At 30.2% G+C, this 60,948-nt stretch overlaps 1 long non-coding RNA gene across 9 annotated transcripts; it reads right to left on the reverse strand.

Moving 5' to 3' along the window:
• Positions 1 to 17,680: 17,680 nt before the first annotated feature.
• On the reverse strand, positions 17,681 to 60,114 carry LOC143237743 (uncharacterized). 9 transcript variants are annotated; one of them, XR_013020223.1, is made up of 4 exons: positions 59,586 to 60,104; positions 55,728 to 55,801; positions 44,277 to 44,435; positions 17,681 to 18,437 (listed from the first exon to the last, which is right to left on the reverse strand). It is a non-coding gene; the product is annotated as an uncharacterized LOC143237743 (long non-coding RNA). The 9 variants fall into 9 exon arrangements; XR_013020228.1 differs by lacking the exon at positions 44,277 to 44,435 and adding an exon at positions 49,444 to 49,549; XR_013020225.1 differs by lacking the exon at positions 17,681 to 18,437 and adding an exon at positions 49,444 to 49,549 and having other exon boundaries at positions 42,659 to 44,435; positions 59,586 to 60,114.
• Positions 60,115 to 60,948: the final 834 nt, after the last annotated feature.

The following is a 60,948-nucleotide window of genomic DNA, read 5'->3' on the forward strand; positions in this document are numbered from 1 at the left end:
GGCAAACTTAGACAGATAAATACAGTACGCACAGTTCAGGTAATAATAATACAGTACAGTACAATTCAGTAATAATTGTTCAATAAAGACGTCAATCGATAAAACTGCTTGAGAGAGTAAATACAGACATACCCTCGAAAAGCGCTTTTAGTCTCTATGGCCTACAAAAACCCGGTTTACCGAGCATTCGTTTTTATGACGTTAGCCCGGTATACCGGCATACGATGCGATAGGGTTAAGAGCCTAACCCGCGAATGGGGAACGGCGAACAGATGAGGGTATACTGTATAGCCTCAACTGCAAGCACAATAGAAATCTATATATCAGTCGAACATATTAAAACAAACAAGTTTCTTTAACATCCCCCCCCCCCCTTTCGACAGCCTAGACTATATGCAAGTTTAACAGTTGTAAACATACTCGCATCATATATAGAACACCTATATATAATTTAAAAACATGTTTAACTGACGCAGAGTTAAGTCTTTGAGAGCACCACATTAAAAGGATTTTATTCTAAGAGTAATCTAAGAATTCCAAATTAATACCTGATCTTCACATTATCGTTTCGTTTTGTCATTTCGCTAGAGTGAAAAAGTGATTAACATGTCGTCCTCTTCAAGAAATTACTACTGGAACAATACGTAACAAACGAGTTTTCTTTAATCTTCCACTTAAACTTTCAGAAAAAAATAGTAACAGATGATTAAACTAACACATTACTATCCGGATGTTTAATTAAAAAATATTTAAGTCTATCATGACAATAAATTTAGAGTTAACATATTTGCATCTTCACGATAATTCTTCAGTTATTTCCGTTTTTCTTTAAATAAGAATATACAATTATTGGATCGCACTATTTCACTAGTGTTATCTTAAAATTTGCCATTCATCGTTGCCGATACGACGCCTCTAATCGTTCTTCTAATATCCAGAGTCTCAACTCAAACTAACGTGGCAGGGGTTTAGTTCAGAGAGAGAGAGAGAGAAAAAAAAAAAATCAGAAGAGTTCTCTCTCCAACTAGGGTGTTCAAGAACGTTGCGGTTCCTCTTCGTCCCCTTTCGCGAGTTATTAGGAATTTTTTTAATTCTTTTTTTGGGTGGAGGATGTCACTAAATGTTGTCTTCGGTGGAGGCAAAGGCAGCACCGGAAAGAATGGCCGGATCCCGTCCCGAAAGGAAGAAGTCAAGTAAATATGAACATGGATACAATTCAATTCAAACGACCCAACTCAAAGTCTGGCAATAAAGTTGCCTGGGCTGGGATCTAGAAATCCAATGTGTAAGTATTTGCTGTGGTGGGAAACGGGAGTACCCCGAGAAAACCCACTTTCATAGGACAGGCGCCGAAAGTTTTTGCCGTGTGCCCGATATATCCAGAGTTCTACTCTACCTACCCTTCAGCATACATTCCTGCGCCCTTCCACGTTGCTAACTACGAGACGAGTCACGAAAAACGCCTTAAATAACACTCATGGGCCTTTTCACTGTATTCTAGAGCAACAAATAGAAAACATAGCTCTCATATTCTGACGCAAAGTTTCAACTTCTACATCTTTATTAGGCACCAAACGTATTTAAGAGTTATTAACATATGTTTTTATAAAAGGTTCAAGGAAAATTGTGTAACATGCTTGACGAAAAGTCAAAAAAACATTTTAGAAATTTTGCGGAAGTGCACAACCATATAACAGCTATTACCGAACTTTTGTATTGCGAAATAATATCCCGTAACGCCATCTATTATCTCAAACAACAACAAAAAGAAAAATCCTGTTGCATTATAGCGCCATCTATCATCAAGAATATTATTTATAAAAATATAAAAAGGAAAATCCTGAAGTATTAACTAAATTTAAGTTATCCCGATATACAAGCCCAAACTATTTAAAAGTTGTCTTTTAAACAATTTAGAGTTATAATCAAATATATCAAAATCTAGTTGATTGTAAACTTGTTTAGACCTTGTCCTACGTGTTCAAAATTACGAACAAAGCTCTTTCAAATATTTGATTAATTTAAAAATTATTAACCAAAACTCAATCAACGAGAAAATGAACATACTTTTTAAATTTACGTTTACTCGATAAAATGCAAAATAAAGCAATATTACTTTTATGTTTATTTCGGAAATATAGCACATTATGACAAAAATCACACAAAGTTCACACTTCTACGTTAGAAGTGCTTGTAATAATTCACCATATGATTATACAAACAAATCCACAACTCGCAATGATTTCAAAATATATTCTTTTTCAGTACAAGTACATTTAGTATTTCTTTCCCTCCGTACATTTTGTTTTACATATTAAACCACGTATTGTTCTTCTTGATGACAAAACCCACTTGAAACAAAAGCGCATCTCGGAATGGTTAACTTGAAAATGTTTTTGGAAAATTGAAACGTTGTTCTCTGCTTTATTAATAAAATGTTAAAACGCATAGCAGTCATGTTTTATAATCTGTAATGATATATCCTTACCTGCAAAAACATGTTTGCATACATCGTAACATTGAAAGTGAATAAAACAGGTCAGCAATTAGCTTCACTTTGTTTAGTGTAATTATTTATTTTTTAAAATAAATTCAAGCAATGACATGAAAAATAAAATTATTTCCTTATTTTGTACAACTTATTATTTACGAGTTCGTAAAGATAATATATATTTTAAAACTGCACCACAACTTTAATTATATCATGCTATACCTTCAATTTGTTTATTAGTTCTTTTTAACATAAATTTGGTTTTATACCTGACTCATAAAAGCATGCTTGTAATCAAGTTAAATTTCTCAACTTACACAAATACATGTTGTTACGCAATGATTAATATGACGCAGCATGCAGTCTCCTGTCCCTGTTACTAAATATTACGTCGGGTGAGTCATATTCTGTCAACACAAAATGATAAACTAAACTGTTTGTTTGTTTTGGAATTTCGCACAAAGCTACTCGAGGGCTATCTGTGCTCGCCGTCCCTAATTTAGGAGTGTAAGACTAAAGGGAAGGCAGCTAGTCATCACAACCCACCGCCAACTCTTGGGCTACTCTTTTACCAACGTGGGATTGACCGTCACATTATACACCCCCACGGCTGGGAGGGCGAGCATGTTTAGCGCAACGCGGGCGCGAACCCGCGACCATCGGATTCCGCGCTTGGCCGCGCCAGGCCGATAAACTAAGCCTACCGCAGCTAAAACTACTTTGCGATGCACTGCAACGAGGGAAGGCAACATGCGTGAAGTACTGACAATAAAGTAATCAGGTGACCAAGGACTTACGACTAACCCGAGGTGTTTATTTTATTAGTTGAGACAGAAAACCCTAACCAAAACAAAATAACAGGACTGATCCGCCGCCAGGATCTACTACAGCCCACACCTGAACTTGTAGACCAGAGTTGAATTACAATAATTTGTTTTCCAACTGATATGCTTGGCCGGAATAGCCTACGACAACGTTTCTCATCCTCCATGTTTACTACTAAACGCAAAAGTGAAAAACTCCGATTGAAATAGCTAACATTCCCAAGCTATTGACAACGTAGATAAGAAAACTGTACTGATTCGAGAATGAACAGGACCTTCGCTTAACTTTTTTTAAGGAGTCAACAGAGCTCATAGAACAAGTATTTTTAGGGGTAAAATCCTATAGTTCATTTAAAATGTACTCTTTCGTGCAAATTCTTATAAAAAATTACGGAATAGAAAAGTTTACGTAAATTAAAAGAAATGTAACAGAATTTGTATTGTTGTGAATTCGTATTTCATAAAATATGTACAAGTCAAACCATTTTATTGTTTTCAAACCACTCATTTTAATTCACACATGATCTTTAATTTCTCCCTGAAGCATGGCACAACAGTAACTTTCTGTTTCCCTTTGAAGAAAATCTTTACGTCACTGTCAGTGTAATCTAATTTTGTTCCTACATAACCCTTTACCATCTAGTTGATATGTATTTGTGAATAATATGTCAAACGCATTTAGTGGAGAGATGGAAAAATCATACCATTTACATTACCACTGACTTTTTAGCAATTAGTTCTTTCACATCTTAAAACAGTTGTTAATTAGTTGTTCGTGAATATGAATTTGTAGTAAGCAAATTTCTAAAATTAACAACACATGGAAAACATGTAAATAGCTCTTAAATGGTTAGGTAATGGTGAATTAAATTTATATTGATGTCCTTTTCTAATCAAAATTAATAATGAAGGTATTTCTTTTGAGGATCATCCACATTGTGTGTGTGTGTGTGTGTATAAACTAAAAGGGGGGGGAATGGAGCAATGAACATGAAAAAGAGGAAAATATGTTACAGGTTCGACACCCGGTAAGAAATATTAACTGATTGCATACGTTATGGCGAAGACAGTTTACTAGTATGAACAGCTCGTAACAGTTCCGATCTCTCGGAATCAGGATTTGGTCGTTTGAAAGCTAAGAGTGTCAAGCGAGTTTGACCTGCATTCCACCCCCATCCCCCCAGTGTATGTTGCGAGTTACTGAGTAATGAATACTATCAAGAAATCAGAGCTAATTTCGCGTACTCGTTCTGATCCTTTTTAAGGCCATATTCATGTAGGTTATCATGGTACTGTTAATACAAAAATACACTATCGTTAGATCTGATTTTATGAACTTCTACACTTCTCACACAGTTCAAGGTCTATTTCGCCATTTCACATGTATTCTAATTTAAAATGAAATCTCTTACATGTATATACACGCTTTTCTTGTTGTCATAATACTTGAAAAACAATATTAAGTTACAGCGGTCTGGTAATGTATATATAAAATAAACAATAAACTGTAGTAATAATTTAATTAAGTAAAATTTGTTTTATAATTTTATGCAAAATCCAAAATATTAACCACCTTTATATGTATGTCGCATTATAGTCACTGGTCCAGGTTGTCATACGGACCTGTTTATGGTTTGTTTCCTTTTTAATTTCGCGTAAAGCTACACGAAGGCTATTTGTGTTAGTCGTTCCTAATTTAGCGGTATAAGACTAGAGAGAAAGCTGCTAGTCATCTCCACCCACCGCCAACTGTTTGGTTACTCTTTTATCAACGAATAGTGGGATTGGCCGTCACATTATAACGCCCCCACGGCTGAAACGGCCAGCACGTTTGGTATGACGGGGATTCGAACCCATGACCCTCAGATTACGAGTCGAACGCCTTAACCCACCTGACAATGCTAGGCCGCCTACACATCCCACAATGGCGCACGAACTCAGCTTTCTACCCTTATTTGATTTTTGTACAATTTTCCATGACGTCTGACAAGATTAACATCGGCGTTTAGATTTTGTTCGATAAATGAGATATTCCCAACACATTTGGGAATACTACCACATACATTATCCGTTATGACAATAAGTTGACAACCTGGACCGCTGCAACAAATGCGATATTTAATTCATTGTTGTTTTATGGTGCTGATTTAATGGATTATTAGCAATTACTGTAAAGTTTGTTTATATTTATAGGTAGAAATGACTAAGGATATTCTTGTCATTTGTACAATATTCCTGAAGCTCACATAATAAGTCACTTTGTGGTACTTACGTGTTAACGTGGGGCTATTACTTTATATATTTTTTATCACATTTAATATAAATGTAATGTGATTAAACTTAACGTGAGCAACATTTTAATTTTAATTTTCTAGTTAAGCCACATTTTACCCTCGCCCCAAAGATAATGAAAATTTTTGATCTACCCAAAAGTTAAAAAAATGCTATTTCTCTTTTGTAAGGCAAAGGAATTCTCCCTGCTGAACGTATGTGCAAAACAAAAAGTCACAATATGATATTAACAAGTTTTTGTTGTTGTGAAAAGAAAGAAGAAAAACGTATATTAATCTGAATAAACCATATGCATTTAATACTGCATTAATATGTTTTAAATTTATCATACATTCGAGTGATTTTAATACCCCCCCTCCCCATAATACGCAAGTACCTTTTTTGTTCAATTTTCGCGAACTTTGTCGGAGTTTATCAGTTATTGCTTCCATAAATACGTATTTCTGCTTGAGATTTAAGGAAGTTGTTCTAGGTATTTTGTATGATGTTGTGAGTAATGTGTTCTGTATTGTTTGTTGTATTACTTGTTCTACGTACTTTGTATGATGTTGTGAGTAATGTGTTCTGTATTGTTTGTTGTATTACTTGTTCTACATTACTTTGTATGATGTTGTGAGTAATGTGTTCTGTATTGTTTGTTGTATTACTTGTTCTAGGTACTTTGTATGATGTTGTGAGTAATGTGTTCTGTATTGTTTGTTGTATTACTTGTTCTAGGTACTTTGTATGATGTTGTGAGTAATGTGTTCTGTATTGTTTGTTGTATTACTTGTTCTAGGTACTTTGTATGATGTTGTGAGTAATGTGTTCTGTATTGTTTGTTGTATTACTTGTTCTAGATACTTTGTATGATGTTGTGAGTAATGTGTTCTGTATTGTTTGTTGTATTACTTGTTCTAGGTACTTTGTATGATGTTGTGAGTAATGTGTTCTGTATTGTTTGTTGTATTACTTGTTCTACGTACTTTGTATGATGTTGTGAGTAATGTGTTCTGTATTGTTTGTTGTATTACTTGTTCTACGTACTTTGTATGATGTTGTGAGTAATGTGTTCTGTATTGTTTGTTGTATTACTTGTTCTAGGTACTTTGTATGATGTTGTGAGTAATGTGTTCTGTATTGTTTGTTGTATTACTTGTTCTAGGTACTTTGTATGATGTTGTGAGTAATGTGTTCTGTATTGTTTGTTGTATTACTTGTTCTAGATACTTTTGTATGATGTTGTGAGTAATGTGTTCTGTATTGTTTGTTGTATTACTTGTTCTAGGTACTTTTGTATGATGTTGTGAGTAATGTGTTCTGTATTGTTTGTTGTATTACTTGTTCTAGGTACTTTGTATGATGTTGTGAGTAATGTGTTCTGTATTGTTTGTTGTATTACTTGTTCTAGATACTTTGTATGATGTTGTGAGTAATGTGTTCTGTATTGTTTGTTGTATTACTTGTTCTAGGTACTTTGTATGATGTTGTGAGTAATGTGTTCTGTATTGTTTGTTGTATTACTTGTTCTACATACTTTGTATGATGTTGTGAGTAATGTGTTCTGTATTGTTTGTTGTATTACTTGTTCTAGGTACTTTTGTATGATGTTGTGAGTAATGTGTTCTGTATTGTTTGTTGTATTACTTGTTCTAGGTACTTTGTATGATGTTGTGAGTAATAATGTTCTGTATTGTTTGTTGTATTACTTGTTCTAGGTACTTTGTATGATGTTGTGAGTAATGTGTTCTGTATTGTTTGTTGTATTACTTGTTCCAGATACTTTTGTATGATGTTGTGAGTAATGTGTTCTGTATTGTTTGTTGTATTACTTGTTCTAGGTACTTTGTATGATGTTGTGAGTACTGTGTTCTGTATTGTTTGTTGTATTACTTGTTCTACGTACTTTGTATGATGTTGTGAGTAATGTGTTCTGTATTGTTTGTTGTATTACTTGTTCTACGTACTTTGTATGATGTTGTGAGTAATGTGTTCTGTATTGTTTGTTGTATTACTTGTTCTAGGTACTTTGTATGATGTTGTGAGTAATGTGTTCTGTATTGTTTGTTGTATTACTTGTTCTAGGTACTTTTGTATGATGTTGTGAGTAATGTGTTCTGTATTGTTTGTTGTATTACTTGTTCTAGATACTTTGTATGATGTTGTGAGTAATGTGTTCTGTATTGTTTGTTGTATTACTTGTTCTAGGTACTTTTGTATGATGTTGTGAGTAATGTGTTCTGTATTGTTTGTTGTATTACTTGTTCTAGGTACTTTGTATGATGTTGTGAGTAATGTGTTCTGTATTGTTTGTTGTATTACTTGTTCTAGATACTTTGTATGATGTTGTGAGTAATGTGTTCTGTATTGTTTGTTGTATTACTTGTTCTACATTACTTTGTATGATGTTGTGAGTAATGTGTTCTGTATTGTTTGTTGTATTACTTGTTCTAGATACTTTGTATGATGTTGTGAGTAATGTGTTCTGTATTGTTTGTTGTATTACTTGTTCTAGATACTTTGTATGATGTTGTGAGTAATGTGTTCTGTATTGTTTGTTGTATTACTTGTTCTAGGTACTTTGTATGATGTTATGTGTTCTGTATTGTTTGTTGTATTACTTGTTCTACGTACTTTGTATGATGTTGTGAGTAATGTGTTCTGTATTGTTTGTTGTATTACTTGTTCTAGATACTTTGTATGATGTTGTGAGTAATGTGTTCTGTATTGTTTGTTGTATTACTTGTTCTAGGTACTTTGTATGATGTAATGTGTTCTGTATTGTTTGTTGTATTACTTGTTCTAGGTACTTTGTATGATGTTATGTGTTCTGTATTGTTTGTTGTATTACTTGTTCTACGTACTTTGTATGATGTTATGTGTTCTGTATTGTTTGTTGTATTACTTGTTCTAGATACTTTGTATGATGTTGTGAGTAATGTGTTCTGTATTGTTTGTTGTATTACTTGTTCTAGATACTTTGTATGATGTTGTGAGTAATGTGTTCTGTATTGTTTGTTGTATTACTTGTTCTAGATACTTTGTATGATGTTGTGAGTAATGTGTTCTGTATTGTTTGTTGTATTACTTGTTCTAGATACTTTGTATGATGTTGTGAGTAATGTGTTCTGTATTGTTTGTTGTATTACTTGTTCTAGGTACTTTGTATGATGTTATGTGTTCTGTATTGTTTGTTGTATTACTTGTTCTAGGTACTTTGTATGATGTTATGTGTTCTGTATTGTTTGTTGTATTACTTGTTCTAGGTACTTTGTATGATGTAATGTGTTCTGTATTGTTTGTTGTATTACTTGTTCTAGGTACTTTGTATGATGTAATGTGTTCTGTATTGTTTGTTGTATTACTTGTTCTAGGTACTTTGTATGATGTAATGTGTTCTGTATTGTTTGTTGTATTACTTGTTCTAGGTACTTTATACGATGTAATGTGTTCTGTATTGTTTGTTGTATTACGTTTTCCGCGAACGAATTTTGCTCCAAACTCAAAACTTATTTCACAGTAATAAATATACCCTTCACTAATAGACATACTAATAGTTATCACAATATCACCTCTTGATTGGCCAATGATAGTAGGGTACCTAGCATTACTTATCGGGCAAGCGTTTGACTTAACTTAAATCGGGCCATAAAAACAAAGTAAAATGCTTTAATTTGGAGTTTGTTTATTTTATAAATGAAAAACGTTTTTTAAAACATAAACCAAAACATACATATATATAGTTTCTTCGTACAGTCCATGTTTTTAATATTTTTTTTTACGTAATGTAAATGTTAAATGTTTGCCAATAAAGCGACTGGTAAACATATTTATATAACTATGGTAAGGTCATACCAGGTGAGATAAGACCCTAAGTTTTATATATGGAACTTCTGCTGTGCATAAAGCACTTTTAATTCATTCTAGCATAATGCCCATAAGACAGTAACATTCAAGTACCAGGGTGTATTTTCTCTTTCATTCACAATTACTATTTAGAATGTTTCCTATGTCGTCAGTGTAGAGCATGCTAACATTTTTACGTGTCGACTTCATAAGTCGGGAAATCCTGAGAGGCCTAGCCTTTAAACATGGCGCGTCGCAGCCCTGATATACTCCAACAAAATCGATAATTACATTTCTCTAAAAGTTTGTTTTGGAATTTCGCACAAAGCTACTCTAGGGCTATCTGTGCTAGCCGTCCCTAATTTTGCAGTGTAAGACTAGAGGGAAGGCAGCTAGTCATCACCACCCACCGCCAACTCTTGGGCTACTCTTTTACCAACGAATAGTAAGATTGACCGCCACATTATACGCCCCCACGGCTGGGAGGGCGAGCATGTTTAGCGCGACGCGGGCACGAACCCGCGACCCTCGGATTAGGAGTCGCACGCCTTACGCGCTTGGCCATGCCGGGGCTACATTTCTCATCTGATCAGCGCAATAACTCAAGCCATCAAAGAAACGGTCCCTAGCAGAGTAACAAATCCTGACCTACACTCCTGGAAACTTCCGAAACTCATTAATTAATATTACTCACAAACGTCTCGGACCCTGATTATCACTTGTATTGATACCACTTATGTTAACTTTGAACTGAATAGCATTGACAGTCAGTCTTGGTTTGTGCTATCTTCACACCTGTTTCGTCAGTAAAACAAAATTCGTGGTAGAAATTTAGGTTCATAAATCCGTCAAGCCTCAAAAAACACATCTTCGAGTTTGAAAGAGAACGGTGGTGATTCGAAATTTTTGTTTTTCTTTCTCACCACGCGAGGTGGAAAAGTTCAGTTTGATAGAGCTTATTTAAACACGTAGAGTGGATTGTGGATAGACATGAGGAAGATGCCGTCACAAAAAAGTTGGGAGAATCGTGCAGCGACCGTCGTTTTGTAATCAGAACTTGTACATTTTTCTGTTCACGTGGCGATGACGTCAGTCGAAAAGAGCATTCATCAGGATTGAAGCGGAGAGACGTAGATTGAGAGCGCGCGATTCTGTTTCAATAGTTTTATAATAGATTGATCAAATTAAAGAAATAAAAGATTCTAAAGTTAAAGCGATGTACGTTTAAAGTGAGTCTGATGGTTTTATACTGTTTTCATAACAATGAGCTGTTGGATCTTTTTGTATAGTATATTGGGCATATTATAGGTAATAAAACAACCATATATTCATGTAGAGGTCCGATGTAGGTTTTGTAAAGTTTGATGATTTAGTGGCTGTTACAACCTTTGTTCGATTCGGCGGGAGAATGCTGGTTTGTTTCTTGTTTTCTTGTAGTAAGTGGCCCAGAACAGACTTCAATTTACTGTGATTCTTATCAATTTGATGGTTGTTTAACAGGTGATGGAGGTTCTGTACAATGAAAGTTCGATTTGTCTAATGTTTTTGTCTCCCAATTTTCTTTTGAAATGCTATAGCGTACGTTTTGATTGGATTGAGCAGTATTCGCCACATATTACACTATTTAATTCTTTAATACGTATTGGGCTATGGACACTGCAGTGAGTGAATCGCGTGATGTACTCTAGATAACATTGTTATACTGAGAGATGATGGTATAGAATAACTGTGGGAGCGATATGCCATTTACGAACAGAGTGTAAGGTAGCGGGACGAGGACAGAGACCTGGAGGACTCCTGCTGTTAGTGGAAATGTGTTGGAAGTGCTGTTATTGATTTCAACTTTAGCAGCTTTATTAGCGATAAAGTTAGGAAGCCATCTGGATTCACTGAACGTGTCCCATTTGTTGGTTTTAATTATCCTTTTTACACGATTGTTCGTGATGTCCCTAAGTGACATATCACCGGTTCTGATAAATTTGAGCTTTCTTCTTTCATGGATTAGATGGTTTACTTCCGGTACGAGTTTCAATGAATTTAAATTCTGAGTGACTGTTTCACTTGTAACTGTGTTAATTACATTTAATGTAGTGTTGATAAGCAGGGAGGCGTGATTGTCTATTTCTTTGGAGTTTGAAGCTTATGTTATAATTTCGGGTAATGTATCTCAATTTTTAAGTTAAGAATTGAGAAATCTTGTATTATTTGAGAAGGATTGGAGGAGTGGCCGTAATTGTAGATCGTGAAAAAAAGTGGACCATAATCGTTGTAAATGTGACTGTTGTGTTCTTGAATGAGCGATGAAATAAAGAGATACTGTTACTAAGTTCAATACATTCTGTTCCCTTTGGATTGGTGTCACGTGCTAATATTGTTAATGACAAGGTAATTGTTGTTTGTTAGCAGGTGATGTTGAGCTTTTCCATTTCTGTTGATGGGTATACAGTTGAAATCAGCACATTTAGAACTAAGATAACCAGTTATTATTACGTTTGGGTAATTATTAATGATCGACTGTATCTAGACGTCATCAGGTAAAGAGGTTGGGAGAAAGATGGTAGGTAGCGTTATGATAGTTCAACTGGGTAACCTGCCTTGTCACTGTTTGTATTCAAACCTTCATATACAACGAGCAACATTGTCCAACTATTCCCAATAATTCACAATTGGCTTCTCACAATATTAATCCATACAATGTAAATTCACCCCTAGCGAGACGAAGGAAGATTGCATACTCGTCGATTCCTCTGATGATTAATTATTTGTTTATAAATTCTTATAATTAAAACAGCTCCCACGCAGATATGTTCAAATGTATTCTTAAGACGGCTCGTATGATTAGTACTACTTTAATTAAAATAAAGTACAGAACAACGTTTCTCATAGGTTTCACATATAGGTTCAGTTTCAGTGTTTCGGTTGTCAACAGCTCAAGAAACAGCAGCAGAGTTATCAACAAGCTCTCTTTCCTTCACCTTATTTTTACAGCTTCTCCTGAAGTCTCGAGACAATCACCCTAGTTACCTTATTACCACTCCTTCTTCCCTCACCCACGATAATTCTCTAAAGTTAGATGCTACTTAATCTTAACTCACGTAGTAGGGTGAAGAGAAATTTATGTTTCTGACCGCTCCTGGTTACATTTCAATATCCTTCGGAAATTTAAATTAACCCAAATTCTCACCATGGATATAGAAGACTTTGAATTTCAGAATCAACTTATTTTTCTTTCAACGGGCCTCCTGTTTCCAACTCTGCGCTGTTTCAGGTTTTCCCCGTTCCTTCACAATTATACATAATGTCTACTATCCGTGTTTAACGTAATTCACCAACCATACTTGTTAACCAGTCTCTGATACTTCAACAGCATTAAGTTACACATTATTTCGTCAAATAACTTTACAGCCTTGTTAGTTCTTCAACCACATTTTGTTAGCAGAGCAAAGGAAAGTTAAAACTTCTAACTGCCCCCGTTTGCCTTTCAAGTTCTCCTATCAGGTAATTTTGTCTTGGTTTTTTTGCTAGGTCCTCAGATTGCGACATCCTGACGGGTCGGTGAGGAGTTTTATTTGTAGGATCGTTCTATAAAATAGGGTACCATAACTGCGAAAGTCTTAGCAAAGGCTATGAACTACTTGTAACACATCAACAAACATTTTTTGATGTGTCTACACCATAAATACAACACATAACTTCTTGTGAGGCATTATAAGCTATTCATGCTGTACACCAGTGCAGATAGCGCGCACACACATCTTCGAGCTAAACATTCTTTGTACAAGCATACACTGTGACGTTTGTAAACGTCTGAGGAGTGTTCGTGTTTGTTTTTTTTTAATTTTGCGCAAAGCTGCATGAGGGCTATCTGCGCTGACCGTCCTTAAGTAGGTATTTCATGGTTATTGACACAAAGCTACTAGGCTATCTGTGCCAAACAAATTGTAGTATACTATAATGGTACATGGAAATGAATGTTACAACAGGTAAAATTAAGAACTGCCAGGAATACTGAAGCATTAAGTTCAAACTTCCTGTCAGTCACCTGAAGTTGACCTTTCCAGTCCTGGGTTCAGGTCAAAATAAAATGTGTAAAAGAAATCATGCTAAAACAGTGTATAGTCCAATAAAAACCTTTAAAAAAAGACCAATGACTCTTAAAAATGTAAAAACATGAGTGAGGCAGCCAGTATCACCTATGACATTGGCTAATGTCAAGGGCAAACCTACCTTAAAAGTATGTTTAAAATGGCGGCGTTGTTCTTGGCCGTAACAACGGCACGATAGTAAAATGTGTACGGTTGTGACCTGAGTGACACACAGACTTCACACTGGTGCATCAGTACCAGATAAAAGGAAGATGAGTGACAAAAACTGTGACCAATGCATAGCCTACCCAAACCAACTTCCTCCCTTCAATCTTTACAGAAACAAGATGGTTAAAGAACTAAAGAAGGCTTGATTTGAAAAAAGCTTATTATTTCGTTGCTCACTCCAGGTCGACTGTCAACTGGTGCATAGTCGGGTTTCAATAACTGGACCACAGTCCATGTATGGAACAGGGACGGTGATGATAGAGCCAGAACAGATGGACTTTGCCACTCTCTCAACTAGCTCATTCCCACGAATATCAACATGACCTGGTATCCAAAAAAATGGACAGAGATAGATGACAGAGATGGGTCAGTTCGTTTTGGATATTGATAAGAATAAGATAATAACTAACATGAAATGATGTCAGGGCCAATAGAAAGTTTAATGAATCAGTATAGATCGTATAATTCGTATATTGCATAGTTTCAATGTGATTCAGGGCAAGAGAAATGGCACACAATTCGGCAGTGAACACAAAAATTGTAGAGAGAATTCTGTGTGCTACGACCGAACTGTAACAAACCATGGCAGAACCTACAGAGTCACCTGATTTTAAACCATCTGTATATATGGGAATGGATGGATTGTTTGAAATATGTTCAGCAAATAAAGAGCGATATTTCCAACAGGTCACAGTTGAGGATGGTAATTAGCCATGATGGAAGAGACCGAACTGTTGATACTGCTATGCTTTTCAAAGATATATCCAGTTAATCTGATTGAGCCTGGATACGAAGGCTAAAAGAAACAATGGTAGATTTTCTATCATAGAAAAGTGTGCCCCACTGAGAATGGAAAACATAACCCCAAGTAGGATGCTATGGTAAAGAGCAAAGTTTAGAAGCATTCATAAGAGACAGTAGCAAATGGCGAATATACAGAGAGGGTTCATGGGATTCACCATCCAAACTTTAGACAGGAGAAGTACGAAAGGCCCCAGTGCAAAGTCGAAGTCCCTGATGGTGGGTAGGATCCAGTATTTTCAGTGCTGAGGTTCCGGCAGAACCATAAACTCATAGTCAAGTTTGAATCAGATAAGAGATAAGGACACAATAAATTTTAAGCATGGAGTATCAATCTACTCCCCAAGAGGTGGAAGTGAGGACACAGAGGATGTTCAGTGCTCTTAAACATTTGACACGAAGTTGTTTTATATGGGAAATAAAGTTTAATTTGCAGTCAAATATAAGACTTAAGAACAAGGACGATAGGAAGCACATCTTCATCAATACAAAGTTCTGGATAAACACCCTGTTGGCAGCAGAAATGTACACAAACGGTTTTAGATAGAGAAAGTTGAAAACCATTTGCTGTGGTTCACTTAAGTATATGATTGATTTATGAGACGTGAAAGTCATCAACGAAAAGATCATTTGCAATTGTAGGGGGTAACTGTTCACTATTGGCATTAAGCTTTATAATGAAAAGTGTGACACTCAGAACACAGCCCTTGGGGACTTCAAGTTCCTGTGGTAAAAACAGGAAAGTGTTGAGATTATATGGAACTAGAATCGGTGGTTAAGTAAAACATACTTCTGGTTTCAATGCTGTTTATCTAAGTTAATTTTGAGCTGAATGTAATACCTAAGAATTTTGCTGATTTTGCTACTTGCGAGAGAATCCCATCCAGATATAACTCTGGTATTATTATTCTTGTTTTACGTGATTTTATGCGAGGGTTTTTCTAGTGTTATGTTTATCACAAATTACGAACCTGTAAAAATACTTGTACAGTTGAAAATTATCTTATGTAAATAAGTTCAAGTGAGTTATGTAATGGATTTAATATTATACATTTATTTTAATATCGATATTTGATTTAGTTAGCTATATGTTTAGAAATGCATGCAACTTATATTGTTAAATATGTGTTAAAAATAAATAAATGCAAAGTCCTGCCTGTTCTCTTAATTTGTAGAAGATTCTCGAGTGTAAGAATTAACAATATATGTTTTACACTGTTGCCAACTGAACTTTTAAGATTCTCGCCTAACGTTTATAAGGCGACACGCGGAGAGTCAGTTTAATATTACTGGATTGATACGTTTGGTATACTATGAGCATCGGTAGCTATAATTGTGATTAACACTTATTATTCTGGAAAATGCGGATACTTGACCAGGAACCTTTACAAATTTTTAACATTACAAACCGCTAAACTTTAGAGAATTAACTTCAGAAGTTAATATTTTTACGAAAACAATGCCTGTCTTCGTCACTGAAAAACACACGTGTGAGAAGCGAGAGAGACAGCTTACCCGTTAAGTGAAGTGTACCGATATTAACATAAAATTAATTTGTTTTCGTGAACCGTTGATAAAATATTCATTTTCAGACCAGATGAAAGATTCAGTATTGCTTGTAAAACTTTTGTATATAAATCAATATTTGTAATAACTAATATTATAAATTGGTTGGTTTGAATTTCGCACAAAGCTACAGGAGCGCCATCTGTGCTACCCGTCCATAATGTTGTAGTGTAGACTAGAGGGAAGGTACCTAGTCATCATTCCAATGCCAACTCTTGTGCAACTATTTTACCAATGAATAGTGGGATTGATCGTCACATTATAACGTCCCCACGTTTAAGAGGGCGAGCATGTTTATTGCGACGGGGATTCAAACCCGCCACCCTCAGATTATGAGTCGAGTGCCTTATCCACCTGGCCATGCCAGCCCCTTATAAATTGTATCATTGTTGGTACATTAAAATACACTTGTGCCATGAAAGAAAATTTTAAGTATCAATCTTGTTGGCAAACACAATAAATCTGATAAATATCAATATTCAATTAACTTTTAAATTAAAATTTATTGATAAATAAATGTATTTACTAGAATATTCTTCATTTTTGGATCATTTGTTACTATGCCTATATATATGAGGCTTTACATGCTAAAAATGACAGTTAAAATACAATTGTGCAGTTGAGGAAAATCCTGAGTAAAAACTCTGTTTTTATTAATGACACGTCTTGTGTTTTTTAAACATTAATCTTAATTCTCCATTTATTGTAACACTGTTCGATTTCGTTTAGTGGTTTTATATATTGTATGTTGCCGTTGTTGAGTTTGGAGCATACTTCCAGATAGCAATGTCATCTGTGAACTGTGAACAGAAGGTATGTTTTGAATTTTTAAAAGTGGTATGTTGCTGACAGAGATGATAAAAACGGTAAGGCCAAATACTTTTCCCCAAGCGACGCCCGCTTCCGTTGTGCAGCACTTGGAGTAGCTTTACCCAGCATTAGCTCTGATGATCCTATCTTCCAGTTTGGTTTGGTTTATTTTGAATTTCGCGCAGAGATACACGAGGTTTCTATTGGAGCAGTGTAAGACTAGAGGAAAGGCAACTAGTCATCAACACCCACCGCCAACTCTTGGGCTACTATTTTACCAAGTAATAGCGGGTTTAACCGTTACATTATAATTCCCCCACAACTTAAATGGCGAGCATGTTTAGTGTGACGGGGATTCAATCGAGTAAGTTAGAAATATAGTGAATGATTTCTTTAGGGAATCACATTCTGGACAGTTTGTATCTGAATCCATTATCCCACATTATGCCCACTGTGTTCTAAACTAATTTAACTACACTGTGTAGACTTTGACAAAAATATGCAACAGTTTAAAGCTCTGGATACAAGTGTGGTGACTAATCACACTGTATTGTTATAACAGAGTAGGAGAACTAATTTGTCTTGTCATATTGTGTTCTAAATGTAAATGAACCAGACTGTGTGGATTTTAACAACAACAAAAAAAAAACAGTTATCTAAAGCTCTGGATACAACTATGATAACCAACAACAAAAAAAGATTTGTATACATGTTTGATTTGTTTCAATTATATTATTTTAGAACAGTAGACTGTGTGGTGTTTGCTTTTGCTGAAATTTATTGCCAACGAGTTGCATACATTTAAAAAACAGAATCCAGCCCACACATGCATAAAACCTGACAGTGTTACTGTACAGTTTCATATTTACTGGATGGTTAATTGCCACAACCCGATTATTGCATTTATAAAATATCAATAGATTGTAGAATCAGTCAGTGGTCAAATAATGTGTTGTTGTTCCAATGGAGAGAGTAATTTTGCAGGCAGAAGCACTCTTCCTTATTGAGAAATAAATTAATGAGTTTTCTGATTTCAACTTAGACCTAGAACAATTCAATTGTTATATTTATTTTTTGTCATTTCTTAGAATTTCAACTGACAAAAATTAAGAGGCTGTGATTTACATAGAACATAGGGTACATGGGTCATTCTGATGCTCATTGGATTTACTTGATTAATCATTCCAATGTATCATTTGATTCTGTGTTAATAGTTAATATATATACACAGGCTCTAAGCCCTGATTTCTTTTCTGCCATTTTATTGTTATGAAAGTTGATGTAGAAACATGATCAGGTTAAAAACCAGTCAGTATTTGAACAACAAGTGACAACTGTAATTTGTTTATGAAAACAAACTTATAAATAACAAGCAACAGACCAAGTTTTTCAAGTCCACTGAAGTTGAAACTTAAACTTTACGTTCTTCACAAGTTCGAAGTAGTGGATCTTTTTCACTTTGGTTCTCATATCCATAAGGTTTGTCAGGGTTGTCACCGTAGACTATCTGAAAGGCTGTAAAAAAAAAGAAAAAAAAAAGATAGATCTGTTACAATGTTTTTTTGTTATCTGTTAATTTAGGATATTAGTGATGAATAAAGGTCAATAAATTAAAACCAGTAAAACAACTATAATTTCTTCCCTAAGATTGGTTGGTTTAAAACAAACAAACAATTACTTGTACGTGTTCATTACCTAACTTTTGTGTTTGAAAAATGTGGGCAGGTTATACACAAATTTACCTCCATTAAACTCTAATACCACACTCAACTATATTTCACTGAATCTCTGTCTGAACTAAGAAAAAAGTCTTTATAGCACATGTAATAAACATCATGAATACACAGTACTAATAAGAGCTACTTTTCGACTGGAAATAAAATGAAAGAATATACTTGAAAGTTTGAAAACCACTCAAGACTTCATAAAACAATCTTTTTTTTTCTACTCAAAATATTAATGCATACATTACTGTAATTCCCGAAGAAGTAAGTTTTATATGAGATAAAAATGTATACAATACTGTAATGAAAGTGACAGTAGTGCATTTGGTATCCATTTCATTAAAAAGTTTTCTACTGTTTTCAGTTTCAACCACAGAATTATTATGAAATATAAAATATAGAATATTTGAAATATAACTCTGTAAGATATAATGCTAAGCAGAGTGTATAGATATATACTGCAATGCTATTACACTAAAAAGATGGACAGTCTCTTGTGTTGTTTCAATACCAGTGTTGATATATTGTTGATCTGATATTGTGGAATTTTCAGCTAAAACAATTTCCCAAAAAAAGTAAATCAGATAGGCCCTCTATATAACATGAAGCTTGGCAAGATATACTGCAAAGTAATACTGAGTGCCTTCACAGAAAACTGAGTTTGTGCTACAAAATTGACTAAACACAATATTTATAATATACTAAAATAACTTTTATTCGTACAATACAAAATAACTGTGTGTGTGTGAAGTTATGTTTTTGGAATGATGGATAGTTGCTTTTATTGAAGAGGTGTATAGATCAGGCTGGTTACATTCTCTCAAGAATTAGTTCCAGGTTGACCACATAACTAAATATAATATTCCAGAATGACTGAGCTGAATATGTAACATAAAATTATCCAGAGTTCCTAGTGTTACCCATTTGATCGGTTATTCCCATTAAAAAGTAAAGGTTGTAATTTTGAAACATCTTGGTCGTAGCTGAATATTAACATAAAATACACAAAGTTCCTTGTGTTACTCATTTGATTGATTATTCATATTTAAAAGTAAAGGAGGCTGTAATCTTGAGACATTCTGATCTTAGCTGAATATGTAACATATAATTACCCAGAGTTCCCAGTGTTACCCATTTGATTGGTTATTCCTCTTTAAAAGTAAAGGAGGTTGTAATCTTGAGACATCCTGATCTCAGCTGAATATGTAACATATAATTACCCAGAGTTCCCAGTGTTACCCATTTGACTGGTTATTCCTCTTTAAAAGTAAAGGAGGTTGTAATCTTGAGACATCCTGATCTTAGCTGAATATGTAACATATAATTACCCAGGGTTCCTAGTGTTACCCATTTGATTGGTTATTCATATTTAAAAGTAAAGGAGGTTGTAATCTTGAGACATCCTGATCTTAGCTGAATATGTAACATACAATTATCCAGGGTTCCTAGTGTTACCCATTTGATTGGTTATTCATAGTTAAAAGTAAAGGAGGTTGTAATCTTGAGACATCCTGATCTTAGCTGAATATGTAACATATAATTACCCAGAGTTTCCAGTGTTACCCATTTGATTGGTTATTCATATTTAAAAGTAAAGGAGGTTGTAATCTTGAGACATCCTGATCTCAGCTGAATATGTAACATATAATTACCCAGAGTTCCCAGTGTTACCCATTTGACTGGTTATTCATATTTAAAAGTAAAGGAGGTTGTAATCTTGAGACATCCTGATCTCAGCTGAATATGTAACATATAATTACCCAGAGTTCCCAGTGTTACCCATTTGACTGGTTATTCATATTTAAAAGTAAAGGAGGTTGTAATCTTGAGACATCCTGATCTCAGCTGAATATGTAACATATAATTACCCAGAGTTCCAGTGTTACCCATTTGATTGGTTATTCATATTTAAAAGTAAAGGAGGTTGTAATCTTGAGACATCCTGATCTTAGCTGAATATGTAACATACAATTACCCAAGGTTCCTAGTGTTACCCATTTGATTGGTTATTCATATTTAAAAGTAAAGGAGGTTGTGTTCTTGAGACATCCTGATCTCAGCTGAATATGTAACATATAATTACCCAGAGTTTTCAGTGTTACCCATTTGATTGGTTATTCATATTTAAAAGTAAAGGAGGTTGTAATCTTGAGACATCCTGATCTCAGCTGAATATGTAACATATAATTACCCAGAGTTCCCAGTGTTACCCATTTGACTGGTTATTCATATATAAAAGTAAAGGAGGTTGTAATCTTGAGACATCCTGATCTCAGCTGAATATGTAACATATAATTACCCAGAGTTCCCAGTGTTACCCATTTGATTGGTTATTCATATTTAAAAGTAAAGGAGGTTGTAATCTTGAGACATCCTGATCTCAGCTGAATATGTAACATATAATTACCCAGAGTTCCCAGTGTTACCCATTTGACTGGTTATTCATATTTAAAAGTAAAGGAGGTTGTAATCTTGAGACATCCTGATCTCAGCTGAATATGTAACATATAATTACCCAGAGTTCCAGTGTTACCCATTTGATTGGTTATTCTCTTTAAAAGTAAAGGAGGTTGTAATCTTGAGACATCCTGATCTTAGCTGAATATGTAACTTATAATTACCCAGGGTTCCTAGTGTTACCCATTTGATTGGTTATTCATATTTAAAAGTAAAGGAGGTTGTAATCTTGAGACATCCTGATCTCAGCTGAATATGTAACATATAATTACCCAGAGTTCCCAGTGTTACCCATTTGACTGGTTATTCATATTTAAAAGTAAAGAAGGTTGTAATCTTGAGACATCCTGATCTTAGCTGAATATGTAACATATAATTACCCAGAGTTTCCAGTGTTACCCATTTGATTGGTTATTCATATTTAAAAGTAAAGGAGGTTGTAATCTTGAGACATCCTGATCTCAGCTGAATATGTAACATATAATTACCCAGAGTTCCCAGTGTTACCCATTTGACTGGTTATTCATATTTAAAAGTAAAGGAGGTTGTAATCTTGAGACATCCTGATCTTAGCTGAATATGTAACATATAATTACCCAGAGTTCCCAGTGTTACTCATTTGACTGGTTATTCATATTTAAAAGTAAAGGAGGTTGTAATATTGAGACATCCTGATCTCAGCTGAATATGTAATATATAATTACCCAGAGTTCCCAGTGTTACCCATTTGACTGGTTATTCACATTTAAAAGTAAAGGAGGTTGTAATCTTGAGACATCCTGATCTCAGCTGAATATGTAACATATAATTACCCAAAGTTCCAATGTTACCCATTTGATTGGTTATTCCTCTTTAAAAGTAAAGGAGGTTGTAATCTTGAGACATCCTGATCTCAGCTGAATATGTAACATATAATTACCCAGAGTTCCCAGTGTTACCCATTTGATTGGTTATTCATATTTAAAAGTAAAGGAGGTTGTAATCTTGAGACATCCTGATCTCAGCTGAATATGTAACATATAATTACCCAGAGTTCCCAGTGTTACCCATTTGATTGATTATTCATATTTAAAAGTAAAGGAGGTTGTAATCTTGAGACATCCTGATCTTAGCTGAATATGTAACATATAATTACCCAGTGTTACCCATTTGATTGGTTATTCATATTTAAAAGTAAAGGAGGTTGTAATCTTGAGACATCCTGATCTTAGCTGAATATACAAATTATATTACAATTACAAATTACAGTCTGTTTATACAAAATTATACTACTTTGTAATATTACTACAGACATTTTGTTTTGTATATGTTACAAACAAACTGAATTATTCTATAGTAGTAACTGTCTGATGTAAGTAGAGGATGAAAAGCCTGTTTATACAAATTTTACTACTTTGTAATATTACTACAGACAGATTTGTTTTGTATATGTTACAAACAAACCGAATTCTTGTATAGTAGTAACTGTCTGATGTAAGTAGAGGATGAAAAGTCTGTTTATACAAATTATACTACTTTGTAATATTACTACAGACATATTTGTTTTGTATATGTTACAAACAAAATGAATTATTCTATAGTAGTAACTGTCTGATGTAAGTAGAGGATGAAAAGTCTGTTTATACAAATTATACTACTTTGTAATATTACTACAGACATATTTGTTTTGTATATGTTACAAACAAAATGAATTATTCTATAGTAGTAACTGTCTGATGTAAGTAGAGGATGAAAAGTCTGTTTATACAAATTATACTACTTTATAATATTACTACAGACATATTTGTTTTGTATATGTTACAAACAAACTGAATTATTCTATAGTAGTAACTGTCTGATGTAAGTAGAGGATGAAAAGTCTGTTTATACAAATTATACTACTTTGTAATATTACTACAAATATTTTGTTTTGTATATGTTACAAACAAACTGAATTATTCTATAACTGTCTGATGTAAGTAGAGGATGAAAAGTCTGTGTATACAAATTATACTACTTTGTAATATTACTACAGACATATTTGTTTTGTATATGTAACAAACAAACTGAATTACTCTATAGTAGTAACTGTCTGATGTAAGTAGAGGATGAAAAGTCTGTTTATAGAAATTATACTACTTTGTAATATTACTACAGACATATTTGTTTTGTATATGTAACAAACAAACTGAATTATTCTATAGTAGTAACTGTCTGATGTAAGTAGAGGATGAAAAGTCTGTTTACACAAATTATACTACTTTGTAATATTACTACAGACATATTTGTTTTGTATATGTAACAAACAAACTGAATTATTCTATAGTAGTAACTGTCTGATGTAAGTAGAGGATGAAAAGTCTGTTTATACAAATTATACTACTTTGTAATATTACTACAGACATATTTGTTTTATATATGTAACAAACAAACCGAATTATTCTATAGTAGTAACTGTCTGATGTAAGTAGAGGATGAAAAGTCTGTTTATACAAATTATACTACTTTGTAATATTACTACAGACATATTTGTTTTGTATATGTTACAATCAAACTGAATTATTCTATAGTAGTTACTGTCTGATATAAGTAGATGATGAAAAGTCTGTTTATACAAATTATACTACTTTGTAATATTACTACAGACATATTTGTTTTGTATATGTTACAAACAAAATGAATTATTCTATAGTAGTAACTGTCTGATGTAAGTAGAGGATGAAAAGTCTGTTTATACAAATTATACTACTTTGTAATATTACTACAGACATATTTGTTTTATATATGTAACAAACAAACCGAATTATTCTATAGTAGTAACTGTCTGATGTAAGTAGAGGATGAAAAGTCTGTTTATACAAATTATACTACTTTGTAATATTACTACAGACATATTTGTTTTATATATGTTACAAACAAACTGAATTATTCTATTGTAGTAACTGTCTGATGTAAGTAGAGGATGAAAAGTCTGTTTATACAAATTATACTACTTTGTAATATTACTACAGACATTTTGTTTTGTATATGTTACAAACAAACTGAATTATTCTATAACTGTCTGATGCAAGTAGAGGATGAAAAGTCTGTGTATACAAATTATACTACTTTGTAATATTACTACAGACATATTTGTTTTGTATATGTAACAAACAAACTGAATTATTCTATAGTAGTAACTGTCTGATGTAAGTAGAGGATGAAAAGTCTGTTTATACAAATTATACTACTTTGTAATATTACTACAGACATATTTGTTTTGTATATGTAACAAACAAACTGAATTATTCTATAGTAGTAACTGTCTGATGTAAGTAGAGGATGAAAAGTCTGTTTATACAAATTATACTACTTTGTAATATTACTACAGACATATTTGTTTTATATATGTAACAAACAAACGGAATTATTCTATAGTAGTAACTGTCTGATGTAAGTAGAGGATGAAAAGTCTGTTTATACAAATTATACTACTTTGTAATATTACTACAGACATATTTGTTTTGTATATGTTACAAACAAACTGAATTATTCTATAACTGTCTGATGTAAGTAGAGGATGAAAAGTCTGTTTATAGAAATTATACTACTTTGTAATATTACTACAGACATATTTGTTTTGTATATGTAACAAACAAACTGAATTATTCTATAGTAGTAACTGTCTGATGTAAGTAGAGGATGAAAAGTCTGTTTATACAAATTATACTACTTTGTAATATTACTACAGACATATTTGTTTTGTATATGTAACAAACAAACTGAATTATTCTATAGTAGTAACTGTCTGATGTAAGTAGAGGATGAAAAGTCTGTTTATACAAATTATACTACTTTGTAATATTACTAGAGACATATTTGTTTTGTATATGTCACAAACAAACTGAATTATTCTATAGTAGTAACTGTCTGATGTAAGTAGAGGATGAAAAGTCTGTTTATACAAATTATACAACTTTGTAATATTACTACAGACATTTTGTTTTGTATATGTTACAAACAAACTGAATTATTCTATAACTGTCTGATGTAAGTAGAGGATGAAAAGTCTGTTTATACAAATTATACTACTTTGTAATATTACTACAGACATATTTGTTTTGTATATGTTACAAACAAACTGAATTATTCTATAGTAGTAACTGTCTGATGTAAGTAGAGGATGAAAAGTCTGTTTATACAAATTATACTACTTTGTAATATTACTACAGACATATATGTTTTATATATGTTACAAACAAACTGAATTATTCTATAGTAGTAACTGTCTGATGTAAGTAGAGGATGAAAAGTCTGTTTTTACAAATTATACTACTTTGTAATATTACTACAGACATATTTGTTTTATATATGTTACAAACAATCTGAATTATTCTATTGTAGTAACTGTCTGATGTAAGTAGAGGATGAAAAGTCTGTTTATACAAATTATACTACTTTGTAATATTACTACAAATATTTTGTTTTGTATATGTTACAAACAAACTGAATTATTCTATAGTAGTAACTGTCTGATGTAAGTAGAGGATGAGAAGTCTGTGTATACAAATTATACTACTTTGTAATATTACTAGAGACATATTTGTTTTGTATATGTCACAAACAAACTGAATTATTCTATAATAGTAACTGTCTGATGTAAGTAGAGGATGAAAAGTCTGTTTATACAAATTATACTACTTTGTAATATTACTACAGACATATTTGTTTTATATATGTAACAAACAAACTGAATTATTCTATAGTAGTAACTGTCTGATGTAAGTAGAGGATGAAAAGTCTGTTTATACAAATTATACTACTTTGTAATATTACTACAGACATATTTGTTTTGTATATGTTACAAACAAACTGAATTATTCTATAACTGTCTGATGTAAGTAGAGGATGAAAAGTCTGTTTATAGAAATTATACTACTTTGTAATATTACTACAGACATATTTGTTTTATATATGTTACAAACAAACTGAATTATTCTATAGTAGTAACTGTCTGATGTAAGTAGAGGATGAAAAGTCTGTTTATACAAATTATACTACTTTGTAATATTACTACAAATATTTTGTTTTGTATATGTAACAAACAAACTGAATTATTCTATAGTAGTAACTGTCTGATGTAAGTAGAGGATGAAAAGTCTGTTTACACAAATTATACTACTTTGTAATATTACTACAGACATATTTGTTTTGTATATGTAACAAACAAACTGAATTATTCTATAGTAGTAACTGTCTGATGTAAGTAGAGGATGAAAAGTCTGTTTATACAAATTATACTACTTTGTAATATTACTACAGACATATTTGTTTTATATATGTAACAAACAAACGGAATTATTCTATAGTAGTAACTGTCTGATGTAAGTAGAGGATGAAAAGTCTGTTTATACAAATTATACTACTTTGTAATATTACTACAGACATATTTGTTTTGTATATGTTACAAACAAACTGAATTATTCTATAGTAGTAACTGTCTGATGTAAGTAGAGGATGAAAAGTCTGTTTATACAAATTATACTACTTTGTAATATTACTACAGACATATTTGTTTTGTATATGTAACAAACAAACTGAATTATTCTATAGTAGTAACTGTCTGATGTAAGTAGAGGATGAAAAGTCTGTTTATACAAATTATACTACTTTGTAATATTACTACAGACATATTTGTTTTGTATATGTAACAAACAAACTGAATTATTCTATAGTAGTAACTGTCTGATGTAAGTAGAGGATGAAAAGTCTGTTTATACAAATTATACTACTTTGTAATATTACTACAAACATTTTGTTTTGTATATGTTACAAACAAACTGAATTATTCTATAAATGTCTGATGCAAGTAGAGGATGAAAAGTCTGTGTATACAAATTATACTACTTTGTAATATTACTACAGACATATTTGTTTTGTATATGTAACAAACAAACTGAATTATTCTATAGTAGTAACTGTCTGATGTAAGTAGAGGATGAAAAGTCTGTTTATACAAATTATACTACTTTGTAATATTACTACAGACATATTTGTTTTGTATATGTAACAAACAAACTGAATTATTCTATAGTAGTAACTGTCTGATGTAAGTAGAGGATGAAAAGTCTGTTTATACAAATTATACTACTTTGTAATATTACTACAGACATATTTGTTTTATATATGTAACAAACAAACCGAATTATTCTATAGTAGTAACTGTCTGATGTAAGTAGAGGATGAAAAGTCTGTTTATACAAATTATACTACTTTGTAATATTACTACAGACATATTTGTTTTGTATATGTTACAAACAAACTGAATTATTCTATAGTAGTAACTGTCTGATGTAAGTAGAGGATGAAAAGTCTGTTTATACAAATTATACTACTTTGTAATATTACTAGAGACATATTTGTTTTGTATATGTCACAAACAAACTGAATTATTCTATAGTAGTAACTGTCTGATGTAAGTAGAGGATGAAAAGTCTGTTTATACAAATTATACTACTTTGTAATATTACTACAGACATATTTGTTTTGTATATGTTACAAACAAACTGAATTATTCTATAACTGTCTGATGTAAGTAGAGGATGAAAAGTCTGTTTATACAAATTATACTACTTTGTAATATTACTACAGACATATTTGTTTTGTATATGTTACAAACAAACTGAATTATTCTATAGTAGTAACTGTCTGATGTAAGTAGAGGATGAAAAGTCTGTTTATACAAATTATACTACTTTGTAATATTACTACAGACATATTTGTTTTATATATGTTACAAACAAACTGAATTATTCTATAGTAGTAACTGTCTGATGTAAGTAGAGGATGAAAAGTCTGTTTTTACAAATTATACTACTTTGTAATATTACTACAGACATATTTGTTTTATATATGTTACAAACAAACTGAATTATTCTATAGTAGTAACTGTCTGATGTAAGTAGAGGATGAAAAGTCTGTTTATACAAATTATACTACTTTGTAATATTACTACAGACATATTTGTTTTGTATATGTTACAAACAAACTGAATTATTCTATAACTGTCTGATGTAAGTAGAGGATGAAAAGTCTGTTTATACAAATTATACTACTTTGTAATATTACTACAGACATATTTGTTTTATATATGTTACAAACAAACTGAATTATTCTATAGTAGTAACTGTCTGATGTAAGTAGAGGATGAAAAGTCTGTTTATACAAATTATACTACTTTGTAATATTACTACAGACATATTTGTTTTGTATATGTAACAAACAAACTGAATTATTCTATAGTAGTAACTGTCTGATGTAAGTAGAGGATGAAAAGTCTGTTTATACAAATTATACTACTTTGTAATATTACTACAGACATATTTGTTTTTATATATGTAACAAACAAACTGAATTATTCTATAGTAGTAACTGTCTGATGTAAGTAGAGGATGAAAAGTCTGTTTATACAAATTATACTACTTTGTAATATTACTACAGACATATTTGTTTTGTATATGTTACAAACAAACTGAATTATTCTATAGTAGTAACTGTCTGATGTAAGTAGAGGATGAAAAGTCTGTTTATACAAATTATACTACTTTGTAATATTACTACAGACATATTTGTTTTGTATATGTTACAAACAAACTGAATTATTCTATAGTAGTAACTGTCTGATGTAAGTAGAGGATGAAAAGTCTGTTTATACAAATTATACTACTTTGTAATATTACTACAGACATATTTGTTTTATATATGTTACAAACAAACTGAATTATTCTATAGTAGTAACTGTCTGATGTAAGTAGAGGATGAAAAGTCTGTTTATACAAATTATACTACTTTGTAATATTACTACAGACATATTTTGTTTTGTATATGTTACAAACAAACTGAATTATTCTATTGTAGTAACTGTCTGATGTAAGTAGAGGATGAAAAGTCTGTTTATACAAATTATACTACTTTGTAATATTACTACAGACATATTTGTTTTGTATATGTTACAAACAAACTGAATTATTCTATAGTAGTAACTGTCTGATGTAAGTAGAGGATGAAAAGTCTGTTTATACAAATTATACTACTTTGTAATATTACTACAGACATATTTGTTTTGTATATGTAACAAACAAACTGAATTATTCTATAGTAGTAACTGTCTGATGTAAGTAGAGGATGAAAAGTCTGTTTATACAAATTATACTACTTTGTAATATTACTACAGACATATTTGTTTTGTATATGTAACAAACAAACTGAATTATTCTATAGTAGTAACTGTCTGATGTAAGTAGAGGATGAAAAGTCTGTTTATACAAATTATACTACTTTGTAATATTACTACAGACATATTTGTTTTGTATATGTTACAAACAAACTGAATTATTCTATAGTAGTAACTGTCTGATGTAAGTAGAGGATGAAAAGTCTGTTTATACAAATTATACTACTTTGTAATATTACTACAGACATATTTGTTTTGTATATGTAACAAACAAACTGAATTATTCTATAGTAGTAACTGTCTGATGTAAGTAGAGGGATGAAAAGTCTGTTTATACAAATTATACTACTTTGTAATATTACTACAGACATATTTGTTTTGTATATGTTACAAACAAACTGAATTATTCTATAGTAGTAACTGTCTGATGTAAGTAGAGGATGAAAAGTCTGTTTATACAAATTATACTACTTTGTAATATTACTACAGACATATTTGTTTTATATATGTTACAAACAAACTGAATTATTCTATAGTAGTAACTGTCTGATGTAAGTAGAGGATGAAAAGTCTGTTTATACAAATTATACTACTTTGTAATATTACTACAGACATATTTGTTTTTTTATATATGTTACAAACAAACTGAATTATTCTATAGTAGTAACTGTCTGATGTAAGTAGAGGATGAAAAGTCTGTTTATACAAATTATACTACTTTGTAATATTACTACAGACATATTTGTTTTGTATATGTTACAAACAAACTGAATTATTCTATATAGTAACTGTCTGATGTAAGTAGAGGATGAAAAGTCTGTTTATACAAATTATACTACTTTGTAATATTACTACAGACATATTTGTTTTGTATATGTAACAAACAAACTGAATTATTCTATAGTAGTAACTGTCTGATGTAAGTAGAGGATGAAAAGTCTGTTTATACAAATTATACTACTTTGTAATATTACTACAGACATATTTGTTTTGTATATGTAACAAACAAACTGAATTATTCTATAGTAGTAACTGTCTGATGTAAGTAGAGGATGAAAAGTCTGTTTATACAAATTATACTACTTTGTAATATTACTACAGACATATTTGTTTTGTATATGTTACAAACAAACTGAATTATTCTATAGTAGTAACTGTCTGATGTAAGTAGAGGATGAAAAGTCTGTTTATACAAATTATACTACTTTGTAATATTACTACAGACATATTTGTTTTGTATATGTTACAAACAAACTGAATTATTCTATAGTAGTAACTGTCTGATGTAAGTAGAGGATGAAAAGTCTGTTTATACAAATTATACTACTTTGTAATATTACTACAGACATATTTGTTTTGTATATGTTACAAACAAACTGAATTATTCTATAGTAGTAACTGTCTGATGTAAGTAGAGGATGAAAAGTCTGTTTATACAAATTATACTACTTTGTAATATTACTACAGACATATTTGTTTTATATATGTTACAAACAAACTGAATTATTCTATAGTAGTAACTGTCTGATGTAAGTAGAGGATGAAAAGTCTGTTTATACAAATTATACTACTTTGTAATATTACTACAGACATATTTGTTTTGTATATGTTACAAACAAACTGAATTATTCTATAGTAGTAACTGTCTGATGTAAGTAGAGGATGAAAAGTCTGTTTATACAAATTATACTACTTTGTAATATTACTACAGACATATTTGTTTTGTATATGTTACAAACAAACTGAATTATTCTATAGTAGTAACTGTCTGATGTAAGTAGAGGATGAAAAGTCTGTTTATACAAATTATACTACTTTGTAATATTACTACAGACATATTTGTTTTGTATATGTAACAAACAAACTGAATTATTCTATAGTAGTAACTGTCTGATGTAAGTAGAGGATGAAAAGTCTGTTTATACAAATTATACTACTTTGTAATATTACTACAGACATATTTGTTTTGTATATGTTACAAACAAACTGAATTATTCTATAGTAGTAACTGTCTGATGTAAGTAGAGGATGAAAAGTCTGTTTATACAAATTATACTACTTTGTAATATTACTACAGACATATTTGTTTTGTATATGTTACAAACAAACTGAATTATTCTATAGTAGTAACTGTCTGATGTAAGTAGAGGATGAAAAGTCTGTTTATACAAATTATACTACTTTGTAATATTACTACAGACATATTTGTTTTGTATATGTTACAAACAAACTGAATTATTCTATAGTAGTAACTGTCTGATGTAAGTAGAGGATGAAAAGTCTGTTTATACAAATTATACTACTTTGTAATATTACTACAGACATATTTGTTTTGTATATGTAACAAACAAACTGAATTATTCTATAGTAGTAACTGTCTGATGTAAGTAGAGGATGAAAAGTCTGTTTATACAAATTATACTACTTTGTAATATTACTACAGACATATTTGTTTTGTATATGTTACAAACAAACTGAATTATTCTATAGTAGTAACTGTCTGATGTAAGTAGAGGATGAAAAGTCTGTTTATACAAATTATACTACTTTGTAATATTACTACAGACATATTTGTTTTGTATATGTTACAAACAAACTGAATTATTCTATAGTAGTAACTGTCTGATGTAAGTAGAGGATGAAAAGTCTGTTTATACAAATTATACTACTTTGTAATATTACTACAGACATATTTGTTTTGTATATGTAACAAACAAACTGAATTATTCTATAGTAGTAACTGTCTGATGTAAGTAGAGGATGAAAAGTCTGTTTATACAAATTATACTACTTTGTAATATTACTACAGACATATTTGTTTTGTATATGTAACAAACAAACTGAATTATTCTATAGTAGTAACTGTCTGATGTAAGTAGAGGATGAAAAGTCTGTTTATACAAATTATACTACTTTGTAATATTACTACAGACATATTTGTTTTGTATATGTTACAAACAAACTGAATTATTCTATAGTAGTAACTGTCTGATGTAAGTAGAGGATGAAAAGTCTGTTTATACAAATTATACTACTTTGTAATATTACTACAGACATATTTGTTTTGTATATGTAACAAACAAACTGAATTATTCTATAGTAGTAACTGTCTGATGTAAGTAGAGGATGAAAAGTCTGTTTATACAAATTATACTACTTTGTAATATTACTACAGACATATTTGTTTTGTATATGTTACAAACAAACTGAATTATTCTATAGTAGTAACTGTCTGATGTAAGTAGAGGATGAAAAGTCTGTTTATACAAATTATACTACTTTGTAATATTACTACAGACATATTTGTTTTGTATATGTTACAAACAAACTGAATTATTCTATAGTAGTAACTGTCTGATGTAAGTAGAGGATGAAAAGTCTGTTTATACAAATTATACTACTTTGTAATATTACTACAGACATATTTGTTTTGTATATGTAACAAACAAACTGAATTATTCTATAGTAGTAACTGTCTGATGTAAGTAGAGGATGAAAAGTCTGTTTATACAAATTATACTACTTTGTAATATTACTACAGACATATTTGTTTTGTATATGTAACAAACAAACTGAATTATTCTATAGTAGTAACTGTCTGATGTAAGTAGAGGATGAAAAGTCTGTTTATACAAATTATACTACTTTGTAATATTACTACAGACATATTTGTTTTGTATATGTTACAAACAAACTGAATTATTCTATAGTAGTAACTGTCTGATGTAAGTAGAGGATGAAAAGTCTGTTTATACAAATTATACTACTTTGTAATATTACTACAGACATATTTGTTTTGTATATGTTAACAAACAAACTGAATTATTCTATAGTAGTAACTGTCTGATGTAAGTAGAGGATGAAAAGTCTGTTTATACAAATTATACTACTTTGTAATATTACTACAGACATATTTGTTTTGTATATGTAACAAACAAACTGAATTATTCTATAGTAGTAACTGTCTGATGTAAGTAGAGGATGAAAAGTCTGTTTATACAAATTATACTACTTTGTAATATTACTACAGACATATTTGTTTTGTATATGTTACAAACAAACTGAATTATTCTATAGTAGTAACTGTCTGATGTAAGTAGAGGATGAAAAGTCTGTTTATACAAATTATACTACTTTGTAATATTACTACAGACATATTTGTTTTGTATATGTTACAAACAAACTGAATTATTCTATAGTAGTAACTGTCTGATGTAAGTAGAGGATGAAAAGTCTGTTTATACAAATTATACTACTTTGTAATATTACTACAGACATATTTGTTTTGTATATGTAACAAACAAACTGAATTATTCTATAGTAGTAACTGTCTGATGTAAGTAGAGGATGAAAAGTCTGTTTATACAAATTATACTACTTTGTAATATTACTACAGACATATTTGTTTTGTATATGTAACAAACAAACTGAATTATTCTATAGTAGTAACTGTCTGATGTAAGTAGAGGATGAAAAGTCTGTTTATACAAATTATACTACTTTGTAATATTACTACAGACATATTTGTTTTATATATGTAACAAACAAACTGAATTATTCTATAGTAGTAACTGTCTGATGTAAGTAGAGGATGAAAAGTCTGTTTATACAAATTATACTACTTTGTAATATTACTACAGACATATTTGTTTTGTATATGTAACAAACAAACTGAATTATTCTATAGTAGTAACTGTCTGATGTAAGTAGAGGATGAAAAGTCTGTTTATACAAATTATACTACTTTGTAATATTACTACAGACATATTTGTTTTGTATATGTTACAAACAAACTGAATTATTCTATAGTAGTAACTGTCTGATGTAAGTAGAGGATGAAAAGTCTGTTTATACAAATTATACTACTTTGTAATATTACTACAGACATATTTGTTTTTTATATATGTTACAAACAAACTGAATTATTCTATAGTAGTAACTGTCTGATGTAAGTAGAGGATGAAAAGTCTGTTTATACAAATTATACTACTTTGTAATATTACTACAGACATATTTGTTTTGTATATGTTACAAACAAACTGAATTATTCTATAGTAGTAACTGTCTGATGTAAGTAGAGGATGAAAAGTCTGTTTATACAAATTATACTACTTTGTAATATTACTACAGACATATTTGTTTTGTATATGTTACAAACAAACTGAATTATTCTATAGTAGTAACTGTCTGATGTAAGTAGAGGATGAAAAGTCTGTTTATACAAATTATACTACTTTGTAATATTACTACAGACATATTTGTTTTGTATATGTTACAAACAAACTGAATTATTCTATAGTAGTAACTGTCTGATGTAAGTAGAGGATGAAAAGTCTGTTTATACAAATTATACTACTTTGTAATATTACTACAGACATATTTGTTTTATATATGTTACAAACAAACTGAATTATTCTATAGTAGTAACTGTCTGATGTAAGTAGAGGATGAAAAGTCTGTTTATACAAATTATACTACTTTGTAATATTACTACAGACATATTTGTTTTGTATATGTTACAAACAAACTGAATTATTCTATAGTAGTAACTGTCTGATGTAAGTAGAGGATGAAAAGTCTGTTTATACAAATTATACTACTTTGTAATATTACTACAGACATATTTGTTTTGTATATGTAACAAACAAACTGAATTATTCTATAGTAGTAACTGTCTGATGTAAGTAGAGGATGAAAAGTCTGTTTATACAAATTATACTACTTTGTAATATTACTACAGACATATTTGTTTTGTATATGTTACAAACAAACTGAATTATTCTATAGTAGTAACTGTCTGATGTAAGTAGAGGATGAAAAGTCTGTTTATACAAATTATACTACTTTGTAATATTACTACAGACATATTTGTTTTGTATATGTTACAAACAAACTGAATTATTCTATAGTAGTAACTGTCTGATGTAAGTAGAGGATGAAAAGTCTGTTTATACAAATTATACTACTTTGTAATATTACTACAGACATATTTGTTTTGTATATGTTACAAACAAACTGAATTATTCTATAGTAGTAACTGTCTGATGTAAGTAGAGGATGAAAAGTCTGTTTATACAAATTATACTACTTTGTAATATTACTACAGACATATTTGTTTTGTATATGTTACAAACAAACTGAATTATTCTATAGTAGTAACTGTCTGATGTAAGTAGAGGATGAAAAGTCTGTTTATACAAATTATACTACTTTGTAATATTACTACAGACATATTTGTTTTGTATATGTTACAAACAAACTGAATTATTCTATAGTAGTAACTGTCTGATGTAAGTAGAGGATGAAAAGTCTGTTTATACAAATTATACTACTTTGTAATATTACTACAGACATATTTGTTTTATATATGTAACAAACAAACTGAATTATTCTATAGTAGTAACTGTCTGATGTAAGTAGAGGATGAAAAGTCTGTTTATACAAATTATACTACTTTGTAATATTACTACAGACATATTTGTTTTGTATATGTTACAAACAAACTGAATTATTCTATAGTAGTAACTGTCTGATGTAAGTAGAGGATGAAAAGTCTGTTTATACAAATTATACTACTTTGTAATATTACTACAGACATATTTGTTTTGTATATGTAACAAACAAACTGAATTATTCTATAGTAGTAACTGTCTGATGTAAGTAGAGGATGAAAAGTCTGTTTATACAAATTATACTACTTTGTAATATTACTACAGACATATTTGTTTTGTATATGTAACAAACAAACTGAATTATTCTATAGTAGTAACTGTCTGATGTAAGTAGAGGATGAAAAGTCTGTTTATACAAATTATACTACTTTGTAATATTACTACAGACATATTTGTTTTGTATATGTTACAAACAAACTGAATTATTCTATAGTAGTAACTGTCTGATGTAAGTAGAGGATGAAAAGTCTGTTTATACAAATTATACTACTTTGTAATATTACTACAGACATATTTGTTTTGTATATGTTACAAACAAACTGAATTATTCTATAACTGTCTGATGTAAGTAGAGGATGAAAAGTCTGTTTATACAAATTATACTACTTTGTAATATTACTACAGACATATTTGTTTTGTATATGTTACAAACAAACTGAATTATTCTATAGTAGTAACTGTCTGATGTAAGTAGAGGATGAAAAGTCTGTTTATACAAATTATACTACTTTGTAATATTACTACAGACATATTTGTTTTGTATATGTAACAAACAAACTGAATTATTCTATAGTAGTAACTGTCTGATGTAAGTAGAGGATGAAAAGTCTGTTTATACAAATTATACTACTTTGTAATATTACTACAGACATATTTGTTTTATATATGTAACAAACAAACTGAATTATTCTATAGTAGTAACTGTCTGATGTAAGTAGAGGATGAAAAGTCTGTTTATACAAATTATACTACTTTGTAATATTACTACAGACATATTTGTTTTGTATATGTTACAAACAAACTGAATTATTCTATAGTAGTAACTGTCTGATGTAAGTAGAGGATGAAAAGTCTGTTTATACAAATTATACTACTTTGTAATATTACTACAGACATATTTGTTTTGTATATGTAACAAACAAACTGAATTATTCTATAGTAGTAACTGTCTGATGTAAGTAGAGGATGAAAAGTCTGTTTATACAAATTATACTACTTTGTAATATTACTACAGACATATTTGTTTTATATATGTAACAAACAAACTGAATTATTCTATAGTAGTAACTGTCTGATGTAAGTAGAGGATGAAAAGTCTGTTTATACAAATTATACTACTTTGTAATATTACTACAGACATATTTGTTTTGTATATGTTACAAACAAACTGAATTATTCTATAGTAGTAACTGTCTGATGTAAGTAGAGGATGAAAAGTCTGTTTATACAAATTATACTACTTTGTAATATTACTACAGACATATTTGTTTTGTATATGTTACAAACAAACTGAATTATTCTATAGTAGTAACTGTCTGATGTAAGTAGAGGATGAAAAGTCTGTTTATACAAATTATACTACTTTGTAATATTACTACAGACATATTTGTTTTGTATATGTAACAAACAAACTGAATTATTCTATAGTAGTAACTGTCTGATGTAAGTAGAGGATGAAAAGTCTGTTTATACAAATTATACTACTTTGTAATATTACTACAGACATATTTGTTTTATATATGTAACAAACAAACTGAATTATTCTATAGTAGTAACTGTCTGATGTAAGTAGAGGATGAAAAGTCTGTTTATACAAATTATACTACTTTGTAATATTACTACAGACATATTTGTTTTATATATGTAACAAACAAACTGAATTATTCTATAGTAGTAACTGTCTGATGTAAGTAGAGGATGAAAAGTCTGTTTATACAAATTATACTACTTTGTAATATTACTACAGACATATTTGTTTTGTATATGTAACAAACAAACTGAATTATTCTATAGTAGTAACTGTCTGATGTAAGTAGAGGATGAAAAGTCTGTTTATACAAATTATACTACTTTGTAATATTACTACAGACATATTTGTTTTGTATATGTTAACAAACAAACTGAATTATTCTATAGTAGTAACTGTCTGATGTAAGTAGAGGATGAAAAGTCTGTTTATACAAATTATACTACTTTGTAATATTACTACAGACATATTTGTTTTATATATGTAACAAACAAACTGAATTATTCTATAGTAGTAACTGTCTGATGTAAGTAGAGGATGAAAAGTCTGTTTATACAAATTATACTACTTTGTAATATTACTACAGACATATTTGTTTTATATATGTTACAAACAAACTGAATTATTCTATAGTAGTAACTGTCTGATGTAAGTAGAGGATGAAAAGTCTGTTTATACAAATTATACTACTTTGTAATATTACTACAGACATATTTGTTTTGTATATGTAACAAACAAACTGAATTATTCTATAGTAGTAACTGTCTGATGTAAGTAGAGGATGAAAAGTCTGTTTATACAAATTATACTACTTTGTAATATTACTACAGACATATTTGTTTTGTATATGTAACAAACAAACTGAATTATTCTATAGTAGTAACTGTCTGATGTAAGTAGAGGATGAAAAGTCTGTTTATACAAATTATACTACTTTGTAATATTACTACAGACATATTTGTTTTGTATATGTTACAAACAAACTGAATTATTCTATAGTAGTAACTGTCTGATGTAAGTAGAGGATGAAAAGTCTGTTTATACAAATTATACTACTTTGTAATATTACTACAGACATATTTGTTTTATATATGTAACAAACAAACTGAATTATTCTATAGTAGTAACTGTCTGATGTAAGTAGAGGATGAAAAGTCTGTTTATACAAATTATACTACTTTGTAATATTACTACAGACATATTTGTTTTGTATATGTAACAAACAAACTGAATTATTCTATAGTAGTAACTGTCTGATGTAAGTAGAGGATGAAAAGTCTGTTTATACAAATTATACTACTTTGTAATATTACTACAGACATATTTGTTTTGTATATGTTACAAACAAACTGAATTATTCTATAGTAGTAACTGTCTGATGTAAGTAGAGGATGAAAAGTCTGTTTATACAAATTATACTACTTTGTAATATTACTACAGACATATTTGTTTTGTATATGTTACAAACAAACTGAATTATTCTATAGTAGTAACTGTCTGATGTAAGTAGAGGATGAAAAGTCTGTTTATACAAATTATACTACTTTGTAATATTACTACAGACATATTTGTTTTATATATGTTACAAACAAACTGAATTATTCTATAGTAGTAACTGTCTGATGTAAGTAGAGGATGAAAAGTCTGTTTATACAAATTATACTACTTTGTAATATTACTACAGACATATTTGTTTTATATATGTTACAAACAAACTGAATTATTCTATAGTAGTAACTGTCTGATGTAAGTAGAGGATGAAAAGTCTGTTTATACAAATTATACAACTTTGTAATATTACTACAGACATTTTGTTTTGTATATGTTACAAACAAACTGAATTATTCTATAACTGTCTGATGTAAGTAGAGGATGAAAAGTCTGTTTATACAAATTATACTACTTTGTAATATTACTACAGACATATTTGTTTTGTATATGTTACAAACAAACTGAATTATTCTATAGTAGTAACTGTCTGATGTAAGTAGAGGATGAAAAGTCTGTTTATACAAATTATACTACTTTGTAATATTACTACAGACATATTTGTTTTGTATATGTAACAAACAAACTGAATTATTCTATAGTAGTAACTGTCTGATGTAAGTAGAGGATGAAAAGTCTGTTTATACAAATTATACTACTTTGTAATATTACTACAGACATATTTGTTTTATATATGTAACAAACAAACTGAATTATTCTATAGTAGTAACTGTCTGATGTAAGTAGAGGATGAAAAGTCTGTTTATACAAATTATACTACTTTGTAATATTACTACAGACATATTTGTTTTGTATATGTTACAAACAAACTGAATTATTCTATAACTGTCTGATGTAAGTAGAGGATGAAAAGTCTGTTTATACAAATTATACTACTTTGTAATATTACTACAGACATATTTGTTTTGTATATGTAACAAACAAACTGAATTATTCTATAGTAGTAACTGTCTGATGTAAGTAGAGGATGAAAAGTCTGTTTATACAAATTATACTACTTTGTAATATTACTACAGACATATTTGTTTTGTATATGTTACAAACAAACTGAATTATTCTATAGTAGTAACTGTCTGATGTAAGTAGAGGATGAAAAGTCTGTTTATACAAATTATACTACTTTGTAATATTACTACAGACATATTTGTTTTATATATGTTACAAACAAACTGAATTATTCTATAGTAGTAACTGTCTGATGTAAGTAGAGGATGAAAAGTCTGTTTATACAAATTATACTACTTTGTAATATTACTACAGACATATTTGTTTTGTATATGTTACAAACAAACTGAATTATTCTATAGTAGTAACTGTCTGATGTAAGTAGAGGATGAAAAGTCTGTTTATACAAATTATACTACTTTGTAATATTACTACAGACATATTTGTTTTGTATATGTAACAAACAAACTGAATTATTCTATAGTAGTAACTGTCTGATGTAAGTAGAGGATGAAAAGTCTGTTTATACAAATTATACTACTTTGTAATATTACTACAGACATATTTGTTTTATATATGTTACAAACAAACTGAATTATTCTATAGTAGTAACTGTCTGATGTAAGTAGAGGATGAAAAGTCTGTTTATACAAATTATACTACTTTGTAATATTACTACAGACATATTTGTTTTGTATATGTTACAAACAAACAGAATTATTCTATAGTAGTAACTGTCTGATGTAAGTAGAGGATGAAAAGTCTGTTTATACAAATTATACTACTTTGTAATATTACTACAGACATATTTGTTTTATATATGTTACAAACAAATCGAATTATTCTATAGTAGTAACTGTCTGATGTAAGTAGAGGATGAAAAGTCTGTTTATACAAATTATACTACTTTGTAATATTACTACAGACATATTTGTTTTATATATGTAACAAACAAACCGAATTATTCTATAGTAGTAACTGTCTGATGTAAGTAGAGGATGAAAAGTCTGTTTATACAAATTATACTACTTTGTAATATTACTACAGACATATTTGTTTTGTATATGTAACAAACAAACTGAATTATTCTATAGTAGTAACTGTCTGATGTAAGTAGAGGATGAAAAGTCTGTTTATACAAATTATACTACTTTGTAATATTACTACAGACATATTTGTTTTGTATATGTAACAAACAAACTGAATTATTCTATAGTAGTAACTGTCTGATGTAAGTAGAGGATGAAAAGTCTGTTTATACAAATTATACTACTTTGTAATATTACTACAGACATATTTGTTTTGTATATGTAACAAACAAACTGAATTATTCTATAGTAGTAACTGTCTGATGTAAGTAGAGGATGAAAAGTCTGTTTATACAAATTATACTACTTTGTAATATTACTACAGACATATTTGTTTTGTATATGTTACAAACAAACTGAATTATTCTATAGTAGTAACTGTCTGATGTAAGTAGAGGATGAAAAGTCTGTTTATACAAATTATACTACTTTGTAATATTACTACAGACATATTTGTTTTGTATATGTAACAAACAAACTGAATTATTCTATAGTAGTAACTGTCTGATGTAAGTAGAGGATGAAAAGTCTGTTTATAGAAATTATACTACTTTGTAATATTACTACAGACATATTTGTTTTGTATATGTTACAAACAAACTGAATTATTCTATAGTAGTAACTGTCTGATGTAAGTAGAGGATGAAAAGTCTGTTTATACAAATTATACTACTTTGTAATATTACTACAGACATATTTGTTTTGTATATGTTACAAACAAACTGAATTATTCTATAGTAGTAACTGTCTGATGTAAGTAGAGGATGAAAAGTCTGTTTATACAAATTATACTACTTTGTAATATTACTACAGACATATTGGTTTTGTATATGTTACAAACAAACTGAATTATTCTATAGTAGTAACATCATATGCTCTTCTGCATTAGTTTGGTAAACAACTTTGTCAAATTATTTAGCACCACAAAACAGTCACCTTATAGCAACATCAAGGTACAGCACAGTGACAATCATTTAGCCACTTTTTCATGGTTGTAGTAATGTTTGTTTGTTTGTTTTAGCATCTCCCACTACAATAGAGTATACCATGTTAGCAGGTAGCAGGATAACAATCACATAACCATTTTTTTTCATTGACATAGCACTGTGTTTTTCTAGTGTCTACCATTAGGTTGCAACAGTTGTGGTATAGTAACAATCATTCAGCCATTTTTGGATTATTATAGCACAATGTATTATTATGTTACAGCATACCAGTCAACTATACCTAAATTATTGTACATAATACTAACTGTTCTCTCCTGTATTGTCTGCTTACCATTTCACTTCACCACATACCAGGTTGGCAATTTTACTTTGTATCCACATGAATATGTTTCTTCCAGTAATATCTGGGAGAACACTTGAAAAACTGTATTAAGTACCATTCTAAAAATCTCATAAAGGCCCTTGGTGTTTGTTTTGAAAACACATCTTTACAGATATTGTTTATACAGATGACTCTCTTAACACAACTATATCAGTGTGTTGAATCATAAAGAAGACAGTTTAGATCTATCATAGCTGCTATTTATTATACTACAAGATTTGTTTATATTCTAATATCTGTATGTAACTTTACAATTAGTTGTTAAGTTATATTCAGTAAACACAAGGAATTCAGTTGTGTCACAACAACAGTTTATTATATGATTCAAGTTCATTATCTACTATCAATATATTACCTTGAGACCAAACAGTTATGAGCTAGCTATTAAATCAAATGGAAAATTAGAAGAGAACTATAACACTGACCCATGTTTAATGTCTTTTTTTTTTATTATTTGTGTTACGATCACAATTTAATTATAATATCAAACTTCCCTCAGAATCACAATCTTTCCCTATTCTATAACACAATAATGGGCTGAACAAAAAGTGATTTAAAACTGAGAAATAAAGCAACATATGGGTCAAATAATTTTAATAATTTAGTGTCACAAATGTTCTTGTCCCTCACAAACTTTTAAAACTATATAGCCAAACAATCAAAAACTGGTCAATATATTTTGTTAGAAATAAGTAGAAAGTGCACTTCTTGGCCTGATTTCCCTTTATGGCAGACATTAATATGGTAAGCTCTGCTCTAGAACTGTCCATTTTTAACAAAACTATGGTAAAGAATGATAAGAATCTTTATATTTTATTAATGTTAACTGAAAGCCTGGTTCACTCACTTCTCAGAATAATTGATATCAATGTTCTTGACATTGAACAGTCACATTTTACTAATTCATTAAACACACAAAAACCTGAATGGATACTTTCCATCAGGCCAGTAATTATAGGAAACCAAAATATGTAACAAAGGGAAGAATTAAGTACAATTATACTAATCACTGTTTGATGTTAACTGTCTGAGCTGTTTTAGGACAGTTTCTACCAACTTCTTCTTGTCTCTTTGATTCTTTTTTAATGCTAAAAATATATTTTTCTTCTTGTCTGCTTCTCTCACCCTTAAGGGAGTAAAGAACATTAATTCACACTAAAAGTATGGATTGGTCAAATTAATAATATTTTAAAAAATTAGTAAATTATATTATTAAAATTGTACAAATCCTTTTCATTCACAAGCCTGAACAAGACCTACCTAAAAAAAAGACCCTTTAAAAAATGTTACATCATTTGAAACTTGTATTTTTTAGCAATAATTTTATTTCTAAAACAACTTGAAAGGTAGTTATACACTTTTCATAAATAAATAAACATTGCAATTGGTTCAAAAGCATGCATTATAAAATATAAAGTGTAAACACACCATTGTAAAGTAAAAAAAAAACAAACAAACTTTTTATCTTTATAACACAAATTCATCAATCAATCAACTCTTTTACAAGTCTGCACACACACAAATTTGCCCAAAACAATGTTTTAGGTAACACTGCATATCAAATCATTTGCTACTAGAGAAAACTCAAGTGATTCTTGGTAATTAAATAGTTTTGGTTTCAGATATGTAATCAGAATTTGTCCATCACCTCCAGATTTTAAGATACTGTAGTATCTCACTACTTTATCAACAATATGTGTGATACCATACAATCAGCTCAGTTCAATAGGTTTATACTGTGAAATTAAGTTTACATAGAAAGTTTAATGGACAAAAGGAATAAATGTTTGATAACTTCAAACAGTAACTGTATTGTATTGGTGTAAAACTCCATATATATTGTTTATATGTGCTACTTGTTCTTGATAAAATTATAATGACTTGCACCAATTTTGCTTCATTCCATGTTCACCTTTTCTGCCCAGGAACATTTGAGGAGTCCCTCAACTGAGCTTAAAATGGGTAGAGTGATACACCTCTCTCTCAACTGCTTTTCACTCACTCACTCAGTTGGTTACTTTGTCTGGCTCTGTGCAAACTCAAAACAAAGTCCATCTTCCTCACATCATACCTGTGATATAATCAAATAAAATCAAAATTTTGTTTTTAAAATATTTTAAACTAGTTCTCTAAACATAATTTCTTTATACTTTTTAGAATATTATTTTATGTACTGACTGCTTTCACTTCAAGTCCAAAAACCACCTAAACAGTTTATGCTACATTTGTGTTGTACCAAATCTGGCTTCACACAGTGGCTAAATAAAAGAAGAGCAATTGTGTCATTGACAATTTCAATGATACAGTGTGAGCCCAAAGATCATCTAACTTACTGTTATTTTTGCATTAATATTTCTGGATATTCAGACAAAACTAAACAATACACTAAATATCCAGAGATTGTGATGAAACCAGTATCTCATGGGGATGATTTTCTTGTGTCACATCCAGCAGCAAAGTAGGAAATAGAAGTTATACTGCAAAAAAGACAATGAATCATCTTTACTTCCTTCATTTAGTAATTTTACCCCTGTGGCATCTCAGCATAAACTGCCTCATCTGATCACACAAGATGAGCTAAATGATCAGATCTGTGACTTGTTTTATACTGAAACAGCATGGGGAAATTTCATTTACGGCAATGGAATTTATCATAAAAGTCTTGCTTCTCACGGCAGCATGCAAGATACTTTGTGTTTCTGTACAAATGTTGATGCACTAATTGAAGAATCAAGTACTGAATATATTCTCACAAAAGAAAACATTTTACCAATTCATCTAAAGTTAGTGTGAAAACTGTGCTTTTACATAATGGGAACACTAAGCCATTGGTTCCTGTCATTAATGCTGTAAACATAGTAGAACATGCAGCTTATTCCTGAAGCAATCAAATATCCACTACTGCTAAGTCTACAAAGTGAGTATACCAAACACTGTAGTCTGTCTGGGATAGCCCGAAATCATAAAATTCATTTAAAAAAACAGGAAAGACCAGTGAGAGAATTACGTTCCAGGAAAACAGAAAGTTGAGTTCCAACTTTCAGTGAATCATCAAGATATGTTTCTTCCATCACTCCATCTGTCTTACAAGTTTCAAAAAGTTAGTGAAGTAAAAACTAAAAGGTGGTATCTTTGTTGGGCCACAGATTTGGGAAGTGCTGATGAATGGTGATTTTGAAACATTACTCAGTCAGAAAGAACTTCCTGTGAGGAAATCACTCAAACTGGTTGTTAAAATTTTCTTAGGAATTTACAGAGATGAAAACTGTTGTGATGATTAATGATATCCCTGAGAACAAGAGGAAAACTGGGTCCAAGATGTCACTACAGTTACACTTCTCACACTTTTAATTAAGCTTCTTATCAAATGATCTAGGTGCAGTGAGCAATAATCTTGGTGAGCACTTCTCTTAAGTTATGTCTATAATAGAACAGTAACATCAAGAAAGACAGTGGAATCCTGTGATGATGGAAGATTACTGTTGATTCATGTAGCATGCAACTAAAAACATACATAAAAGATACAACAAGTCTGTCAGGTATTTTGTAAAAAGAAATAAATAACAGTACCATGATGAAAGTTTTAAACATAGCTTAAGTGTATTTTCAGTATATAATTACACGTTGTTTTTGAACATTCTTAAAAGCAATTTTCAATAAATAAATAAAGTTATCAGAGAGAGTTATTTTCACAATATATAAGAATATTTAGAATAAACCTAACATAGCTCAAAAACTAGAGGTGATCAGTAATATTCAACAATTTTTAGAATCAGGATCAACAAATTACTCATGAACAGTTGTATTTTTATTGTAGTGGAGAAGCTTTTGTGCACAGTGTAACTTATAAACACATATAATTACTGTACAAAATTACTCAAACACTTATATGCTTTACATATTTCTAAAAAATTACTTTGATTCAATGACTTAAGGATATTTCAACACATAAACAAAAATCATGAATTTTATCTCATAAGTACAACTCAAAGCTGATAGTTAAAACCATATATAACTTCTATTATAAAGATGCTTACACATAGAACAGCCTTAAATATAAAATTTTCAAAATTACTTGCAGATCAACCTATACAAAATATATACTTCATGATATTCCTACAAGTACCAATATTCTTAGTTACCCCAACTAACAAGACATGCTTTAACAGATATGAGGTGTTCTTTCATTATAAAAAGCCTAGACACCTAGTTATCATAAAAAAAATGGTTAGGAAAACTATCGTGTTTATATGCAAGAAAGTATCAATTAATTGTGCAAATTTGTGGTAAGCACTGTTAAATATATGAATAAACAAACATTCTGAATTTAAGTGGTTTTCTATTAAATGAAACTAATTATGGCTAAATTAACTAACACATTCATGATTATTAACTTCAAAATGTAAAATAGAAGTTTAATTATAAACATTATACCATAAATTTAAGATTTTATTTCTATCTACCTTAGAAAAATAATATATTGATAATATTTATCTACTTTGTATTCAATGTTTTATTTCTCTCACATTACACGTGGAGATGAAAATCTGAGAATGTTTATTTAATTTGAAGCATTGGAACCTATCATCTTGTGAATATGTGCAAATTGTATGCATGTATGATTAACTGACTACACAACAGACATTCAACTATTATTAAACTCTAGACAGTTAAAACTGATTCATTAATAATTATGGTATTAATACAGAGAATTCTCAGGTTATGTTTAATATATTACAATAATAAAAAAACATCTACGGAGAGAAACTTTTTGGTAATAAAATCTACAACTGTTTCCAACTTCTGATCAAAACAAAATACCTACATAGTTCAAATAAAAATAAAACAAGTAATGAATATTATGTACGTCTAACATATCACCATACTTATTATGATCAGAAGGTATTAATTCATCTGTCATGGAACCCTCAATGCAAGCAAATGTTTTGCTATAATCCCAAACACAAGATTCAGCTAGCTTAGAAGGTTTAGTTTTGTTCTAAACACATACCTTAAGATAACAATGCAAAATAATCCTCATAAACAAATATATAATAATAAAACAATTTAACCAATACTAAAAATAAACTAACATTAAAGAAAGAACATTACTTTATTCACAGTCTACAACTATTTATCATCTTACCTTCATTCTTTCTAAATTTGTATTTACACCTGTCAAAGGCTAGTTGAGAAACTAAATAAGACTTAACTTTTAATTTAAAAAATGAAACTTGACATCTTGCAGGACACGTCTCGGAGTAAGACATCAATAGTATCAGGTTTCTTAAGAACAACATATAACTAGGTAACTAAACATACAACTTTCATCAAGAGTATCAGGTATCTTAAGGACAACATATAACTTGGTTACTAAACATACAACTTTCATCAATAGTATCAGGTATCTTAAGGACAACATATAACTAGGTAACTAAACATACAACTTTCATCAATAGTATCAGGTATCTTAAGGACAACATATAACTAGGTAACTAAACATACAACTTTCATCAATAGTATCAGGTATCTTAAGGACAACATATAACTAGGTAACTAAACATACAACTTTCATCAATAGTATCAGGTTTCTTAAGGACAACATATAACTGGGTAACTAAACATACAACTTTCATCAATAGTATCAGGTATCTTAAGGACAACATATAACTAGGTAACTAAACATACAACTTTCATCAATAGTATCAGGTATCTTAAGGACAACATATAACTAGGTAACTAAACATACAACTTTCATCAATAGTATCAGGTTTCTTAAGAACAACATATAACTAGGTAACTAAACATACAACTTTCATCAACAGTATCAGGTATCTTAAGGACAACATATAACTAGGTAACTAAACATACAACTTTCATCAACAGTATCAGGTATCTTAAGGACAACATATAACTGGGTAACTAAACATACAACTTTCATCAATAGTATCAGGTATCTTAAGGACAACATATAACTAGGTAACTAAACATACAACTTTCATCAATAGTATCAGGTATCTTAAAAACAACATATAACTGGGTAACTAAACATACAACTTTCATCAATAGTATCAGGTATCTTAAGGACAACATATAACTAGGTAACTAAACATACAACTTTCATCAATAGTATCAGGTTTCTTAAGGACAACATATAACTGGGTAACTAAACATACAACTTTCATCAATAGTATCAGGTATCTTAAGGACAACATATAACTAGGTAACTAAACATACAACTTTCATCAATAGTATCAGGTATCTTAAGGACAACATATAACTAGGTAACTAAACATACAACTTTCATCAATAGTATCAGGTTTCTTAAGAACAACATATAACTAGGTAACTAAACATACAACTTTCATCAATAGTATCAGGTTTCTTAAGGACAACATATAACTAGGTAACTAAACATACAACTTTCATCAACAGTATCAGGTATCTTAAGGACAACATATAACTAGGTAACTAAACATACAACTTTCATCAATAGTATCAGGTTTCTTAAGGACAACATATAACTAGGTAACTAAACATACAACTTTCATCAATAGTATCAGGTTTCTTAAGGACAACATATAACTAGGTAACTAAACATACAACTTTCATCACTAGTATCAGGTATCTTAAGAACAACACATAACTAGGTAACTGAACATACAACTTTCATCAATAGTATCAGGTATCTTAAGGACAACATATAACTGGGTAACTAAACATACAACTTTCATCAATAGTATCAGGTATCTTAAGGACAACATATAACTAGGTAACTAAACATACAACTTTCATCAATAGTATCAGGTATCTTAAGGACAACATATAACTAGGTAACTAAACATACAACTTTCATCAATAGTATCAGGTATCTTAAGGACAACATATAACTAGGTAACTAAACATACAACTTTTCAGGTAAGGCATATGACGTTTTCTTTTCAGGTGGCTAGGTTTTCCTTTCTTTCTTAAAAATCAAAACATGCATAATAATTATTGGAAAGACTTTAACAATTTATAATAAAGCAGTATATAGTGACATTTTAAATTAACTTTGATTACTTACATGTTCCACTTACTTTTCAAGCAGAACTTCAGCAACTTGTGGGTTTACCCTTAAATACTTGCTATTTTCTCGTTCATAGTCATGAAAGTAGGTTGCCCAGTCCCATGTCAAGAAAAGATCTAGAAGTTATAAGAAAATATAACTACAAAAATTCTGCAAGATAAATTCCAGTGCACGAAAATAATGTAAACTGTTATACGTATATTAACTAACAAAAATTACAAGAAGAAGGAATTGTACACCATAAGTCAGAAAGTAATAATAAGAAATCAATTTTAGTGAAAGGAGACTGATGGACTCTGTGACTAAACTAAAATAATTGGAAGATGTGATATAAAAAAATATATGGAACTATTTTACTTGGTAGAGTTTCCACAGTTAATACATCTTTAATTATGTTTGTTTGTTTGTTTTTGAATTTCATTCAATGCTACACGAGGGCTATCTGCATGAGCCATCCCTAATTTAGAAGTGTAAAACTAGAAGGAAGTCAGCTAGCTATCCCTAATTTAACAGAGTAAAACTAGACTGAACTCAACTAGCTATCCCTAATTTAACAGTGTAAGACTAGAGGGAAGTCAGCTAGCTATCCCTAATTTAACAGTGTAAGACTGGAGGGAATTACATACTTTACATTCACACTTAGACACAACTAGCTATCATCTGATCTTAATATTAGTAACAGAAGGTGTATTTAATGGCCTTATTATAAGCATTGGGTGTAAAACATTATTGTAACAAAGGCTTAGTTGAAACACTACTCCATTGAAACCCTTGGTAACTTTTATCTTTCTTTTGTCTGTACCTCAATGTTAATAAACAACTGAAACAAATATAAATAAAATGCTATTTAACTTATTGTGGTGCAATAAGTGAGCCTAGGGTATTATTTGTTTTATAATTAAGCTTAAAAAATGTACTGTGCAGTAACTTACTCTAAGCTCAATAAAGACAAAATATCAATTATAAATCTAAATAATATCTGAATTAAATTGTTTTGTTCTATCACCAAAGTTAACAAGAATAAAAAACAAACCAATATGTATATTAAACATTCACAACATAAATACCATGGTTGACCTGACAATATCAATTGGTAGTTTTGTTACAAAACAATGATATAAATTGTAGACCATTACTATTAAAACAAAGAAGCATGACACAAACTGTTTATTATATATATTAACACCAGAGGGACATTTAGAGTGTTCCTTCTACCACACACATTATACTCTTTAACACTGTAAATATGTGACAGCCATAAAGCTTCTTATTTCCAAAGAATGCAACATGTAGATCTTCAATGTTTTCAGTTTACTAAAATGTTTAGTTAAAATAAAGTTATTTCAATTTTTAAGTCCATCTCATGTTACTTTTATCATTTTTATAAAGTTCTTCATAACTTAATGTTTCATGAAAAAATTCAAAATCTTCCTATTAACAGTAAGCAGAGCCAATCTTTATACATATACTCAAAAGGTGATTTACAAAACTGTAACTTTTATCTCTGTATTTCTATAGACTGGTGGAACTTTTAAGCAAATAGGTCTGTTCAGATACCAATAACTATTTTGAATCTATTCAATGTTACACAGCATGGCTTTCAAATGCATTACTAAACATTTGGAAAAGAAATAGCAATAACTAACATACTGAGCAAGAGCAAGAATTTAAAGTGAACAAAATACACAATTCATTTCAAGCAGGCCAAACTAGCCTAACAATCCTTTGACTGTTTATGTACATGTGAAACTGAATGAGTGCTTAAATCTTTATCAGTACTACATATAACCCAATAAAGGTGACATAAAATATCTTAACTAGATTGACTATTCTTTTTTTAGGATAATATAGAGCAATGATTAGTAGGGCACATTACAAGTACAGATGTTGATGTCATTCATGTCAATAATAACAGAAGACATTCCTGTCATGTTTAGATGTACATAAAAAAATGTGTGCTTTACATGAAAGATGGCAGTGACAACAGTTAAAAAGATGTTAAAACAGTTTTCACAGAATAGAAAAATAAAAAGGAATGGGTATTACAGAAAATGATGATGTAAAGAAATATATAGGAAACAATACTAATATATGGGAAATAGAAAAATGAATTAAAATATAGGCAATATTAATATATAGGAAACAATACTAATATATGGGAAATAGAAAAATAAATAAAAATATAGGTGACATTAATATTGATATTAATATATAGGAAATAATACGAATATATAGGAAATAGAAAAATGAATAAAAATATAGGTGACATTAATATTGATATTAATATATAGGAAATAATACGAATATATAGGAAATAGAAAAATGAATAAAAATATAGGTGACATTAATATTGATATTAATATATAGGAAACAATACTAATATATGGGAAATAGAAAAATGAATTAAAATATAGGCGATATTAATATATAGGAAACAATACTAATGTACTGGAAATAGAAAAATGAATAAAAATATAGGTGATATTAATATATAGGAAACAATACTAATATATGGGAAATAGAAAAATGACTTAAAATATAGGTGATATTAATATATAGGAAACAACACTAATATATGGGAAATAGAAAAATGAATTAAAATATAGGCGATATTAATATACAGGAAACAATACTAATATACCAGAAATAGAAAAATGAATAAAAATATAGGCGATATTAATATTGATATTAATAAATAGGAAATAATACTAATATACGGGAAATAGAAAAATAAATAAAAATATAGGTGATATTAATATAAAGGAAACAATACTAATATATGGGAAATAGAAAAATGAATTAAAATATAGGTGATATTAATATACAGAAAACAATACTAATATACCAGAAATAGAAAAATGAATGAAAATATAGATGACAATAATATATAGGAAACAATACTAATATATGGGAAATTGAAAAATGAATTAAAATATAGGTGATATTAATATATAGGAAACAATACTAATATATGGGAAATAGAAAAATGAATTAAAATATAGGTGATATTAATATGTAGGAAACAATAATAATATATGGGAAATAGATAAATGAATTAAAATATAGGTGATATTAATATGTAGGAAACAATAATAATATATGGGAAATCGAAAAATGAATAAAACTATAAGTGATATTAATATTGATATTAATTAAAAAAAATTACAAAGTTGTTTTGAAATTTTTTTAAGAGATGCACAAAGGTCATTAATTCTGGGACTGAGAATGATGTCACACTGTTATAGAATTTAACAATGTTATCCAATAAACATCCTTCATGTCTTTCTAAAAGTGGAAAAGATTCACAAATAACAATGAACAGTTATGTTGAAACTTGAGAAAAGTAAATAACCTTAAACAATATCAAACCTAATGAAGGGCAGTTGCTTGAAACACTAGTTAAATAATGTAACTGTTTTTGTCCTTTTTTTAACTTTAGGTGTTTATAAAAACAATATTTCTTTTGTGAAGTAAGAGAGGATTCCATATACTGTAGACCAGCACAGAGCTTCCTTATACCTAGACAAGCATGAGACCTGTACAAGTAAAACTTTATACAACCTTCCCTAACAATGGCTAGTGACCAATAAAAGCCAGCCTATTAACCTGAGACACACACAAGATCATCCTCTAATACAAAGAAAAAGTAATATGCAACAAAATTCACATAATACAAACCTGAAACTCCCTTAAGTTAAAAAAAGAGAAAGCAGACCTCCATAATGGTCACTGAATATTAAAACTACTGTATATATATATAAACCAGTCTCTGTACCAAAAAGACTAATGACTGATTTTCAGCCACGACCACTAAATAAATAGTTCTTTGAGATTTCCAAGAATATGGAAGCAGATTATTAGTCAAAACACAGGATAAAAAGTAATGAATAACTGGTATCTAGTAGTTAATAAATAGTTCTCATTTAACAATCAGACTGAAGTGACCATACAGGTTACTAACTATGACAGTTCATGAGCATCAGAACTATGGGATGAACTAGACAAATACAAAAACTTGTTCACCCTTTACCATTCAGATAACTAGACTAGACTGATGTTTCAGGCAAGACTAAGAAAAGAGGATTCTAAAGTATTCTAGAGATGTTTCTCAAGCAAATTAGAATGACCAAATACAAAGTTCACCAAAATAATTATAGCAGAAGTAAACAATCTGATTAACAATTACTTTGAAATTCTTTTAAAGCCTGTAGAAAGGTCCAGTGATTTAGTCAACAGAAAAATATAAAAAAAAGAGAATAAAAGCAAATAACTTCATGAAGAAATCACAATTCCAAGAATTACGTGACAAAGCAAGTCACTCTCACATACAGCTGTGATAAGATATGTAACTGGATTACTCGAAGTTCAAGAGAGTGAAGGCAACAAAAAATGTATCAATTACAAACATATATGTGACATTTATAATCATAAGTACAAATGCCATAAATACATTGACGGATGTCACTGACAATGAATGTAAATCTCGTGTATATATTTGGTTCCCAGATACATAAAAAGTGTTCTTGACTGAAGCCAACAGGCAAACAATTCCACATTAAAATGCACACAGAAGCATTTAAATGACATAGTCTTAAGTACTCACATCAGAAACTCAATGATAAGTAGTGTTGATAAACAAAATAACACTGAAAGTCACGTGTTTATCTGATTAGAACAGCAGCATTTTAAAATTAATTTATATGCAAATTACTGAATTATGTGCAAAATTTAATTAAACATCTTTACAATCCATGCATGTGAATGAAATTAACATTATAGTAAATAATTTAATGTTTATGTTATCCAAGTTTTAATTCTTTGTTACAACAGAAACATTTAAAACAAATAGTTTGCTTGTCACATGATCCAAGTTATATAAAAAAAATCTCCAATTTAACAGAAACTGACTGTAAACACATAAGCTCACAATGCACACAACTGTCTAGATGCCAATGTATTTTCACATGTCCTTTTGAGACATACAATATATGCTGTCTTAGAACTGAATCCACTGCAAAAGAGAAATAGATTTTACAGCCTTTTATGGGTGCTATGCCAACCTTCTATACTTTGGAAACAAATTTATGATGTACAATTACTTAGTTAATACAAATGTACAAAGCTGTTATAAAGAGCTCAGTTTACACTCCACTCTACCAACAGTTAATATGAAATTGGTGTATAGTTTTTGTACTGAAGTAACAGCCTGCAGTACTATTGTCTACAGCACTTACAGTGGTTTGTTACCTCAAAATGCTATAGTTAGAGACAGTTGAACTGTACTTAAATCTAATTTTTATATTTTAGTTGACTATGTATAATTTATGTTTTAAAAATCATATTTGAGTGATTTAATTGTTTTTATAAGCTTAACTTGTTACATGGATTGTAAAAGCTTTATAAACAAGATGGTATCTATAACAGCCATCCTGTTTTGGCAACACATCTATGTGGGGAATTTGTCAAAATAACTTCTTCATAAAAGACCTATTGGTATCAGTTAACATATCGGAATAAAGAGACAAAGAATTTTAAAGGAGAATTAAAAATAAACTATGAATGAAAAGATAAAGATGTTAAATTACGAATATGTGAAAAAGATGACTATACTAGTAAATTTCTATAAAGATGTAAAAGGTATGTACACATTTTTGTTAATTTTAAAAACATTTCCCTACACTCTCTGTTGATGATGACAAATAGAGTTAGTAATACGGTGCATAAAAGAGAAAATAAATTACAAATATTTACCTTAAAAAACAGCAAGTGATGTTCATTTATGAGATTCTAGAGGTTATGTAAATGAAATGTAAAAACGGTAAAATAAAAAGTATTATTTTTATACTTTATGTAAAAATTACTTTGCATGTGAACTACTCAGAGTCCAAGTGTAAATAACTACATTAAATAATGAATTTTTATTAGAAAAATCCACAAAATATTTACAAAATAAAACTTTTGCTGAAACTACTTACTTTAATGAAAGTTTGTTATCAAGTTTTAAGGAAATAATTTTATTAACTAGTTTCATTTTTGAAAGGCATTTCATGAGAGTTGCATACTTTTCTTCCTATGAGCATATATCATTCTACAAGGTTTAATGTCTTCCATAATGTAACTGTTAATTACATATCTATATACATAATGTATGCTTATGTTACATACGTATACAATATTAACAACTATACTACAGCAACCACATAAAATGTATTTAGTCCAAAAGAAATGTTTACATTACTTGTAATATCTTTTAATATGAACTTAAATAGTAGAGTTTTGTAAAGGTTTACTAACCTGCCTAAGATCAGCAAAGCACATCTGGAGTGCACCTTCTTTAAACCCTCTAACAGGTTCTGAATTAGCAAACACTATTGAAGACAAAAAAGAACTCAGTTTAGTTTATATCCATTAGTGAATAATTATTATCTGCATATGGTTCGAAGGCCTTAACACAAAATATTTGGATTGCCAACAAAATTCAGTTTTATTGAAGCATAAAATGCTGTTTCGTTTTTGTCTTTCATCTGCTTAAACATAGTCTAGAAAGCCAACATCCAAATGCAGTGGAGATTGTGTGAAAAGTTTATCAAAATGTGTGGAATAAGATTGACCTCATTTTGTAGAAACTTATTACAATGAAAGAAGTATTTTCAATAATGCATTATTATGGCCATCAAAACTGAACATGATTTACAATGAAATAGTTCCAAGGGCAGCAGGAAACCTGAAAGTTGTTCTTAAAAGATAAATGAACCCTTAAACAAATAATACTGTGTAAGACTATTAAGTATTCTGATTATTTACACAACTGAAAAATAAATAAGAACTACAATAAGAATTTCATTAATTAATCAACAACAAAAATAAATCTCTTCACAGAGAACTAAATCTCATTAAAAAAATACAATTCCTAATTGACCTAAAACTTTAAGAAGTTAATCATTGGGTATCTTTGAAATTAGATTTTGATAAAAATGGTTTTATGTTTCAGATGTGGTTTAAATAAACAGTCTCAATTTTAAGGTAATAACATTAAAGTGTGATGGTTCATAAGGTACAAATTTTCCAAACTCTCAAAATTTCTTGATTTGCATATACTATGTTAACCTTATTTCCCCAGATGTTAAAAGCTTTAAAAAATAACAACAAAAGCACTTTCAATTTTGTCCATAAATCATCCATAAAAAGATCATAGCATAATGTGTTTGCTAAATGACCAATTTCCATCTTCAGTCATTGTCTAATTCAACAGAAATACCTTTGTTGCAATATATGGAAAATAGTCAAGTAAGGAAACTGTTATTGTATTAAAGTCTATCTTTATACTGTGCTGTTTGTGTCCCAGAAACCACAGTATTTACATTATACATCCATTGTACCTCACTACTATAACAACTGAATAACACAAGCAAAACCAGGTTAATATATGTGATTCATCCTCACTGTCAAGCTGAATTCAGGGAAAGTACACCTTACTTAAAGAGATGGGACTAAATATTTGTCCACAGAAAACAATCCTTTCCTTTTCACTACTGGCTTACGTTATACACTATATCTTATTAGTATGATAAAGCTGACTTAAAACTGTAAAATGTTCAAAGTTGCATCACCTACTTCAATCTTTTTTATCTACCTTTGTACTAAACTCACTGACTCTTTAATATTTCGGGATCTTCCAGAAATTTTTCCCTCCGTCCAGGATGTTTTTTTGGCCTCTAAATTAACAAGTTAGGACTGAGAGATGCCTTGGGTCTCTTTTACAACTGGATGGTATATCCATATCGAGGGAAAAATTTCTAGATGATCCCAATTTTCATGAAAATATAGGTGATTTTCAACAAAATAAGATATTAAGCAGGGCAACAGTGAAAGTTATGTTTCCTATACTGAAAATGTATTTCATATAACTAGTCTCATTTAGTGCTGCCCTCTATGTAAAAAAAAAAGAGAAAGAAAAACATGCCACAAGCCTTTTTCCTCCCTTCCTTTGGAAATGACTCATTTTAATGTCCCTCATGCCAATTATCATTGATAATCCTCCACAGAGGAAAGTGCTATACACTCATTATACGTGTGACTTCCTCTATTCAGTTTTATCAAATTACTGTTTTGAGTTTTAGTGTAGAATTGAATCACTCATTTTGAGTGGAGAGGAAGTACATTTTATGTATAGAAAACCTAACTTCTAAAATGGTACATTAGCTGTACTTGTATAATCAGATAGAATCACACACTGAATTGGTGCAAGGGAAGAAAAGAAGCACCCTTTGGAAGAGTACAAAGGACACACCTTGAGTCTAAAGAATTAGATATGAAGAGATGATGTGGGAGACTACACTACTTCTAAACCAGCCATACTCTTCACCAATCTGGGAAATGTGTTGTATATTCTGGTAGACAAAAACTGAGAAGTAAGTCCAATTAGTATTGGGCAAAAATGGAAGTGTCCTCAGACACAAAGTGGCTAGGGCATGATGGACTGTGCTTGACAACTACATCCAAAATCTGTGCTGCTGGAAACTGACACAGATAGAGAGGGTGGGTGTAGAATGAGGATCATACCATCTTCACCTAAAATTAATAAGACCAGAAGGGATATCAAACCCCTGACTCCTGAAGAGAGAGTATGTTAAGAATTGAAAATGGTAAATCAACTTAGAAAACCTGATGTCCTGGATTGAAAAAACGTGTATGAGAGAGAAATTGACCAGAACCAACCTGAGACAAATAACATCTTCAGAATAAGCTACACAAAAGACAGTTGAAGGGAAAGAACCAGAACAATCCCAAGTTCCTCCACCATGCTGTATCAAGACGACTGTAGGATGTAGGCACCTACTGTTTGTAGGCCCTACCAGCCATACAAGTTAAACCAAAAATTAACTTTTAAGGAAACTTTTCATGGACCTATAGTTTTCATAGGCCCTAGGCACTGTGTCTAATAAATAATTCAGTCCTGCCTCCACAATACAGATAAAGTATAATTGAAGGAGGAAGTCAAACATATTCACTACAATGTGCAAACACTTATGTTTTTTGCTTTTACTCTATATTATAAAACAAAAAAAGGAGACTGAGAAATTGATTGAAAGACTATGACAGATAGCCAGTCTTCAGTTTTAATGACAACAACAAACAGCTGGAATAGAAACTGTGAAAGAGATGATTTCCAGATTCAATGTTCTGTTGGACAGGTCTTGAACCACCTCCGACAGAAGCTGACTGTTAATGAGATACTAAGAAAGGAAAGAAATGGATATCTGTGATAAAAAGAGAAAGGTAAAGGAAGCATAGGGGGATATGTTCAAATAATCCACCAATATGTGGTGAAACACTGCCAAAGGGGAAGAAAGTCACACAACTGAGCTCCCATCCAGTTATCAACTGGTACTGTTGATATTATGATGATCTACACTGAAAAAAACACCTGGAAAAAGGAACAGGTAAAACCTGGGAAGCATTAAGATGGGAAACAGGAATAGGGGCCTGTCTTGATTCCAACTGTGGCAAATGAGCTACCAAAAACGAAAGGGTAGAATGTTGATGCAGGTGTTTCCAGCATGCAATTCCAAAGGGTCTGTAATACGTTTGAAAATATACTAAGAAACAGAGCTACACATGATTTCCTAAGTGGGCAGAAAATAAATCTAACAGAAGGCTGCATTTTGACCCAGTATGTTTCAACAACAGTAAAATTATGTATGCAAGGTGAGAGTAGAGAATAAAAAATGAGTCATCTTAGAAGTAACAAAGGAGAGGCTGTTCCTCATAAACCTCAGGACTTTCGTACAGAGTATCTGAAAGTAAATGTATGGTAGATAAATACCACAAAAGTAAGGATAAGACAGAGGCATGGGTTAAAAGCACTGGAAGTTAGGGGGTACTCCCAAATTGGCAAAATAGATTCCAACACCTGTGAGTCTTAAAACGGATAGGCTACTTGATGGTTCGTCAAACAAATTGTCCACAGCACATAGGAAGCAAGACATGCTGGAACTCTCAACCAATTATGAAGTAAAATGCTTTGTATGAACCCTAATATCCAAAGAAAGTGGGAAAACTAAATATGGTAAAGAAGAACTGAGAACTATCATACAACAAAAAAGGATGAGGATTGTAGGAAATCATAAAAAGGGATAAAACATCACATACCTGAGAAATCATACCTAAATACGCAATATTAGACCGAGCTGACTCTGCAGGAGGTGTACAGGGAAACATGAGAAAATCCTGTGGTGGAAAAAGGCTATAAAAATCTTTCTCGGAATGAACAGGTTCAGATTGTTCATGAGGTGAATAACTTCAAGAGAAAGTGGCTGACTCACACAACGACCAGTCTCTCACTGAATAATTGCAGATAATTCCACTAACAGGGTTGCTTGCACCTCCAGCCATAGTTACAAAACCGGCACTCTGTGCTATATCTACCTCATGTGCTTCGTAAGCACTCACGAATTTTTCCAAAACAAACATGTACATTATTATATCAACTATACTTTGTCCTATCCATTGCCGACGACCAAACACAATATTTATAAAGCAACTTGTCACAGTAACGAATCTTACGGTGAAGATGTTTTCTAAACTGATAGAGTATTATCACAATTGATTGTACATGTGAAAAGACATTGATATTAGGCCTCTGATTTTATTAACTCTACGATTTTTATATTCAGCCCCCTAGGTATCTTCATGGGAGAAAATAAATAAATTTCTTTTTCTTGTATTTCTGTTCCAACCAGTATGTAAACAGTTTGTTTATGATGCTTTTATTTTTTAATGTTTTAACTCAAATTGGGGCAACTTAAGGGAAGAATAGAAACTTTTTAAATTCCGTATATGTAATTTACCTGCCAGGCGAGTTGTTTGAACTATTTTCACAACAATAATTGTGATTATTTACCAAGTATTATTGTGAAACAACAATACCTTATTTTGTAATAAAATAACGTAAACATTAGATGTTTTTTCACACATATTTCAATTTGTATATTTTAAATTCAAATCAAAGCTCTTTAAAAATGGAACTGTGGTTTCTGTAGCCTCATCATAAATTTCACACCTTTTAGTTTCTGTACTTTATCAGCTTTTAGCGTTTAATCCGTAACTCCGTAACTTTTATCAGCTTTCAGTGTTTAATCCGCAACTCCGTAACTTTTATAATATATAGTTGTGGTGTTTCTTTGTTGCCTCTAAGCATGATGTGAAACAACAATATCTTATTTTGTGATAAAAATAACGTAAACACTAGACGTTTTTTTCACACATTTTTGAATTTATATATTTTAAATTCAAATCAAAGCTGTGTAAAAATGGAATTGTGGTTTCTGTAGCCTCATCATAAATTTCACACCTTTTAGTTTCTGTACTTTGTCAGCTTTTAGCGTTTAATCCGTAACTATTATCAGCTTTTAGTGTTTAATCTGGAACTCCGTAACTTTTATAACATATTGTTTGTGGTTCTTACGTGCTTACAATATTTATAATATTAACAATGAAACAGTATCTTAGCAAC

This window comes from Tachypleus tridentatus, chromosome 13, assembly GCF_004210375.1.
Source record: "Tachypleus tridentatus isolate NWPU-2018 chromosome 13, ASM421037v1, whole genome shotgun sequence".
Lineage (NCBI taxonomy): Eukaryota > Metazoa > Arthropoda > Merostomata > Xiphosura > Limulidae > Tachypleus > Tachypleus tridentatus.